Source organism: Schistocerca nitens, chromosome 8 (genome assembly GCF_023898315.1).
Source record: "Schistocerca nitens isolate TAMUIC-IGC-003100 chromosome 8, iqSchNite1.1, whole genome shotgun sequence".
Classification (NCBI taxonomy): domain Eukaryota; kingdom Metazoa; phylum Arthropoda; class Insecta; order Orthoptera; family Acrididae; genus Schistocerca; species Schistocerca nitens.
In genome coordinates this window covers 627,023,912-627,096,000 of record NC_064621.1, presented here as the reverse complement: position 1 = coordinate 627,096,000, position 72,089 = coordinate 627,023,912, and positions in this window count along the sequence as shown.

Genomic DNA, 72,089 nt, shown 5'->3' with positions numbered 1-72,089 from the left:
AAACTCTTGTACGGTGATTCCGGTACCTCCACATGGTTTAACGTTTCGAATATTGCGTTCCACCGGACGTTATCGAATGAGCCGGCGTTATCAATCATTATTGCCGTGGCCTATTTCTGTGTTGTAGTATTGACTATGTGTGGGGCATGGTTGATGGCAACATCTGTTGATCTGCCAGTTGTGAAGCCGAATTGGTGTTGGCTCATGTCCCTTAGAGCTCTGTCGGTTTGCAAGCGCTTACACAATAGCTTCTCCTGGGTCTTTGTTAGGGTGTTTATTATGTATATTGGCCTGCAACTCTTCGGATCTCTTTTAAGGATTCTTGTCTGCCGATTTCTTAATGACTGCTTTGGAGGCTTTTCATACTATATGTAATCGCTGTAAGGCATCGTTCAGTAACGCTGTTACAGGGGGATTTGTTTTGCTAGTTTTTTCCGTGGTTCCGAGTGGATGTCGTCTGGTCCAGGTGATTTTTTATTTTTGAGCTCTGAGATTGCCAGCGCAGCCTCTTCTTGCGCCAGAGGACTGGTGACTGTTGCAGTGTTGTATGGTTGGTGTAGGTTTTCTCTTAGTGTGTCTGTATCGATGGCGTCGTCAGAGAACAGTTTACACAGATGAAACTCCGCTGTATTCCTCCATCTCCTTGTCATTGTGCCGTCATCTTGCCTTCGCATTCTCACAACTAGTGGGGTTTTTACCTTCTCCGTCAGTATTTTGTATGATTCTTCTCTGTTTGTGTTGTTACATATCGTTCCCATTGTTGTTTACGCGTGTTGTATAGGGCCTGTCTTTATAATTATCGTGCATGTCCATATAATTCAAGTCTTACGCGACTTTCTTTTTGTGGTATCGTCGGTTGATATAATTTTCGTTTGTGTCTTGCATTTTGTTTGACTCTCTCGAGTTCGTTGGTCCATGGCATTGGTGAACGTTTTTTGTGTTCTTTGCCGTTGGTATTGATGCGTTTTGTGCAAGTCGTATTACCTTTGTTAGTGTGTTCTGTAACTGATACCTCCATTGATGTTTTCTAGATAGTGTTGGCGGATAATTTCCTTTATTTTGTGCCAGTCTGCTTTGTGGGACACTAAGTGTCTGGTGTGTGATTTGATAGTTGTGTTTTGAGTGTTAGTTATTGTGTATGTTACGACATTTTGGTCACTAGTGGTTGTATTGTCGCGCACGACCCAGTTTGTTACGTATGCAATTGCTGCGTTATTTGTTAGCGTAAAGTCGACCTTAGCGGTCGTACCATCCAAACGTACGTATGTTAGTACAGGTGCGCTCTGTGGTCATTACATGTAATTGTGTTTGTTGTATTAGGTCAGTGATTATGCGTCCTCTGTTATCTGTTCTGTTTGCGTTCCAGAGAACGGATATTGAATTAACGTCAGCATTTACAACTAATTTTTTGCCGCTGGCGCAAATTGTTAGGTCTCTGATGGGGTCTGCGTAAGGTTGCATTTGATGATGGCTGTATTGGACGTACACTGATGCAATTAACTATGCAACTTTCCCACGTCAGCGTGTGCCTATCTTTCAACAACCTATAGAATTCGAAAGCAAGCAGTAACAATTGGATTTCAATCCTTCCAGCATGACCTCTTCAGTTAAAGTTTTATATCCTAGTAAAACACTGCTGAAATTTCGGTAACATTTCCCTGATTACACTTACACCAAAATCAGTTAAGTGAAACTATATTTCAGTTCCACAACATTGCAATGTATCATATTTGTTCCACTGCATCTTCCTTATTACATTACATACACCTACGGGTAATTGCCACTCGATACCAATCCCAAAGATAGCAGGTGTTGACAGGTGTGAAAATTACCGAACTCTCAGTTTAATAAGTCACGGCTGCAAAATACTAACACGAATTCTGTACAAACGAATGGAAAACCTGATAGAAGCGGACCTCGGGGAAGATAAGTTTGGGTTCCGTAGAAATGTTGGAACACGCGAGGCAATACTGACCATACGACTTACCTTAAAAGATAGATTAAGGAAAGGCAAACTACTTCTCTAGTGTTTTTAGACTTAGAGAAAGCTTTTGACTATGTTGACTGGAATACTCTCTTTCAGATTCTGAAGGTGGCAGGGGTAAAATACAGGGAGCGGAAAGCTATTTACAATTTGTACAGAAACCAGATGGCAGTTATAAGAGTCGAGGGGCATGAAAGGGAAGCAGTGGTTGGGAAGGGAGTGAGACAGGGTTGTAGCCTATCCCCGATGTTATTCAATCTGTATATTGAGCAAGCACTAAAGGAAACATAAGAAAAATTTGGAGTAGGTATTAAAATCCAGGGAGAAGAAATAAAAACTTTTTGAGGTTCGCCGATGACTGTAATTCTGTTAGAGACAGCAAAGGACTTGGAAGAGCAGTTGAACGGAATGGACAGTGTCTTGAAAGGAGGATATAAGATGAACATCAACAACAACAAAACGAGGGTAATGGAATGTAGTCGAATTAAATCAGGTGATGCTGAGGGAATTAGATTAGGAAATGAAACACTTAAAGTAGTAAAGGAGTTTTCCTATTTGGGGAGCAAAATAACTGATGATGGCCGAAGTAGAGAGGATATAAAATGTAGACTGGCAATGGGAAGGAAAGCGTTTCTGAAGAAGAGAAATTTGTTAACATCGAGTATAGATTTATGTGTCAGGAAGTCGTTTCTGAAAGTATTTGTATGGAAGTGAAACGTGGACGATAAATAGTTTCGACAAGAAGAGAACAGAAGCTTTGGAAATGTGGTACTAGAGAAGAATGCTGAAGATTAGATGGGTAGATCACATAATTAATGAGGAGGTATTGAATAGGATTGGGGAGAAGAGAAGTTTATGGCAGAACTTGACTAGAAGAAGGGGTCGGTTGGTAGGACATCTTCTGAGGCATCAAGAGACCGCCAATTTAGTACTGGAGGGCAGCGTGGAGGGTAAAAATCGTAGAGGGAGACCAAGAGATGAATATACTAAGCAGATTCAGAAGGATGTAGGTTGCAGTAGGTACTGGGAGATGATGAAGCTTGTACAGGATAGAGTAGCATGGAGAGCTGCATCAAACCAGTCCCTGGATTGAAGACCATAACAACAACACACCATTTTAATCTTCTCATTCGTAGTTCCGAATACATTTTAGTTTTTTTCTGGAAGTTGAATTAACATAAGAAGGCCTCTAGAAGGTGAGGAAGTGGAATGTGATCATAAAGAAGAGAATAATATCACATCAAGTACCCTTCCACCCCAACCGCTTAAGTAACAGTGCTATTCGGAAAGTAAGTTTCGATCAGTCGGGAAAACAGAAATCACTGTGAAAATCAAAAATCTTTGATCTGCAACAGTTAGCTACACCTTCGAGCTACTTGACTACATAGGCCCAGCTCCGACTAACACCTTTGTCTTAACGTTGTGCCCAACTTTCCAGTACTCTCGTTACAGGAGGCACCCGCCTGTGCGTTCTGTCAGTACTCTACGATGCTCTGCAGATCGTTGTCTGTACCAACATTTTGTCTTCATAGCGAGCGGTTCATGTGAGCAGGGATGAACATTATAGGGAGCCGTATGGTGGGTGATCAAATACTTGCCATCGAAAACGCTGCAGGGGCGCCCTCTTTGGCACTGCAGAGTGCGGCCAAAAATTGTAATGAAGAAGAAAAAGTGTGACAGGTAAGTTATATGGTCTGCGTGGTATCGGGCAAAGTCTCTCACCAGGTCCTCATACTCTGCGGGAGACACTATTTTCGAGGCATTTTTACGTGCCCACTGTGCGCTCAGAATGGAAAACAGCGACGTTCCGCGATCGACGGGCGTGCAAGAGAAACTGCCCAGCACATCTCTGCAAAACTTCATAAGTTCTTCGCAGTGGTTTCCATATCGCGACGGATCAAAGCTTGTTTTCCGGACAGACCTAGCATGTTACCTGGACAGATGTATTCCTGAAATTTCATTACTCTACATTAATTATTTGGGTGTTGCGAGTTTTTTCCCGTCTGTGTACTTTCCTTGCCGACTATGGCGTAGTTTAATTGCGCAGCATATTCCCGTGAAGTGCACGTCGCCTGGAGTACGTGGACGACGGGAGCGAACCTACGAGCACTGGCGAAAACAAACATGTCAAGAGAGGCAGATATGTCACGGAATTTGACTGTGTGACTTCCATTTTTTGTGTTCTCGACTGATTTTACTGTTCATTTATGGGGGCTTCGTCTTTCCTTTCTAGTAAAATACATGAAATGTAAAACATCCATCTTAATTATGCAGTGCAGAAATTCTCTCGAATAACTTTCCGAGCTCCAACATCATACTGGCAATATACCCCCGTCTAAGAATCTGACGTAAGACTTGCGCTGTAATATTGTTGCAACTGGAGTGAAGATACTCTTCGGTACTTCAGCGTATTCATTTTCAGTATTTTCGTTTTTCAAATAATTCCATTTAACTACACAGAGAAATTTCCTCTAGAATTAAAACAGTACTGTTACAAACAGTGAGCTAATCTTCGTAGCTCTGTTTTATAGAGAACCTTTCAGCTTACAGATGTGATTATCTGGTGGTAAAATAAATCAAAATCGACTTCGCTACGTAGTACACGGCAAACCGTCGTTCTGTTAACAACGAAATTGTTATGCAGCTTTGCGACACTGAAGTTTTTTTCCTCTGTTTGCGGTTAATATCCCGTCGATTTCAACAGTAGTAATATAAAAATTGGAGAGGAATTCCGCCTGATGCAAAACACTGCCTTACAGTTTTGTTTTCACCCAGACGTGTTTCAGCACTTTTTATGCTGTCTTCAGTAGGTTTATCTATTTTCTTTCTGCAAAGTTTTAGATGTTAACTTTTAAAAAGACTTTCGGTACAAAATATTCACATTTGTAAAATAAGCGATTGTTGTACACTATTTTACATTAGTTTGTATACTCTACAGAGCTGAGACATGCATCGGTGAGGCTGTCATCTGCAAACAGCAAAATGTTTTTTATATTTCTGTTTATTATGCATCTCCAATCACTAATAACGGGTTGTTTAGCGTGTTACTCAAAGTTTTTCGATGTCGTGTTTTTCTTTCATTTGTGTCGAGATAATACAGTTCTGTCGCCGTTGTTTTTACAAATGCATCTTCTGAGATCTCTCTCTCTCTCTCTCTCTCTCTCACACACACACACACACACACACACACACACACACACACAGCCGCGCGGGATTAGCCGAGCGGTCTCAGGCGCTGTAGTCATGGACTGTGCGGTTGGTCCCGGTGGAGGTTCGAGTCCTCCCTCCGGCATGGATGTGTGTGTGTTTGTCCTTAGCATACTTTAGGTTAAGTAATGTGTAAGCTTAGGGACTGATGACCTTAGCAGTTACGTCCCTTTAAGGTTTCACACACACACACACACACACACACACACACACACACACACACACACACACACACACACAACATAGTGAGAGAGAGAGAGAGAGAGAGAGAGATATTTGGGGGGGGGGGGGGGGTACGAGAGAGAGAGAGAGAGAGATAGCCAGATATATTGAATGGTGTGGCGGTTGGATTATGCAAAGAGTGGAATTTAATTTTAGAGGCTGATCGTATGCGGTTTCAGGGTGGGAGCTATTTATCTATTTCTGCTATTGTGAGAAAGAAGAATTGCACCATTCAGGAGATACATACATGTGCTGACTCAAGTTTGAAAGGAGTAGGATTGTGATAAGCTTCCATGTCGATTACGGCCATAAAGGTTCCGGGGGACTCAGTCTGAAATGTCTGTTTCCAAGCCTGAATCCCAGTATCGTTGCTTTAGACTGCAAGTTCGCTTTATATTTCTCTCCACGTTGTTCAAATGTTTCTTGTTGCGACTAATTTCACTACCTTTCGGAAAACGAGAACGACTAAGTAGAATACATTGGACTGAAACGAACTTTATACTGCAGATGAAGTACATTAAGTTTGACAGATTAAGATTAAAGAAATAGATATAATATATGGTTTTGGGAGAACGCAAGTATGGTGTGAAGGTTCCATATGATGGAAGTGGAACTTCCGAAGAACAAGGCGTGGAGTCAAATTGTAACGTCCCCTTAGAAAAATTAATGAATTACTGTGCTGGTACGCCCCTACGTTATTTCATTTTCAGACAGGTGAGCAGAACTGAACGTACTCAGACATTTCGCTCTTTACCTATTCTGGTCAACAGTAAACTGGCAGCCAGTATTTTTAGCGCAACGGAATCTGACATTCAATAATCCCTACAAAAGAATGGCCCTGACTAACATTAACCTATACTTTTCACAAATCACTTACCTCACAAAAATCTTCGTTACTCAAGCTACTGCAATACAGCGAGCGCCACTACTGCCAGCTAAATAAAAGGTTCAAACTACTGAAGGCACTAACTACTGATAGGCATAGTTAGCAAATAAAAGATTTTGGTAGAGAACAAACAATGTATTTACCTTAATAGTGTTCAAAAGTCATAATATACATAGCAGTTGATGACATGCAGTCTTACAAATTTCAAAACTCCGCCATTTCTCTCCCCACATCCACCACTGCTGGCGGCTCACCTCCAACTGCGCAACGCTACGCGCTGTTCTCATCCAGCTGCCCAACACTACAATAGCCAACAACAATGCAAACCAGCCACAGACTGCACACAGCACAGCCAGTGATTTTCATACAGAGCGCTACGTGGCGTTACCAATATAAAAACCTAAACAGCCTACTTACAAAATTTGACTTGGATATGATGCTGGGGAATCTCGCTTCACGCAGTTAACGTGCAGTATCACTTGATATCAATGATAGTGGCGAACGATCAAGTTGTCGACCAATCCTATCCTAGAAACGTTTGAACGTTTGATGAATGGCATATCTGCCAACATGCAAAGTAGGAAAGCAGTGGTAGCCGTAGTTTTTCTGTGCAACTTTGAACTCACCTCACAGACTGTAGGCGGGCGTTATGCTGTTGAAAGCTAGCAAATTGTGAAGCTGGTTGGAAAAAAGGGCCTCGAAACTTCTCCTGAGTAGCGGTTATTGTTGAAATTGCGCTCAATACGTAGGAGCCGAGGTCGCTCTCAATTTTTCACGACGATGTAAACCATCGCACTTGGCGTTTGTCCTGTAAGCTTTTGAACAATTCAGACCGCAGTCACCAGTGTTGCTTCTAACATGTAAGCAACCATCGGTAAGGACCAGGTAAAAAGGTCAGTCGTCCGAAAGTGCTACATTTTGCCACTCATTTGTTGCCTGAGGCGTTTGTGGTTTCTTCACAACGAAAGCCGACGTAATGACCTGTGTACTGTTGGTTAACACGCAGCAGGTGGCGTCAAGCTACCGATGCAGACAAACCACCTCTGCATCAAGGCTGTAGCAATACTGTTCTCTTGCGACGGAAACGCGTATATTTGGTGCAGACGCAGGAGTGAAATTATTTCATTGAGGCTGATTCTATATGCGCTTCAGTGTATTGATGTAGGTACAGGCAAGGATGTAGGGTCTGGCCCTGGGTGGGGGGTGTCACAGTTCATTTTCTCCTCCCTCCCACCTCCCCCCCCCCCCCTCCAAAATATAATTTGCGGTCTCTCCCAGATTCAACTTACCACTGTTGTAACGCCAGCAACATAAATGCGTCTCAAAGTATTAAATAATTATTAGCATATGCCAGTGTTTAGTATATAAGTTTGGCGTAACTTGCAAGAACAGTGAGAGAGAGAGCAGGGGTTTCCAAGATTTCGGCTCGCAGACCGTCACTTCGCACGAGTGCCACACCGCTCAACCTGGTCTGCTCCTCCGACAGGTTACGCTGTCTAAGCGTGAGGAGGGTACAGACTGCGAACGCGCCCCGTGAAGTCGCTACTTGGTTTTGTATACAGATAAACATTTTCAATATAAATTATTTTTGGTGCGCAGGAGACATAAAATTTTTATTTGGTACAAAGTTTTGGCATGCGGGCACACACAGACTATTTCACAGATTTTCGAACTCAAGTTTCCACGTAATTGTGACTTATTTAGTATGGTCGAATTGTAGTAGTATTCTCACAACCTCATTACGAGGCCGTGGGAACTCTACCTGAGGAAACAACGTCGACGTCCTGGTTTTAACGTGAAAGGGATTTGTCCTTAAAAATGGAATTACTTTGCATATCAGTCAATTGCACATGTACCTTCAACTGAAACGACAGATGGAAGGGTAGCAGTCTCCTGAAAAAGTTCAGGAAACTTTCTTTGTAATTCTTCCTAGACCACTAGTAGTCCTTCAGACGCTGCGTTTTCTTCAACGTCAGTAAGCTAGGGAACTGGACTTTGTGTCAGAAGGTGTCCCTTATACGACGAGATTTTCTTTTTAAATTCATCACCGTGACATCAAAAATACGTTGTTTCTCTCCTTACAGTGTCTTTCTTTGAACAGTGTGCAGTCGAGTTCATTTAAAACTCAAGATCTACGATCTATGTCGGATGTCGGATGTTCTGCTTTCTGTTCTTGCACTCACTTTCCCATCATAAATTCAGGCCGAGTGAGGTGGCGCAGTGGCTAGCACACTGGACTCTCATTCGGGAGGACGACGGTTCAAACTCGCGTCCGGCCAACCTGATTTAGTATTTCCGTGATTTCCCTAAATCGCTTCAGGCAAAGGCCGGGATGATTCCTTTCAAAGGGCACGGCCGACTTCATTCCCCATCCTTCCGTAATCCGATGAGACCGATGAGCTCGCTCTGTTTGGTCCCCTCCCCAAAACCAACCAACCAACCATAAATGCAGCAATAGCGAGTTTTAAATCGAAAAATCGTTTCAGGCGTGCCCCTTCAGTGAACCAAAGTACTCTGCAGTAATATATATAGTCACCATACTCTTCGTTCAGTTCCGTCGAAAACTGTTCCAACTGACAGCGCAATAATGCATCCGATGTCAAAAATTTTACTATTCGCGCCACCAATTTCTTCACGTGATACATGCCAAAAAATTGAGCACAAAGTGATTCCCGTCTATCGATCAATGTAATTTTTTTGCTCTTTCATTGCCAATTAAATTTTTAATTCTTTCTACATGGCATTGTAATGTTGTTTCATAGCAAATTTGCCGACCCGACGTTTATGCGAGTGCAAAAAAATATATTGAGAACCATCATCCCTCACTTCCGTCATTCCCATTCGTGTTAAAGACTTGTTACGATAGATACTTAGGCAGCTTCTTTTTGTGCAAACAGTCACAGCTACTGGACCTCCGTACCACGAACGAATAGCGAAGGGTGTACAGCGTTGACGCCACGATTCCACCAAACTGCCCGAGGATCTTCTATGAGGACCGAACAAAGCCGAAATAGGCTGGGCCTTGGCCCGCCTGCGTACAGCACACGTCGGGTTTGGCACGCCGCGGCCGGCCCTCACTTGGACGATGTAAAACCGAAGTGTGGAGTCACTATTGTGAGTATTTAACTTAGCGTTACAATTGTGGGCACAGGTCTGCAGACTATGGGTTTGCGAAGCTACGTTTCTTTCGGTTGTTTCCCTTTCTGTCTTGTCGTACTACCTGCCTGTGGTTTGCCGGTTCTATTACTGGTCTCAAGAACAATGTCTGAGCTGTAGCTGGTCTCAGGTTTGGCCAGATTGTCAATTGACGTCTTTATCTGGCTGGAACGCTCGTACCAGCTGGTCAGAACTTGAGCTCGCTCACGTGACCTAGCCCTCAAGGGAGCAGCTAAAAACTGTACCGTCTTAAATTCACCTTCTAATGTCCTCGAATTACTTGCCATTTTTAAGCTGTTTTCGTGCTGGATTGTTTTTCGAAAATCGCACTCCTCTACCCTGTCGGCCGGGTCTCCACTCTCCTTGGATCCGTGCCTGTGTAGGCACGTGTAAAATTAGTTCCACGACAGCAGTTAGCGGAAAACAATGGTGTAACGCAACTTCAAGAAGAGATGTTTCTGGGAACATCCTGTTAGTTGTTCGTCGACACATGAATTGGCATCCATCACTGAACCTCAGGCCTTCCACCTGCACACTGGAAACATCTGTCTCTGGAGAACGACAATGCCAGAGTGCGAAAGTCGTTACTGGAAGACAGCGAATTGATGGGAATTCGGCCGTCGGAGAATGAACTTTCCCGTGGCCGGGAGCACGTGGCAATACGTGGGAACTCCAGTCGCGACGTGCTTCTGTGGGAATTTCTTTGACGGGCACACAAAGTGGCATCAGGGAGCCGTAACGTCGATTCAGGCTGTATGTTACGGAACGGAGCGCCTGTGTCGAGTATTCTCAGGAAGACCATTCAAGGGGTCGGCGGATGAAAGAGCTTGCCCACAATAGCGTATTTTCAGTTATTGCGTTTTTATGCGTGCTTAAATTGAAAGAGAAGAACATTAATACAATAAGACGACACAGATTATTTACACTGAGATGACAAAAGTGGGAAAGTGTATCACGGAGGTAAATTAATGTTAGAGTGTAAGACATTTTTAATTAAGTAAGAGTGACACTTTGCCGGTACCGTGCAACCAATTTTTACGCACCTTCTCATTCTCTGAACACTCAAAAGCAATTTTTCAAGAGTTTTTGTGGATATATTTGTACAGTGCGGTACTATAGACCATTAGTAATCCATTTTCCGAAACGTAAACTCCAAAACAAGACGTCACTGTGAATTAGCTTGTTAACAGTAGGAGCAGCGAGGTAGCCAGTGAAGTCACAGGCATGCGGGCATTCGAGTTATTTGAATTTCATTTGCATTTTTATAAAAGAATACTGAAATTCAAGAAGGAAAAAAGCATGTTATGAGCATAAAACGACACAATTAAGCAGAAAAAAGTCAAATGCCCTGTTACGGGCGACTACACGTGCAGAGGCAGCGTGGCTCAGTATTTGTGCGGAGGACTTCCAACGACATGACGAGTGCTGCACTACGCGGCGGAAAACCAGGCCCGACACGATGTCAGGAGGTACCGCGTGGCTCTCATCACGTCAGTGCAGTACAAAGCTCTTTGTAGCGGTAGGTACGTGGTGCATTCGAAAGCACAACAGATAGGTGTGGTCAGACTAATCGTTACTAAATGAGGTGTTAGCACTTTCTCCCGTCGACCCCTTCAGTTCTGACGTCGACATTGCTGCGGAGAGAGTAGCTTCTGGTAACACCGTAAGTTAACCTAGTCTCGCCTCGCCGAACTGACTCGTGTTGCAGTGACGGATTTCGTGCTTTGTGTCGTTTTCGTCTTTATTTTATTAATTATTTTCTTTGCATAACACATTGCGAAGGTTTTATCACCACTTACGTATTTTTCCTTTGAGTGTTTCTGGTGAAATCCTTGAGCGGAGCGTAAACAATAACACCCTAGAAATAACACCATGTGTTTTTACCCCAACTCTCATAGCCAAACGAAGAGGGGGAAGTGAAAAACTGGAGTATCAAAATGACCTGCGTGATGTCTAATTTTGCAAAGAAAGATTTAACTGTTTGCAAGTATCTAAGATAATTAAGAAAAACTTAATTAGTGACTGGAGGCAAAATTGAAATATTTCACGAATAACTGCTGCTGACTATGTAGATGAAGTCCTTTTTTTTTATCTGTACCGTTAGTCATAATACATTGCCGACCGATATTTAAATAAGTTTCATGCGTCTTGAACATAACTTACAAGCAAAAAAATTGAAAAAGTTGTTTGTCTCAAAGTAAAAAAAAAAAAAGATACGGGAAACATTTGACGCGGCTTTGAATGGTGTTCGAAATCGTGCACAGAAAATGGGGTGTCGATAAGAAAGTAAAGTTCAGTGTCTGACTTACGACTTTAGAATTCTGAAGAAATGTCACTATCGCGTGGGCATCTCAGTTGCTGTACTTAATTTTGAGCATGATTCAAAGGCGCGTCTCATGTTTCTGTAGTCTGATTTATTTCTTACGTTCACGTAAATTATTTCGTAAAACATTTGACGGTGTTGTTTGACAAACATTTTTTATTCCACAAAAGAAATCAAATAGCTGAAAGGAAACAAAATATATGGTATTACAGCTTCTGCAAAAGAAAAATCCTGTACTAATCATAAATAAAACTATAAATAGATTAAGCAGTTTTCGTTGAAACCTTCAACGGTGAAAAAGTCAGCTCTATTAAAGAAAAAATGTTTGTCAATTTTTTGTACTTAAAAAGAAAACAAAACGCTGTGGTTTACGTAAAAAGACTCTACAGTGGTTTTAGATTTTATTTGATGTGTTTTTGTATATTTCGTGGAGGAAACAAGCCTTGCTGTTTCCAGAATGAGATTTTCACTCTGCAGCGGATTGTGCGCTGATATGAAACTTCCTGGCAGACTAAAACTGTGCCGCACCGAGACTCGAACTCGGGACCTTTGCATTTCGCGGGCAGGTGCTCTACCATCTGAGCTACCCAAGCACGACTCACGACCTGTCCTCAGAGCTTCAATTCTTCCAGTACCTCGTCTCCTACCTTCCAAACTTCACAGAAGCTCTCCTGCGAACCTTGCAGAACTAGCACTCCTGAAAGAAAGGATATTGCGGAGAAATGGCTTAGCCAGAGCGTGGGGGATGTTTCCAGAAAGAGAATTTCACTCTGCAGCGCTGATACGAAACTTCCTGGCAGATTAAAACTGTGTGCCAGACCGAGACTCGAACTCGGGGCCTTTGCCTTTCGCGGGCAAGTGCTCTACCATCCGAGCTACCCAAGCGCGACTCACGATCCTTCCTTCCAGGAGTGCTAGTTCTGCAAGGTCGTAGAAGAGCTTCTGTGAAGTTTAGAATGTAGGAGACGAGGTACTGGCAGAAGTAAAGCTGTGAGGACGGGGCGTGAGTCGTGCTTGGGTAGCTCAGATGGTAGAGCACTTGCCCGCGAAACGCAAAGGTCCCGAGTTCGAGTGTCGGTTCGACACACAGTTTTAATCTGTCAGGAAGTTTCAAGCCTTGCTGTTTTCAAATGTTTATACGACACAGTTTACCATAAACTCTTCGTCAACCACACATGCTACAAATTTTGCTTTGCCCTTTAGTAAACGACTAATTTCTTAATGTGGATCCTATATTCAGAATTTTCTGCCACTCCTGACGTTTTGTAAGCCCACTTTTACCGTTCAATACTGGGCTATGCGGCGTGACGTTTAGTTCATGTTCCGTCTACTGTGAACACACGTCCGTTTGACGGTGACCTTGACTTCCGTTCCGTTGACGTCCAGTGTGCATCGACCAACAGTGCGAGTCATAGGTTTTTAACACCACACCCCATTGGCTGAAGCAAGTAACAAGACGAATAACGAGAATGAGCCTTGGAAACAGAAGAACGAGGCCACTTGGCGAAATAGTTCAGCTCGGTTGGAGCCTTGTTGAGCACCACTTGGAAACAGCTGCGCTCTTCCTAGTCTCAGAGGAGTCAAGATTCCACATTAGCCGCTGCTACTCAGATAGAGTAGCATTGCCAGTGTCTACGACTGCCTTTTCGTCCACAAAGTGTTACTGCACGAGTAGATGCGGAGAAACGGTCACACGCGGCCTGAGGCGGACGCATCAGACCTCAGCGCTGTGTGCACCGCGGTAGCCTCAGGTATTAAGAAGAAGAGCCGGAATTCCAAAACCACTCATCACTGATGCAAATGCCCGTAACAGGAGAACTTGGTGGCCGGAGCCTTAAAACGTGGACTGTGCAACAATGAAAGAATATCATTTGGTCGGATGAGCCTCTCATATCGTCTCCAACATCTGTCTTGAGTTTTTAAGTCCCAAAGTGAAAAATGGGGGGGGGGGGGTGATTTGTTCAGCCATATCGTGGTATTCCATGGGTCCCATGGTTACTTCACAAGGAGCATTATTGCCAAGTATTATGTGACCATTTTGTTTGATTAGATCCGTCCTGTGGGACAGTCTTTGTTCCCCGAAGGTGATGCTGTGTTCAAAGACGACGGGGCCCCTGTTGACACTGCTAGAATCAGCGAGGACTGGCTTTGTGAGCACCAGGATAAATTGTGGTTTCTCCTCTGGCCACCACTGTCACCACATCTCGATGTTGTTCAGCCTTTGGGAAGAATGATGTGTGATACTGTCATCCATCATCGTTACCTCAACTTACCACTTTACCACTATTTTGAAGGAAGTACGGGTTAATGTTACCTAGAAAACCATATAAGAACTGTGTTTATCCATTCCAAGTCGAAAGCTGTTTGCAATGCCTACAGTTTCACTATACAATATTAGACATGCTAGTGTGTTCTTGATGTTCCCACATTCTTGTCCGTCCACGGGGCCTCTCTGCATTGCTAGTCAGCAGAGCAGGTACACCGTTCCACCCATCGTCCTAACTTGGCTTCATTCGTTTCTTTGTGATGTTGCGCCTTTGACAACGATTACTGCAGCTCTTCATTTATAGCAATTTAGGGACCTCGCAGTGTCCCTGTTGACAGTACGAGGGCGTACGTAAGAATAACCGGAATTATTTTTTAGAAGTTGTATATTTTCAAATTGTTGACAAAGCAATCTTATCCCCTTCAGAATAGTCTCTATTACAACTAATACATTTGTCCCCCCTTTCCCCGGAGCTTCCACTGTTCGAAATATTTTTGTAGTCATCTTTAGAAATGGTTGACAGCTCCTCCCTCGTTTTTTTCTTGACTTCTTCAGTGTTGTCGAATCGGTGTCCTTTCTTTTGCCCCCTTTCTCAGGCGAGTAAGGTACGTGGGACGGCCGAATCATCGCACTTTCAGTCAAAACCTAACAGAGATGGCAGTTGGTGCAGGTTCGTTTTCGTGGTGGAAGAACAGTGTCTTGTCTGCCAGAAATAGGGTCTTTTTTGACGGACACTGTTGCACAGTCTTCTTAGAACTTCAAAACAATAGGTTTCATTGACGGTCTGACCCGGGGGAACAAACTCTAAATGAACGTTTCAATATTTTCGTCGATTCGAGCAGTTTATGTACGTCCAGAACGAGGTTTCTCATCAGTCGACAAGTTGCCATTTTCAAATCCAACAAACCATTCGTATACTAGAGTTTTGTCCTTAGCGTCACATCGGTAAGCTGTTTTCAGCGTTAAAACAGTTTCAGCAGCATTTTTACCGAGTAGAAGGCAAAATTTCACAGCTGCACGTTGTTCACGTGAACGTTACATCATAGAAAACGAAAGTGAAACAAAACAGCACTAGCGGAAACAATCACTGCAGACGAACAGAACAATCCCGGGTGACAACACAGGTGGCGCTGAACTGGTAGTGAGTTGTACTATACACGTCTAGCGCCAGAAATACGTGCTACGTAAGTTCCGCCCACCGCAGTGTTATTCCGTTTTCTGGGTACCACGCCGTACACATTCAAAGGAGGAACAGTCATGACGACGCAGTGGGTCGATCCGTGAGAGGAGGCTGCGAGATCTGAAGCTGTTGTTTCCGGGACTGCCGGCAGTACGTGGTGCGTGTGGCTGTGGCTAACCACGTTTACCAGCACCAGTGTTGTGTTTCTTTAAGCACGTAATTAGATCATTTCACGCTCGTCGTTGCGGAGCTGTGAGCAGCTGTTCGTTACAGGAAGTCTGCTGCTGTGCCCCACTACTTTTCTTCTCCGGGGAAGTTTACTTGGTCATGCTCGTTACAGGGGAATCGCTGCAGCCCTTGTTATTGTATTGAGCCATCACAGACGACGTTAAGCAACGTTCGAAAGTTCTTTCACATTGTTAAGGAGCTTTTTGGTCACCCAGAATCTCAGTAGTATCTGTCTCAACATAAACATCATTTCCGCCCTTTCTATTGCTCATGAAAACCACACATTGCATGTTGTACCACCATACATCGAGACCTTCAGAGGTGGTGGTCCAGATTGCTATACACACCGGTACCTCCAATACCCAGTAGCACGTCCTCTTGCATTGATGCATGCCTGTATTCGTCGTGGCATACTATCCACAAGTTCATCAGGTTGTCCCACTCCTCAACGGCGATTCGGCGTAGATCCCTCAGACTTGTTGGTGGGTCACATCGTCCATAAACAGCCCTTTTTAGTCTATCCCAGGCATGTTCAATAGGGTTCATGTCTGGAGAACATGATGCCCACTCTAGTCGAGCGATGTCATTATCCTGAAGGAAGTCATTCACAAGATGTACACGATGGGGGCGCGAATTGCCGTCCATGGAGACGAATGCTTCGCCACTATGCCGATATGACTGCACTATCGGTCGGAGGATAGCATTCACGTATCGTACAGCCATTACCCTCCAATTTGTGGTGCTTGTGGCGTTCAGGTCACTGTGCGCCACGTTTTATTGGATTGTGTTTTATTTTCTGACCAGCGGGCCGCGGCTGACTTGCCAACGGACCTGCCATCTCTTTTAGGCAACACTGGGACGAATGTGGTTAAAGTTTTAAAGTTCTGTGGCATGTCAAATGTTTTTACAAAGATTTTAGGGAGAGGATTTCAATTTGCTCTCTGTTTGACAAGCTCGCCCATATTTTATGTAAGTGGCCAGCCAATGACAATTTTGTGTGGCATTCTTGTTGCTATGTTTTCCCTTTCCTTCGGTTTTATTTTCTTATGTAGTATTTTCCTTCTTTTCCTGCTTTCTTTGAGTGTGTTTTTCAGTTTTATTAGGTCTGTCCACATTCGTTCCTATTAATGTGTGTCAGGGCGCTGATGACCTCGATGTTGAGCGCCCATAAGCCCCAACACACACACACACACACACACACACACACACACACACACACAAACACACACACGCCTTCCATGACCACCAGCGGCTTACGTCAGCCCCACATAATGCCACCCCAAAACAGCAGGGATCTCCACCTTGCTGCACTCGCCGGACAGTGTGTCTAAGGCGTTCAGCCTGACCGGGTTGCCTCCAAACACGTCTCCGACTATTGTCTGGTTGAAGGCATATGCGACACTCAGGGGTGAAGAGAACGTGATGCCAATCCTGAGCGGTCCATTTGGTATGTTGTTGGGCCCATCTGTACCGCGCTGGATGCTGTCGCGGTTGATAAGAAGGACCTCGCCATAGACGTCGGGAGTGAAGTTGCGCCTCATGCAACCTATTGCGCACAGCCTGAGTCGTAAACGACGTCCTGTGGCTGCATGAAAAGCATTGTGTGTTCTGTATTATCTCTTGAAGTACTTGTTAGGGACAAGTAAGTATTAAACTAGTAAATTATTTTCGTTGAAATATTTTATGAATAGGTCAAAACAGCAACCCTTCTCGGTTTGAATTAAACTGCTGTTGGACAATGGGAGAACGTAGTTTCGCTGTTAATGACGAAGTAAGTAATTTTGACATTTCATTACAAATGGCTGTGGGCACACACGCTACTAGTCAGTATTCATTATACCGGGTGATCAAAAAGTCAGTATAAATTTGAAAACTTAATAAACCACGGAATAATGTAGATAGAGGTAAAAATTGACACACATGCTTGGAATGACATGGGATTTATTAGAACAAAAAAAGCACGAAGTTCACAAAATGTCCTACAGATGGCGCTGGACAGCAAAACGTCAGTGACTGCGCATGACAATCGTGTATAACAGGAGCTGTAATGAGAGGGAGAATCTTATAAATCCCTCCAAATCCTTGAACGCCATGCTCTCCGCCTCGCCTATCGCATCCGTCTCCCCTCCCCTACGCGGATCCTGTACGATCTCATCCCCTTCCCCCACCTCCTCCTTTTCCTTGAAAGGATATGGATCCTGTACACCTCCCGCAAACTCGATCCTCCTCATCCGCTTGTCTCACCCATCCTCTCCCACCCCCGCCCGCTGCCGCGCCTATATTCCCACATCCCACCCGGTCTCCATCTCTCCACCCTCCTTACCCTCTCCCAAGGTGGCTTCCGCCAGCTCCCCCTCCCTGATGATGTCCTCCTCCCCTCCATCCACCCCTCCTACCAACTTTGATCCTCCCTGCCTCTTCCTGTATCTGTTCCTTTGGGCACCCTCCATCCCTCCTCCCCTTCTCCCCACTCCTCCCCCGGGCCTCCCCGCCCCTGTCCTACTCCTCCTCCCATCTCCTCAGCCATTGGCATCTCTGGTCTCCTCTCTCCACCCACCCTCACCCTTCTTCCCCTCTTGGCAGGTCCCCGGACTCGCACACGCTACGTGGAGTTTCGCGCGCCGGAGGTCATCGCCATCTGTGTCTCGTGTGTGTGACGTCGTTTGTGTTTTTAGTGTCCGCCGTCACGCTTCTACGTTCACTTGTGCCATCGGATTCATCAGTGTTATGTGCGCCGTGTCAACGTGTTTTCAGTGTCTTTCTCGTCGAGTGTGAACGGCTCCGTGTTTTTTTTTTGTGTGTCTGTGACCACTGTTTTTTGCCCGTCTGTATGCTCATTTTAATTCTCCATTATTGTACTGTTATTGTCAACTCTATGGCTGAAGAGCGGCGTCGCATGCCGCTGCCAGCCTACCGGATTGTTCAGGTGTTAAAACAACAATAAAGTAAAAAAAAAAAAAGAGGGAGAATCAGTCTCGCGCTGGCAGTCGTAGCGCTCGCTTCGCTCGCCAGTGGCGCAGACGCTTGAGGCAAAGTTGTCGTGTTCGGGGCTCGCTGCTGCTTCACAGCAGACTTGCCGCTGCGGCCGCTGTCGCTGCCGCCTGGCGGGGGGTACCGCTGCTGCTTCGCCGGCAGCCGTCCACCGCCGCGCCGTGTGCGCCGCCCTCAAGGAAAAGCAAATTTTCGCTAGGCTTGTCTCTCGTAAGTAGGGATAGCGTCTAGTAATTCCGGACAACTGGAATTTAGGGCTGGTTAGTGTTAGGGTACGCTGTAGAGCCAGGGCCCCCTGCTGCGGCGAGGCCAGCCCGCGTTCTGCCAGGCCAGGCCAGAGATTAGGGTTAGTGAAGAATTTCGCGATCAGGTGCGTCCATCTCCACTGTTAGGGTCCACCAACCACCTAAATGTAATGCCTAAATACATGCCATTACGTGAAATGGAAGAAACGAGGAGCAACCAAACCACTCAGAAACCACCTGACAACACCGCAGAAACACCATCCCCAAGCGGTAACGATCCATCACAGGAAAGGGCCGAAGGCGATCACTCAGATCCTCTCCGGAACCGGTGCCAGAGCGCTTGTCCTTCGAGACTGAAAACCTATACCAGGTCCTTGACCTAATAGAAGAGCTCCCTGGCGCACCGGCCACACAAAATGAGCCCAAAGAGGGAAACGGGTCACCAAAAACCGCACCACAGGAGGAAGTACCACACGATAGTGAAAACCATAACCAACACACACGCTTCCCCACGATAGCACCGATCATTGTCCACCAGCCATGTGATTATATCAAACTAAACAAGATCCTGAAAACAAAGCTAAAAGGCCCCCTAAAAGCAATCTTCCGCGGGGACAACACCAAGTATCACTTTGACTCTGTCGAAGATTTCCGCGCTGCGGAAAAATTCCTCAGAGAGGAAAATGTTCCTCATTTCACACACCAGCTGGCCACGGACAGGCAAAGGAGATTCGTGATGAAGGGCCTCCCCCCGCGGACGCCCGAGGATGAAGTGAAAACTGCACTTGAGGAAAGAGGCCGAGGCCATGAAATAGCATCAGTGTTTGAGTACAAGGAAAGGAATTCTGAAACGAGGGAACTGACTCACGAAGGAACTTATCAAATTAACACACCACCCAGACCCGAAGCCGACCGTCTGTATGACGAGCGCTTCCTCCTGGGAATGAAGATTCGTATCGAATCATACAAGCCCAGAATTGGACCAAGACAGTGCCGGCGCTGCCAAAGGTTCGACCACACGGCGAACTACTGTACTCTTCCCACCAGGTGCTTGATATGTGCGGACCTACACGAGGCGAAAGATTGCACTAAGCCGCGATCAGACCAGTGTGCGCCAACTGCAATGGAGCGCACCCTGCAAACTACAAAGGCTGCGAAGTCTATCAAAGCAAGCTGAAACCCTTCCTACCAGCTGCACGAACCGAACAACACACACGCCCACCAAAGCGGGCTGGCCAGCACCAAAATGCAGTGCAGCGCCAAGAAGCACCTGAAACCACAGGAACCCAAGAGGCCAGGCAAATCACCACCCAAACACCACAACCAGGAAGCAGTAGGACTCAGCAGCAACTTGATAAAGAAACAGCCCGCACATATGCAAGCGCAGTCTCACCGAAACAACTGACACCAGTACACACCCAGGTGAAAGGCAGGGATGATACCAGGACGCCAATCCAAGGGCCCTCGAAACCACCGCCTACCCCCAAGCCTAGGGAACAAATACCAGTCCCGAAGCCAAGGGAGCCAGGGCACAGCCCAAAATCCACCGAAGCCGAGCGAGTGCCAACAACAACTGAGCCAACACAACTAGAAGCTACACACATCCAGGAAAGCTACCCAGCGGAAACCGCAACAGTACCCAGTCAGCCAACTGCTCCAGTAACTAAACAAGCAACCACTCCAGAAACCGAACAACCAGCACCACCACAAAATACAGAACCAGGCCCGACTCCCTTCCAAACTGAACTGGGAGCAGATATAGGTGAGATACTGAACACCCTCAAACTCTTTGACAAGCAGCGACTGCTGAACACAGTCTAACTCACCGCCCAAATACTCCGAAAAACAAATGACAAAGGCACCAAAGCGCTAATACTGATGGAGGCAGTATTCACCATCATGGAGTAGAGATGGCGAGCCGCAGAACACCCAAACGGAACATGACATTATGTCTCTGGAATGCCAATGGCATAAAAAGCAAAAAGACTGAAGTACAAGCCTTTATTACAGACAACGACATCGATATAATGCTCGTAACTGAAACTCACCTACGTGCACCTGACACCTTCCGCTTAAGAAACATGGCCACATACAGAACCGACAGACAACAGCAGAGAGGCGGTGGCACGGCGATCTTTATCAAGAACAACATTACCCATGACACAGTAGAAACCCCTGCACTGGAAGAAATAGAAGCTACCCTGTTAAAAATAAACACAACCATAGGAGTACTGCTGATTGGGGCAGCATACATTGCCCCAAACAGAGAACTTCGAGAAATTGAGCTACGGCAGGTATTTGACCTCCATCCAAGGGTGCTACTCGGGGGGGGGGGGGGGGACTTAAATGCAAAGCATCCCTTCTGGAACTCCCGAGTGGCAAACCCCAAGGGCAACCAATTAGTAAGCTTAGAAGAAGCACTTCAGATAAGTCTGGGGCCCTGACGACCCCACCCACGTCCCGCTACTGCCACAACAGAGGCCTGACGTCTTGGACATCGTTGTGACCAAGGGAATAGCAGACAACTTCCACTTGGATGTCCGAGACGACCTATCCTCTGACCACAAGCCTGTATTGGTTAATTTCCACAGACTCATGCCACCACCGCCACCACAGCACCAAACATTCAAAACTGACTGGGACTTATACCGAACTTCCCTAACGGCGACCATCCGCCCAGATACCCAGCTCAGAACAACGGATGAGATCGACTCAGCGATCGAATCACTCACCACACAGATCCAAAAAGTTTCGCGACAGTCAACAACCGTAACAAATCAACCTAGAAATGAGTTCGAACTTCCACCCCTCCTCCGTGATCTCTGTCACATCAAAAACAAAGCCAAAAGGCGCTGGCAACAAACTCGCGACCCAAGAGACCGTACTACTGCAAACAAACTAATGCGCGAGCTAAACAAACTGTTAACGGAGTGGCGTGCGGAGGTATGGGCGGACAAAATGGAGTCATTCAACCTTCAAACCACCGACGAGTGGAAGGTAGTAAAGAACATAAGAGCCCCAACCACCCAAAAGGGCCATGATAGGTAATCAGGGCACAACCTACGACGCCTTGTCGAAGGCCGAGCTACTCGCTGACACCTTTGAAGAGCAAAAAACTCAGACACTCGACGACCAAGACCTAGAAGACAGAATTAAACAGACCATCGATACGTTGAGGAGTACGCCACCCTCCACAACACCGCAGCTAACCACCCCAACTGAGATCAGAAGGGAAATACGAAAAAGAAAGGGATGTTCTGCACCTGGTCTCGACAAAATTACGCATATGCACCTAAAAAATCTTCCACGTAAACCAATAGTGCTCCTGACCAGGATATTCAACAAGTGTTTGCAACTGTCATATTTTCCCTCCTCATGGAAAATAGCAAAACTAATCACCATACCGAAAGCCGGCCAAGACCCAAAAATCCCTTCAAACAATAGACCTATCAGCTTACTACAGACCATGGGGAAGCTGTTCGAGAGGATTTTACTACAGCATCTCCAACCATCCCTGACAGACAACAACACACTAAGAGCCGAGCAATTCGGTTTCGAAAAAAGGTGTCAGCAGAACTCCAAGGGCTCCGTGTCACTGAACACATCGCAGCTAACATGAACCTGCAGAAGTCTACCGCAGCCGTGTTCCTTGACTGGGAAAAAGCCTTCGACAAGGTGTGGCATGACAACTTAATCTGGAAGATACTACATCAAACATCTATCCCAGACGTCTACGCCAAGCTACTTGACAGTTACTTGAACGAGAGGCATTTCGTGGTCGAGGTGGATGGCAAACGTTCCTCTCGTCGCCAGCTGAATGCGGGCATCCCCCAAGGGTCTGTCCTCTCGCCAACTCTATTCAACATCTACGTCAATGACATTCCCTTGGAGGCAGGAGTCCACATCGCCCAATTAGCTGACGACAGCGCATTCTACACCAGTGAACATCGGCAGCACGTATCCATCGGCAGACTACAACGACAGCTCAATCGCGTGGAAAACTGGTGTAGAGCAAACAAACTTCAGCTAAACGCCGCAAAAACAACGGCCATCTACTTCACCCGAAAGCGACCAGTCCTGCAAAACCATCTGCGGCTCAACGCCCAGGAACTACCCTGGAGGGATGAGGTGAAGTACCTTGGCGTGACGCTGGACAGAAAACCACCATCACATCAAAGAAAACAAAAGCCCTGAACCTAGCCAAGGCCCTTTACCCTCTCTTCAAGAGCAAGAACTTGAAAGCAGAAACAAAACGGACACTATACAAGACAACGGTGCTGCCCACAATGGCACATGGCTGCTTATCATGGGCAGTGGCTTGCCCAACAAGGAAATATGAACTGCAGGTAGTGCAGAACAAGGTGCTCAGGTGGATCCTAGGAGCACCCTACTGGACTAGAATATCCCAATTACATAAACAGCTGGAGATGGATACACTTGATCAAACGATTAGGAAACAGACTACAAATATTTTCCAAAAGATAGACAACATCAGAAACAGCTGCAGACACCTGACAGACGTAGGCACCCAAAGACCAAAAACCTGCCACCTGCCACGATCCATCACAGAGGACCCCACAGATTAATTCAGGTAATACACCCCAACTCCCAGTCACAAGCAAAATTCAACCACACCAACCACCTTAAACCAGACCAAGTAGATCGTATTACGAGAGACAATCTAGCGGCAAGCAGACACCGAACCACCATGGACAAAGAAGAAAGCGGCAACCCAGCCGCAACAAACACCAAGGACCAAGAGGAGAGGAAAGGAGAAACAAACACCAAGCCTTCTTGCAAGGCGCAGTACCCCACCAAGGGCGGCGGATTGGTGAACTTTTAAGTTCAAAAATCATAATCCTGACCCCCAAAGTGAATAAATGGTGCCCCAACAGCACTACCTAAACACAACTACACCAATACACGGAAAATCGGCGAAGCCGATAAGCCTGTTCAACAACACTGTGACACCGAAAAAAAAAAAAAAAAGAGAGAGAGAGAGAACCAGATGGGCCAGCAGTCGCAGCACTTTTAGTGAAGCTGTATTATCAGAATGGGGAATGTGCTAGTTCAGAGTTAAGATCCTATCACCATAGGAAGGAGATTCGAACGGGTAAAGGTCCGTTGACAAACGCAGCTGTGGCGAGAATGATTTCGAAGTTCGAAGCCACGGCTGTTACCTGGCGATTTAGTGAAGCGGAGGGCATTTGCGGTGTGGGCGTTTCAAAAGATGGCGGAAGATGACGATTGGTTGAGTTCAGTGTTGTGGACCAACGAGGCTCATTTCACGCCCCGATGGTCTGTCAAAGCCCACAATTGCAGAATTTGGGCTACCGAAAATCCTAGAAATGTCGTGGAAACTCCATTGCACGACGAGAAAGTCACGGTATGGATTGGATTTACCACATCTACCGTTATCGGGCCTTTTTTCTTCAAGGAAATGCGTGATTCTGGTTTTGTAACTGCTACCGTGACGGGTGAGAGGTACGCCGATATGTTACAGAATCGGATCTTCCCCAGCCTGCCTGATAAACACTTGCTGGAACGTACGAAGTTTATACAGGATGGCGCTCCACCCCATATTGCTAGACGCGTGAAAGATCTATTGCGCGCGTCGTTTGGTGATGATCGTGTGCTCAGCCGCCACTTTCGTCATGCTTGGCCTCCCAGGTCCCCAGACCTCAGTCCGTGCGATTATTGGCTTTGGGGTTACCTGAAGCCGCAAGTGTATCGTGATGGACCGACGTCTCTAGGGATGCTGGAAGACAACATCCGACGCCAGTGCCTCACCATAACTCTGGACATGCTTTGCAGTGCTGTTCACAACATTATTCCTCGACTACAGCTATTGTTGAGGAATGATGGTGGACATATTGAGCATTTCCTGTAAAGATCATCATCTTTGCTTTGTCTTACTTTGTTTTGCTAATTATTGCTATTCTGATCAGATGAAGCGCCATCTGTCGGACATTTTTTGAACTTTTGTATGTTCTTGGTTCTAATAAAACCTCATGTCATTCCAAGCATGTGTGTCAATTTGTACCTCTCTATCTACATTATTCCGTGATTTATTCAGTTTTCAAATTTATACTGACTTTTTGATCACCCGGTATATTGCACTGCTCTTCAAAATGCTTGTGGTTTCATACGTCTGTCTATGGAAGCATGATTACTTTTGCCGGTGGCACGGGGTCTGCAGCTGCCCTAACTGCATGTCATTGGTTACACACTGGTTGCCCAAAGTTACGAACGTTTTATTCGAGGCATAATTTTTCTTGCTGCAGACGTAGTGAAAATTTCATTTGCAAACAGATACTGTATTTTAGTGATAGTAATGAGGTGTCTGACTTGAAATGGACATAGCGTAAAGGTTGTATGCAGTGCGAGCAGCTGCACCGGTCTTGTCTCGTCTCCAGGGTTATCCTGAGTTAGCCACACAGTCACTATTCCAGTACGACCAGACTCTGCTCTCATGTGACTCCGCACTCTTCAGATTCGGTTATTTTTATGCACTACAGTTGTTTTTTGCCATGTACGCACGAGCTATGCGCCGGTTTTAGATTATGATTTGTGCAAATGCGGAGCTAGCAAGTTTCTGTTTGCATTGCATCAGGTAAAGATCTGGGATTGTGTAGATCGTCATCCATACATATGGCTTTGCTACCTAGATGTGAATCTCATAATAAAACCACCCCAGGCACACCATACACAGGGTGGTAATAATTAAACTTTCGCTACTTGGCGGAATTGGACGGAGCACTACTTATCATATGGTTCCCAACTCAGATAAATAATGATCGGGCTACGCGCTACAGGATTTCTGGTTGTAGGGATACCTGAAGGGTAGGATATATCAACGGGACACTAACAAGGGAACCTCCCCATCGCACCCCCCTCAGATTTAGTTATAAGTTGGCACAGTGGATAGGCCTTGAAAAACTGAACACAGATCAATTGAGAAAACAGGAAGAAGTTGTGTGGAACTGTGAAAAAATAAGCAAAATATACAAACTGAGTAGTTCATGGGAAGATAGGCAATATCAAGGATATTGGGATCGCAGGAGCGCCGTGGTCTCGTGGTAACGTGAGCAGCTGCGGAACGAAAGGTCCTTGGTTCAAATCTTCCTTCGACTGAAAAGTTTAATTTTTTATTTTCTGTTTATGTGACAACCTCTTATGTTTTCATCACTTTTTTGGGAGTGATTATCACATCCACAAGAAAACAAGTTTAATTCTTATCGCCCCGTACTTAGTTTTCACACCAATAGTGTTTTCGGGACATCACTCTCTTTCCGAGTCGTGCTGAAGTAGACGAAAGAGTATATTTACGAGTAACAGTTTGAAGGTAAGAGTAAGGAAGCTCAGTAAGAGCTACAATATTGACGCTGTTACCAGATGCACGTGACGCTCAAATAAAATCAATTTAACGACGGAGACCACAACAGTGGGGTTACACCTGTAATGCTTTGGGGTTCTCATAGAGGATAACCGGCCTACACGTATCAGTTGGGATTCTTCATTTACATAACTTATGTAGTAGTGATATGTTATAAAATACTGCATGAGATAAATACGCAACGATGTACTTGGTATAACATACAAGCCAATGAAAGTTCGAGTATCTGCAGATGTAGTATACATTGACAAATCAGCTCGACACATTATTGGTTTAACGCTAGCTATCTAGACTCCTAGCTTCAAAAACCTCTTCAGTCTGTCACTAGTGATGATGCTTTACATGTAACTTCATACAGGGAGTTAGGAAATTTCCGTTACAAACTTCTAGGACTCGTAAAGGGGTGCCAGTACATAATATTTTGAGTAGGAAACCTTGTCCGAAAACATACCGTTTCCGTTTTGCGACGGTATAAATTCAGATGTGTAAAGCGTCGACGACTACTGAGAGGAAGACAAAAGTTTCACGGGTCTCAGAGTTGCTTGTCGTGGTACGCAATGGTGTATACAGGAGGATCAAGTGTACATCAGACGGTCACATGACCTCACTTAGCGTCTGCCTTGGTGCGAGACGTATTCAATAGCCGGGCGTCTCCGATTCAGAGAACAAGGTTCGGTAGTCATTTTCGAAATACACAGGCGCGCTCCTCTTGTATGGCGAAGGGCGACGTAACGGAAGAGCTGCTAGTCGGCAGTATCACTTAAGTTTTCCGCGAAGCAGCACGCCATCGCACAAACGTTTTGCCTGAATTACGCAGCTGTTCCGAGAAACTGTTGCCTACACCGTGATAAGGCAGGACTCCGGTGCTCCAAGGCTACGCTGCACGCCCGAATTTGAAGAAGGTGTACTGCATCGCGTTGAAGAGAACCCGTCAACGAGTACTCGAAAAATTGCGCGTGCAAATGGCTCTGAGCAGTATGCGACTTCTGAGGTCATCAGTCGCCTAGAACTTAGAACTAATTAAACCTAACTAACCTAAGGACATCACACACATCCATGCCCGAGGCAGGATTCGAACCTGCGACCGTAGCGGTCGCTCGGCTCCAGACTGTAGCGCCGAGAACCGCACGGCCACTCCGGCGGCATTGCGCGTGCAGTGGGTGTTACTCACAGTATTGTCTGGGACGTTCTGCGTGAGCGACGATTACATCCGTACCACTTAAGTGCATACGCTTTGGGTCCGTCCGATTTTTCACAACGCGTTGTTTACTACAAGTGGTTCCTGCACCACTGAATGGACACCCCTCTGATTCCACTTCGAGTTCTGTTCACAGGAGAATGTAAGTTCAGAAGGGACTGTGTTCCGGATTCGTGAAACAGCCCTGTCTGGGCAGACGAAAATCCTCGTGCCTCGCATGTTCAGGAATTTCACCGGTTTGTTATTAACTTGTGGGCAGGTACTCTAGACTGTCATATCTCCTAAATGGTCCTGTATATTTGGTGTTCCTACAAAACGTATTGGACCCGTTCTTGGAAGTGCCACAGAATGTCTGTCAGGAAATGAAGTTTCAGCATAATGGTGCACCACCTCACTTCTCATGTGCGGCTGAAAAGTTAGTTTCGGAGAAACCTCAACAGACGATATGGTGAAAAATGGATAGGCCGTGGTGCTCCAACCGCGTGGCCGCAGCGATCGCCGGATTTAACTCCTAATGGTTGCTTCTTGCGGGGTTGTTTGCAAAGTTCGATTTCCGAGACTACTGTAGAAACAGACTAAGATCTGCTGGCACGAGTTCTGCCCGCCGTACTAGAAACTGAAGGGGATGACGAGTGGTTCGGGGAGTGGGGGAAGTCGAACTGAGCAGCAGCGACAGAATAGCTGAAACTTCCTGGGAAATTAAAACTGTGTGCCGGGCCGAGACTGGAACTCCGGACCTTTACCTTTGGCGGGGAAGTGCCCTACCAGCCGAGCCACCCAAGCACGACTCACGACCCGTCCTCACAGCTTCAGTTCTGCCAGTACCTCGTCTCCTACCTTCCAAACTTCACAAAAGCGCTCCTGCGAAACTTGCAGAACTAGCACTCCTGAAAGAAAGGATATTGTGGAGACACGGCTTAGCCACAGCCTGGGGGTTTCTCATTCTGGAGACAGAGTACCTAATTCTTCCGATCTAATTGTTGAAACATTCTTCGAGAATATTGGCTGGCCGCTTCCCTGCCTCAGAGGATCAGCAGCTTATCGAGTTGGTATCCGAACAGCATATTTTGTGGAACATAGCTGACACCGAGTTGAAAAACCAAACGCAAAGGGTGTTAATTTGGGCAGAAATCGCAAGAAAAATTAGGCAGGCAGGTAAGAAGTAGTGTCTTTGATCACGTGCAATGTAGTACATTTGTAAATACATTTTTACTGAGCTTTTAACAACAGTTACAGCGAGTTGGAGGTTGTTATTGAGGTCAGTAGTGCGAACAACGATTAGAATTCGGTCCGTCGAAGTAATCAGTGAATCCGCTCCTCACAGTGAATCTCTCAGCTTCGGCCTAACCCGCTGATACGAACCAAGGGTATCAGTGGTTTCTGAGGCCTGCGTTATAACGCAGTGGGTTGGAATTTCTCCGCATCGTCGAGCAACTATTTTGTTACTAAAATTTTATAAGCTCCTTGTTCCGCACGACCTAAGAACATTTGTGTGACTGACTTGCCCTTCCCGAGTACTCTTCCCAAGAATGTAGTCTCTTCCTCCTCTTCCCTAACTTCCATGTACTTTCGGAGGGCCAAAATTAACAGGTTTTTTGATCGATCGCTCCGCCGCATGTTTTGACTCCGCTACTGCTGTCACGCCGCACTGCACCGCCCGTATAATAGCAAAATGTTGCTCGCAGCGCAACTCGCGCCGTGCTAGTAACCACACAATCCTGCTGTCGTCTAAGGGACACTGCAGTACGCACCGACTTCCAATAAACTAAGAAAATAAATTCAAACATTTCTGAAACTTTTTCTGGGTTTGACCCCCACATAAAGTGTAAAGGGGAAAAAGTTTGTCGCTTACTACATGTCGGATATTGGATTAGTAAAGTTCCGCGTCATACGTGAGATTTTAATTTATTTCTTCACGACTCTACTGGCCAGAAAGTTTGCACATATTATAGACCTGCAGTGATGAAGCCAACTATAAAATTACGTTCTTGTATGATACATTTTTTAGGAGATACTGTGCGATAAACATCGAGCAGCGCGAAAAACCAACTTTTTTTAAAAGCTGAAGTATTTCTCTATATCAGTAGCACAAAATTGTCACTGAATTATAAAAAATCGCTCAGAAGGTACTTCTCGTATCACTCTACCAAATTCTTGTCACTGTACCACATATGGCTGTCAAATTATATTAGAAAACAGCACTTCCGTTCTTTACGTTCTGACGCCCTGCGGTCCGCGTTAAGTTTCCGCACCTGGCCAAAACGTAGGCCATGTCTTGATTTTTCCCAGCTCGCATAATTGTACCTTATACTAGGTATCCATACACATTATAAAAATAGATGTATGTATATTCTAGACATCCTCCTAAACCACTGAACTGATTTCAACCAAACTTGGTACACATGTCCGTTACTGTCAGGCAACAGTCACTGTGGGGTAATAATGACCTGCCTATCACTGTTCAGGAGGTACGACGCCATAAACACTAAGACGCGTGAAATACAGCCGCATCGTGCATGACGTTTAAATTTATTACTTCTTCGCTACTAACTCCATTCGCAACTTATTTCGCAGACAGTAACCAGATATGCCACTCAATGTAATTACGCAAATACACAGTTGAACGACACGCAGTCCAAGATATACGACGTCACAAATGCTGAGATGTGTGAAACAGTCCCGCATTTTGCATAAACTTCTAATATTTTTATTCTTGACTACTAAGACGCTCCTACAGGCGAGTCAGCTCAGGGAAATCCCTGACTCCTGGCAGCGCTTTGGAAAGCTTTGAACTGGCGAAGCGCGTACCGCTGTACGCGGAAACAATAGCCCTGTATAGAGCTACGCTGAAGCGTTGCCATAGAGACGTTTACAACATCGCGCTATAGACACGGGTAGCAGCTGCGCCCAGCGTACAGTAATTATCCGGGATGAGCCCACCCTGAGGCCGCTGCACCACGCACAGGCTTTCGTTTCTAATAGGAAACTGGCTAAATGATTACCCGGACAACGCCAGGTCTGTCAGCTATTCGGAGAGTGTGACTATGTAAAACACTATTCATATGTATTTGGATTTGTTTCACTCAGCCGTACGACTTTCTACAACGTGGAGCCGCGCCTTGTAACAGCCATCATGGGCAAAATACACGGTCCAGTGACGTTGCTGCGAACACCGCCTATGTTGGACGTTGACATGCGATAACCATCCACAGACGGCAAATAGCAGCAGTAGCAGTGAAGAGTATACAAAGCGTGTTGAGGGACGCGAGGAAAAGTGCAGTCTTTGTCGTAATGCGGAAGCGGAGTGATTTACCTGACGTCCAGAAGGACACGAACACTGGCCTCCACGCCAAGGGTGGAGACGTTTCTGAAACGGCTAAGTTTGTAAACTGCCTGCATGCCGACATGTTTGAAGTATACTATACGTGCACTGCCAAATGACGCTATCCTAAACCGGGCCATTGATGACAGGAGTAGATGATGACTGCAGAGTTGTGTTCGGACGAATAGACATGCAACTGTCGAGCAACTGACTGCCCTGATGAACCAACTGGCTACCAGCAGTGTCTCCAACTGTTCACTCAACGTTTCTGCGTGTGGCCTTCTGCAGCAGGCGCCTGCTTTCTGCACCCGCGTTAATGGAGTTCATCGGCGCGGGGAATGATGAAATTCATACGCCAGTACTGCAACTGGACGCCCAGTGAGTGGTGACAGGTGGTCTTTCCAGAAGAATCACGCTTTGTACAAAACTGGATTGAAAGCAACACCCTCAAAGAATCGTCGGAAGTGTGCAGCGCGGAGGAGGGAGCGTTATGGTCTGGGGAATGTTTCCGCACCATTCCCTGGGTGATCTCGTCATACTGGAAGACACAATGGATCAACAAAATTACGCATCTATCCTTGGTGCCCATAGCCACCCCTACATGGAGTTTGTTTTTCCTCGGCACGATGGCATCAACCTTTGGGGCAATGCCACATGTCACATAGCGCGCAGTGTATGTGCATAGTTGGAAGAGCACCAGCATGAGTTTAACATACTACCCTGGCCACCAAAGTCCCGGATTTAAGCTCAATCGAGAACCTGTGGGACCACATTGAGCGGGTTGTTCGCGCCATAGAGCCGAGAAACCTAGCGCAGCTGACCCACGGCACTGGAGTCACCTTAGCTCCACATCCCCCTGTCGGTACCTTCCAGAATGTCACTGACTCTCTTCCTGCACGTGTTGCAACGGTCCGCGCTGCCGAAGTTGGTTATTAAGGCTTTTTTCTTTTTTTATATACAGTTAGTCACATTAATGTGACTGGACAGTGTAATACGGAATCTCCCATAGGTTATCTCTTGGCGCTGGTTCTCACGCATTGTTAACTATGGGGAACGCATTGTTAATTATGGGAAAAAGGAAGTCGTAAATACACATTTAAACTAGTTCGTAAAGATATTTTCATGAACGATTTTTCTGATTTGTCAAGAACATTTGGCACACTGGATTATTAGCGTCTCATTGTCCCCGAAATACATCTGATATTTGTAAAGACACTAGCTCCGACGTGTTGGCATAATAGGTACTGTTCTCCAGGGTTTCTAGCGGAAGCAGTTAATCAATTACGTAACATGTTTATGGCGCACTTTCCCATCCTTGTCGTTTCCCTAGCTTCGTCTGTACATCTCCTCCGCCTACTCCCACCAGAAGAAACAAAAAAAATAAAAAAAGCTCTCGCACGAGGCTTGACTCAAGCAGCCGGTTGCTTCAACTGAGTATTTTCGTTAGTACTTACATTGTGTTACTTTGCTGCGATCTGTGTTCGTAAATGAAATGGAGGTTAGAAACTGCTGTGGCTTTTTCCTGTGAGTGTGTGGAAATTAAATGGGTTAGCGCAGATATATGAGTCGCCCCTTCACGTTATTTTCCAAGGTATAATTAATTTTGTTAAATAAAAGTCACAACATTGCAGAGGAGTGATATCATTAACAAAAAAAGTGATACCGTCATTCTCTTAAGCTGATAACCTCTGTACTGTGTGAAGCAATTGAGGCGTTGTCTGGAACATCATCTTAACTAAAATATATAGAGAACATCAAAGATTGTAAACGAAATATTCTGGTTTCAGAATATTTGATGTGATTGCGTAATACGTAAGAATGACTGACTGATTAGGATTTCTGTTACGTCGTTGTTCCAGAGAACGCCTAGATTGATCTGTCCATATAAAGTAGATGGCATCCGCATTTGTTATAACGAATAGCAATAATAAGATCCTAAACGCTAAGTGAGTGCATCATGCACGCTCTAAGCAAGATAAGGACAGACATCTTGCGAACCCGTAACAGAACTGTTGCTTTCGAGTGACGGAAGCATTCCTTGCAGAAATCAGCGAAATATTAAGGCCTGCGATTTTTCTTCAATATAACGTTTGTTTTGTAGACTGTGAGTAAAGAGGATACGTACCTGCTTATCAGATGTAAATTTTCGTGGCTTTTCCTAGAATTCTGTAGATGACACCTGTTTCTAGAATATCATCAACACCAGATTTCATCGTCATCATCTGCTGTAGCAGTACCCATACAGATCATGAAATAAATAATATGTAAGTATACCATGGATAACTTGAAGGCGTGTTCATTACATAACATGTTATTCCTCCCCCCCCCCTCTCTCTCTCTCTCTCTCTCTCTCTCTCTCTCTCTCTCTCTCTCTCTCCCCCCCCCCCCCCACACACACACACACCTTACCTTATCGCCCTATCCACTATCTTTATTACCGTCAAACGTAGCGTAGTCCATCACTACAACCTGAATGGTACCAAAGTTTCAGTTTCACAGCGTCTGTTTCATTTCCGTAACAGATGAGCTGTTCACTTGAAAAACACGTCACTTCCTAATTCCGGCCGCTTCATAAAAATGGTCCTGATGTTATTTATCACTTCGGATGTTTATAATCAAACGTTGCGTCGTATAAGAGATGGTTTCGTCGCACCTTTTGCATCCAGATATATTTTTTGCGATCTCTGAAAGTGGTGTTGGTTGGATTAGCAATAAAGTGCCTTATTAGCTCTTGTGACCATTCAGGTCTATTAATTTCTCTAGAAGCATTCTACGAGCAACATACAACTCTGTTTGTTCACTTTCCCGTTCGTGTTTGGGAGCTGTTAAATCATGAAATTTCTTTTATTTCCATAGTAACACGTTTGGTTGCTCATGCGGCTGTCTACCTCGCGTGCTAGAGATTTGTCGAGATAATGGGAGCTAATGTAGAACTGTTGAACATGTGAGCGTGGTTGGCGTGGCTCCGATCTCTATCCATAAAGTCGTATTCCGACCGCTGTTGGCGATAATGTTGAAGCCATTTGCCCCAAAGCCGATTTTTGGGTGGAGATTAAATAAATATATTTGAAGACCGACGGAAACAAACGAGAGGCAAGCTAGAAATTTTAAGTGAGGTTTTGCACATAAGCTTGGGTAAGATTTATTACACACTACTTCTTCTGTATGAAGAAAAAAAGACATGTTCACACGTTGGTACAAGCCTTTCGCTGTGATACGTGGCTGGCGACTTGACTAAGAAAGTATTTGACAGTGTGTTTAGATTCTCTGTTGGTCTTCGCCGCATAGGGGACCTCGTTAGAGCTCATTCTGCGGGAGAAAATTCTGAGGTGGTGACTAAGTCATACCTGAGACGTGTGTACCAGCAGCGGCTAGTGCCTCGCAGTAGTGGTGCAGTCAAAGTGAGCCTCGTGAGTGATAGTTACGTTTATGAATCCAGGCAGTAAAGGGCGTTGCAGGAAAAACAGTAAAACGGTTGCACGGGTAACTTTAATTTAAAAAGTTGATATAAATTTGTGTCCACGTTTGAGTGACTGCCGATATATACAGTGAATCACTTTAATATTCGGTTGACTTTGTAGCATCATAACTTTATTCGTAACAAAACAAACAAAACATATAACCAAGTATTATTTTCCGTGGTGTGTCTTGTAAATAATAGCATAAACTTTCTTAAGATAACATACGTAAGTTCTTTAATAATACTGTTTAAATACAACTCGGTCCTATCTTCACGTTACTTTAATATTCGGACAGTTTGCAGAACTGATCATTTCAATACAAGATTTTGTGGAACATTAAATGTTCCAATATCTTGCCTGGTAGCCATTCTGTTTTATAACTTCTTTCAAACGCTGCGGTATACTGCCACACCATGCTTCGTCCATCGTCCTTCGTAATAAACGCCCTGGCGGTCCCGGCGGAGGTCTGAGTCCTCCCTCGGGCATGGCTGTGTGTGTGTGTGTGTGTGTGTTTGTCCTTAGGATAATTTAGGTTAAGTAGTGAGTAAGCTTAGGGACTGATGACCTAAGTAGTGAAGTCCCATAAGATTTCACACACATTTGAACGTTTGAAACTCCCTCGCAAAGTACAATCTCTTCTTTCGATTCTGTTCATTCGCATACGGTTTCTTCGTGGCCACTCTTTCATTGTAGCCACTTTCATTCTATGGTCTCAGGATGTACCTTCTTGCCAGTCTCGTTTAGCAGCTCACGTGCTAATTTGGTTGCACTTAGGGTAGGATCCTTCTTTATTTTCTGTATTAGCGGCCTCGTGTCACGTGCATCAAGCTTCGGTGGCTGGCCCTTCTGCGGCATAGAGTCGACACGGTCCCCATTTTTTAATCGTCTGGCGGTATCTGCCACAGTACCGTTACTTACGTTGAGCGTGGCAGCCCCGGTGTGAAGAGTGAAAATAAGTGCCGCGCTGTCATCTGTCCTGATATTAGAGTGACGTGACCATCGATGGGTGCTTTATTTCAGTAGCGTTATCTAACAAGTGGTATACGTTGTGTAAACATCACTCATACAATTATTTACTAACATCTACCTTCATATAATATGTCGATATATTATATTTTTCTTTTATTGAAAATACAGTAATGATACAGCAAAGTAAAAATCTCTTAGTGTCCGAATATTAAGATTTGATAAACGAATAAGGACGCTATGAACTAATGTATTAATCCGATACGCCATAGGAAGAACTAGTAAAGTAAAACTATTGCCTGCATGCCACCTTTGTTTGTTTGTTTGTGTGTGTGTGTGTGTGTGTGTGTGTGTGTGTGTGTGTGTGTGTGTGTATTATATTGAAGTAAACTGCGCATGAAAGAAAAAAAAAAAAGACTGGATTGAGCGAGGGTTTTGTAATGTACTACCTTAGTGGGTGAATTACATGTGCGTAGAGTTTGCTTTGTCCTGAGGCGTTACTATCTACCAAGGTTGGATGCAAACTACATATTATATATATTGTCACATCATTTTCACAGCGCTTGTTCGTAGTTCGGTTGATTTATCGAGTAACATCTATTAACTATTAGTTACTGTTCGTTTAAAAGTCACGTGTTTAGAGTTGCGGTCCCGGTGTTTTGGTACGTAGCGTTAATGAAGTACAACAACAACAAATTTTCGTCGGATAGAAACACGGTCGGTGGAATAATTGCTGAGTAGAAAGGTTGGGCCGCGTGTCAGCGCCTGCGCCTGCGCGGCGGTTTGCACGTTCTAGAGTCGTGCGCGGCGTTTTGTCCGCGGGCAGCTGGCGCTGGCGTGAGCAGCGCGTCTAGCGCTAGGCGCGTGCGATCGATCCACGTCACGCGTCCACGCTGCCCGGAAAAGCCGGCAGCCGCGCTGTCTGCGGAGGCGGCGGCAGGGGGCGAGTTCCAGAGTGGAGCGGCCCGTCGGTATAAGAGTCGTCAGCGAACAAGCAGTATAGGACAACGGGGCTGAAGAAACCATTCCTGCGTGTTTTAAATCTCCGGCAGAAAGTCTGTATGAGGACTGACGATAACTAGTCTTTCCAGCTCATCTGCACTACGACTTCCGCATCGTAGCCATTGCACAAAGACAAACAAAATCCCTTTCTCATATGTCAGCTGAGGAGAGAGACAACTGGTACAAGTGAGATAATATTTTTTTCATTGCAGTTAATGAAATGTATAACAAATGGTTCTGAATACTATGGGACTTAACATCTGAGGTCGTCAGTCCCCTAGAACTTAGAACTGCTTAAACCTAACTAACCTGAGGACATCACACACATCCATTCCCTAGGCAGGATTCCAACCTGCGACCGTAGCGGTAGCGCGGTTCCAGACTGTAGCGCCTAGAACCGCTCGGCCACCCCGGCAAATGTATAACAAATTTTGTGACTTCCAGCACCGCAGAGAATTTCGCAGCCTCGTGCAGTGCACTGAAACGCATTAAGCACTTCTTCGAAAGATTCGTTAAGAGTTGGTGGAAGATAATTACGAGAGAGCACTGAAAAGTAGGCCTCCGTTTTTTTATGTGAAAACTCCAAAGCTTTTAAAGTAAAGTAAACGTTATTACTATTCTGCATCTTTATTCTTCATTTCTACATATTCGCAGACTTTTGCGGCTGGAGACCCCCGACCTCTAGTGTGTAACATGGCGCTGTGTAACGCCACGGTGTCGGTGCGTGACGAACACCGTGCTGTAGTGGAGTTTCGAATCGGAGGAGTTGGTTCACATATAGAGCACGCCCTCCTCAAGCGTGGAAATACCGGACCCCACACGAGCGCTGCGACATCTGCAACAGTCCGACACCTGAGGTCCTCTACAGTCATCGATCACCCTCCATACACTCCCGACTTGGCCCCATCCGATATTCATCTGTTTCCAAACCTTAAAGAACGCCTTCGAGGACTTCACTTTGATAGTGATGAAGCCATTTAAGAAGTGAGGTTGTGACTCCGTCAGCAAAATCTAACGTTCTACGGTGAGCGTATGAGCAAACTGGTCTCCCGTTGGGAGAATTGTGTTCGTCGCCAAAATAACTTCTGTTGAGAAATAAATACGTAGACACGAAAAATAAACATGTAGAAAGTTAATGTTTGTTTTATTTCGAGAACTCTAAGAATTTTCGCGTTCGGAGACGTTACTTTCCAGCACGTCCTTGTAGAATAAAAACCCTTCAGCGTGACTTCGCGTTGGGTTCTTGGTCAAACTTTGTACTTACTACACAAAAAAAGCACACTATAGTAGTAAATGGACGTGGAACCCAAAATCTTCATTTAAGATACGACACCGTAACGTTTATTTTCTTCTGTAATAACAATATATTGTAAGTCTTGTTGGATCGATTCCCAGTATCTCAAATTTGACGCTACCTTATGCTGGATGATCAGCGTTTTTGCGTGCGTACAGTGTTTTCTCTACTATTTAGCAAAAATATGCACTATACCTATTTTCATAATTACGAGGTATTTACTAGATTGCCATTTCGCAAATATTTTGTTATTATATACTTTTGTGTATTGCACATTATATTAATAACTCAGCAAGCATTTCTGCTTGGATTTCAGGCGTAAAGGCTCAAATCTTTCCAGGTAAAATAAATAAATAAATTTATTGGTAGCAAAAGGTAATAGAAATAAACAGTTACTTGTTTGCATCTCGATCAGCACTATAAGCTGCCTGTACAGCTCCTGATTGTTGGTAGCCACATCGAAGAGAGCAAGGAATGGAAGAAACTGGTTCCCAGTTGGACATGTTAGCGAAGTGATCTACGTTCCCGGTATTTGCCTTCCTGGCAGAAGAAACGTCCCATTGTTGACACTGTGTTACTGAACGTTACTTGTTTGGTTACTGAGTACGCAAGTGAGCGCAATTTCATTACACATGGTTTCTGTGCTGGAGGGGGAGAGAGAGAGAGAGCGAGCGAGCAAGCATAACATCTGTTAGTCGGATTTTTCGTGTACCGCCGTCAGCTACTCGGTTGAAGGATTTAAAGTGCAAGTTAATGTTGGAACATTCATCCAATTCGCTACATTTTGTTCCCTCTGATACACGCTGCTCTCCCCTCTTGATGAACTAGGAGACTACGAATCTCTTTGAGTCCAAAGAAAAAGTTACTGCATCCGTAGATAAGAAGCGTGTATTGCAGAGTTTCCAGAACTACACTTCAGGCAATTAATCTTAGCTCCGGTCAAAATGCCGTGACATAAAGGTCTTTCGCTGCTAAGCGGAGAAATTTTAACAATGTCTTCGTAGTAAAATGTGCGACGTGATGTGTACGTTCGAAAATGGCCAGCTATTTTGCTGCAAGAGCTTGGCATACAGTTTAAGTTTGACTGGAACATGAAAGATGTTACAAGAAGAACAATGTCCGCGCTGTGTGTTTCCCTTTTCGGCGTTACCCAGACTACCGAGCCCTACTCGAGTAAACGGCGCGCTATGTGCTCGCTGCTCGCTAAGTAATTAAATGTGGCAGCCGGTTGGGAAGCCAATCGCGCTGCGTGGCGCGCTTTTTTAATTAGGACGGGCTCTTTATGCTCAGACGTTGACAGCGGCGGCAACTTCTGCCTAATGAAATTGGTGTGTTAACATCGGCGTCGTGTTCCCTGAACCCTGCGGCGCTCCGGCAGTTAAGTAGCGGTTATTGACTGACTTGTCTGCTGGTGCGAACAAACTCCAAAAGGCGACCGCCCTGAAAGCGTCACCGGACACTGGTTGACATTGCGTGCGCTTGAAAATGCGAGAAAGTTACAGAACCGTCAACAGGAAGCAGTATGCAGACCGAACAAGTGGTGTATCACACGTCGTTATTAGCTTGTGGTGAGACTACTAATCCTGGCTTTTTTAAACGATTTGCGGAGTTACTGTGGACAATAGAGTAGGAGCAAAAAAGATGAAAAGGCAACATCAGAGGTTATCATCAGGGAACGAAAGAAGACAAATGATAAAATCAGAAGAGAACTGGTAAGGAAGAAGATCGTTTTATGTATTTGCGATGCATAGTAAGCTGTGGCGTGATGTAGAAAGAAACAGAAAAGAGAATAACAAGCATTAAGGAAACATTTTTACTGGAAAAGAGAAAAGTTAAAGAATCTTTTGTATTGAGTGTGATTTTTGTGGTCAAGATTGTGCGGTGTTTATAAAGATATTCCAAATACGACTGTCTGCCGGAGGTAGGAATGAACGTGAAGTGAATGAAGCTGCTCTAAAAAGGACTGAACAGGGAGGAAAACTGCCACGGACACGAAACTCACTTCGATGCCAACAGACTGTATAATAAGTGATGCTTTCGAAGAAACTGAGAACATTTCAGAGGTGTTGGGGAGTAGATACCAGTGGTTGAGCGTACAATATGTCCAGGATAATCATTTAGGCCTATATATATTGAAGCAAAATGAACGAAAATACTAACGAAACCTAACTCGACCGGCCAGTGACATTAACAAAAAAGGATTAATGAGCTTATCAATGTATTCATTGTCTTCGAGAACTACAAGGTGCGTTCAAAAAGCAATGCATCACTAATTTCTCTGAAAGCAGGTTGGTTTTATTCAGGATTCCAATGCATCGTAGTATTCCCCACTCTTTACGTGACAAAAATGTGTTTTTCAATGTAATCTCCGTCCTGTGCGACGGCCTTAGTCCGCCATAGTGGGACGGCCTGTATGCCCGCATTGTTCCGCTCCACTGGTCAACGGCGGAGCCAACGTCTCGGTGCATCGATAACCTCCTCGTCAGCACGTACTCCTTCCGCTGGAGTGCATCCTTCATTGGGCCAGACAGATGGAAGTCGGAATGTGCCCAGTGAAATTTTCTGGGCATTTCTCGGTTGCGTAGACTTTTGTGAGACCTTGCGTTGTCATGGAGAAGTAGTTCGTTTGCATTTTTGTGGCAACGAACATGCTAAATCGTTTCTTCAGTTTCTTCACTGTAGCAGAATGCAGTTCAGAGTTGATCGTTGCACCATGAGGGAGGACACCAAACAGAATAACCCCTTCAAAGTCCCAAAAGACCGACGACTTTACCAGCTGAGGGCTCGACTTTGAACTTTTTCTTCGGAGGAGGGGTAGTGTGGCGCCACTCCATGTATTGCCTCTTTGTTTGCGGTTCGAAGCGATGAACTCACGTTTAATTCCCTGTGACGCAGTTGGACTAAAATTTGTCACCATCAGCCACGTAACGCGCAAGAATTTCCGCAGAGATGGTCCTTCGTTAATCTTAATGGTCATATGTTAGGCGATGGGGAAGCCAGCGGGCTATCCCGACTGGTCGAAGACTGTGGGAGCACTACCACCAGGCGTCACAGCTGCGCGCCGGCCAGCGCGCCAGAGAGCGGACAGGTTTGCGATGAAGACAGACGCGTCGCCCAACTACTCACCTAGCTTTAGTTCACTGCCAGGTCTCCGTAGACATTCTGCAAGCGCCTGCGAATATCTACCACGCTCTGATTTTCCGCCAAAAGAAACTCAATGGCAGCTCTCTGCTTCGAACGCACATCGGTTGCAGACGCAGACGTTGAAAGCTGCGTGTAGCGTCGCTACCTAGCGGAACTTCATGAATCTATAGGGGCTGAGGCGAGAATGTTCGGCGACGTCCCACAACAAATTCCGCATTTTTTCGACCGAGCTAGCCGAGAAAAAAAAAGTGCTGCATTACTTACTGAATGCCTCTCATACAATTACTTGTGGGATACGACTCTGAGCCGCATTTTATGTGGATTGCGTACGGAGTACATCATGTTTAGTGCAAAAAATAATCGCGTGCCAAAGTAAAAAAAATGTTTTGTTCATAAAAGTCGGAGTATTTAAATGAGTAAGATGGAGAAAATGCGTAACTAAGTAAGAGAAAATGAATATTTAATACGCTATTCTACATGCTCTGTATGCGAGAAGCAGTTTGCAAGTTGCGCGCGCACGCTCGCACTTCCTCTATGTGCTCGCAAGCCAAATGGGAGACAGATTATTTTGTTGGGAGTATTTTGGGATTATCTATTAGGTTAACCGTATAAAGGACTACAGTGCATCCTATCATAGAGTAGTGCGTCAAGAATCGGTTTCCGTGTCATGTAGGTGTAACAACGAATGTCGAAGAAGTATCAGAGATTCGGTGGTAGGATCTCAAATACTTGCTGTGCGAAAGAGCAACCGACATTGTATGGGAACGATAATGAGAATTTGATTTTCCTCGCGCTACCCTGTTTGGTAAATACAGGGAATCAGTATTCGAGATAGAGAGAACAAAAATTCTAGTGGCTTCATGACATACGTCGTCTAGGAGACATAAGAATAAGGCAAGAGAGACAAGGTGGTTTGTCATACTGACGGAAATTTTGCCCCCACTGCATACGTGAAATGAATAGGAAACAAGTTTGTTTGTGTGGCCATCCTCCGCAGCAAGTACAAAAATACTTGTGCTGTAAATAAAATCGCCCTTTCTTGCTGCAACTTACTTTTCCCTGACGCGTTTCACCTTGTTCTTTCTCTCAGGCATCTTTAGTGGGATAGTCCGCTGTGCTCTGCTTGTGGTGTACTATTATTCTTTTGCCACACCATTTAGCTATCTCTTCGGATACAGTGCTTTTAACAACGTAAATAGTTACGTTGTTAAAAGCAGATTGTTCGAAGAGATAGCTATATCTAGAGACAACAGAATAATAGTACACCACAAAAAGGAGGGGAAACTTGGTGAACAGTGTGAAAAAGTTCAGAGTACAAAATTGTGCGTATGTTTCGGAAATACAGTAGTAGTGCGACCTCCAGACCAGATGAGAGGAAACGGACGTCACTGCAAACTATGCCACTGAAAAAGCCTTAGAGCAAGAGAAAGACGAAACGCGTCTGGGAAAAATAAATTAAGTTGCAGCAAGAAAAGGCGGTTTTATTTAGAAAACAAGTATTGAAAAGAATAGCACACGGATGGTTCACATCGGTCCTAAATACGGTCTGCCAAAGCACTATCCAACAGCCTACGTCTCGTGACGTTGCGCCGTCAGTCGTGCTAAACGCTCCCTGGAACTTCTCCAAGCTAAATTAGAAAGGTGCCCGCGCTTCAGGCTATAGAACACACGAATACACTCCTCGTGATGGTGTGCATCTGCAGTAGCTTCGCAAATCTTACGCACCAGGACTGTATCAAGTAGCATTTTGGATCTTTATTAGTGTTGGAAATTTTAATTGATACGATGTAATTCTCCTTCTTTTGGCCATCTCGGATTCAACCCCTAAGCAGGATGACGTTAGTACCGCCGCCGTCCCCCTCCCCCGCCGCACCCAAATATATGTTCATCCGTGCCCCTCGTCTCTGTCCATCCCCTCCTCCCTCCTACCTCTGTCCGTCTCCTTCTTTCCGCTTTCCACGCCCATTTCGTCCCTCTGCTTTCCCCACCTCCTCTTCCCCGCATCACTCTGACCTTGAGCTTATTTTTATTACAAATTCAGATTCTTTAGCTGTACTATAACCATAAATCGGTAACTTGTAAATAGAACGTAAACATTTGAAGACAATCAGTCGAGTACTTCTTTGATAACAGTGTTCCCCCTGTGTATATTACATATATATTAAAACTACACAGCGTCTGTCCGTGTGAGTGTTCATTATAGTATTAAAAATTTGAAGTATAACAATCAAGAACTATTCGAGATTTTTGGTAATAGTGTTTCCTCTGTATGTATTACTTATTTATTTACTTATATATTACGTATATTATAAATAGCCGTACAAAAATACGCGCGTATTCGAATGCAACGTTGTATCCAAATTTCGAAGCAATTGGTGAAGAAGTTCCGTAGATCTGAGGTTTTCAACCAGCGAACATTTACATTTTTGTTTATATAGATATAAGCAAGGGGTCGTGGTATATATCACTCCCACTATGAGAAAAAAATTGTGATCTTCGGGAAAGAAAAACCTCATCCTACACCGTCTCCCAGACAGACGTATGCACGAACATGTAATTGATAATGGTAGTAGCATCAAGTGCAGCCAGAGCAAGCAATTAGTCGTCCAGTCTGAAAACTGTCCCACCGTTCGCCGCTGATGACTCTGCTATCTATAGGCTTCCAACAAATTTGTACCTTCATTTCAGTTTATTTCCGTGTTGTGAGCCGATAATCGGAAATTACTGAAAACGTGGTTATAGAATGTATGGAGATGTCGCTTGCCCACACCCGCAACTCGTATTATTCTGGTTACACTCTTGCGCCGCTACCTAATTTGGTTACAGAGATTCCTGTTGCTAAATGCTATTTCTTCGTCAGAAACTCAGTAACACTGTAGCAGATGTTAAGACAGAGCAACTTACGTACATAATTATCTACGGAAGTATATATATGACAGTTTAAAGCCTTCTTGTCTTAGTCAAATTTCTTTTCTACGTGCTTAATTGTAGTGTCTTAGTTTTGTTGGTACATACCTATTTTCTCTTCGTGACATGTCTCGTCCAAGATTTTCTTTAATGTAGCTTTGAGGACCCGAATTCACAGTTGGCGACCATAGGTTGTCGAATGCCCAATGTCAACATGGCTGCTAACAGAGTTTCATTAGCGGCGTGTGGCTACCAATGAGGTTTTCTTGAAGGAAAAGTTCGCAATAACTGTTGGAATATTAGCTTATTCTGCGAAAAAGCTTTTCCGCTGGTCATAAAAGATAGCGTTAACTTCGGTAGTAAAACTTCTTCACAAAAGGAATTTTCGACCCTCCTTGCCTTGCGTGGCAGCCCAGTGATTTATAATGGAAAACTACCACCGAAGCAAGGAAGAGAGGACAGATGGAAGGCTGCAGCACGGTGAGAACAATGCGTTCAGGTTTCTCCACCATTCATGCAGATTACCGCGTGGATATGGTATGTGTATGGTTGCGTTACTCCAGTACCAATGGTAGGTGGATAATGCGGGCTATGCTGATCAGTTCCATTTCCAATTCGGACATTACCTGAGATTTTTGTAGTGTATAATATGTCTCCTTTTGTGTACAGTATCTCTGTTTATGTCCACCAGACGACTTAGCGTTTTCTCAGATTGTCGTTCCCAAGCACCGGACCGTAACGCTGAGCTCTTGCTCATATATTTCATTGGATTTCCCCGTTTGTTGCTGGTGTCGTCGCTAGAATGATTCTCGGTCCACCTCTGCTGCGCCCGCGTACTTTCCTCCCCTCATCACGTCATCGTAATGTTTCGGCTCACCAGCGTATTAGTTGCTAGTGTCCAGTCCCTGGCGAATGAGACAGGAAATGAAATTGAGGGTATCAAAGCAAAAGCCGAATTGATGAACTATTTTCATTTGTTCCTCTAGAAAGGAAAACCCGAGAGAATTGCCCCAGTTTAATCCTCGTACCACTGAAAAGCTTAATGAAATCAGGATTTGTGCCAGTGGTGTTCAGGAACAGCTGAAATCGTTAAAATTGAACAGAGCTCAGGGCCCGATGGAATCCCTATCAGATTCTACACTGCATTTGCTGCTGAATTAGCCCCTATTCTGTCTATAATGTATCGTAGAAATCTCGACGAAATACCCGTCCCAGTGGTTGAAAGAAAGCACAGGGAACACCCTTCTACAAGAAAGGTAGTAGAAATGATCCACATAACTGCCGTCCAATATCCTTGATATTGATTTGTTGTGGATTCAAAGCACATATTCTGAGCTCAAACGTAATGAGGTATATCGAACAGAATGACCTCCTGAATGCCAGCCAGCACGGATTCCGAAAGCATCGATCATGTGAAACCCAACTCGCACTTTTCTCACATGACATACTGAAAGCTTTGGATCAAGGCAGCCAGTTAGGTCCAGTATTTCTTTATTTCCGGAAATCATTTGACTTATTAAGCACCTATTTTTATTGTGAAAACTATGATCATATGGGGTACCAAGTGAAATTTGTGACTGGATTCAGGACTATTTGGTAGCGAGGGCGCAGCTTGTTATCTTGGATGGCGAGCCATCGTCAGATGTAAAGAAACTTCGGGTGTGCCCCAGGGAAGTGTGCTGGGACACTTGCTGTTCATGTTGTATATCAGTGACTTTGCAGACATTGTTAATAGTAACCGAAAACTTTTCGCAGATGTGCCAGTTATCTATAATGAAGCACTATTTGAAAGAAGCTGCACAAATATTGTCAGATCCAGATAAGATTTCAAAGTGGTGCAAAGATTGACATCTTGCTTTTAATGTTCAGAAAAATAAAATTGTACACCCCACAAAATGAAAAAAAAACGTAGTGTCCTATAATTATAACATCAATGAGTCAGTATTGGAATTGGGCAACTGATACAAAATACCTGGGTGTAACACCTTGTAGGGATATGAAATGGGATAATTCGCATAGACTCAGTCGCGGGTAAAGAAGGCGGTAGACTTTGGGTTATTGGCAGAATACTGGGTAAGTGCACTCTACAAAGGAGATCGCTTACAAATGGCTCACGCGGCCTGCTGTAGAATATTGCTCAAGTGTGTGGGACCCGACCCAAATAGGACTAACAAGAGATACCGAACGTATAGACAGGAGGACAGCACGAATGGTCACTGGTTTGTTTGATCCGTTGCAGAGTGTCACAGAAATACTGAAGGAGTTGAACCGGAAGACTCTTGAAAATAGATGTAAACTGTCGTAAGAAAGTCTGTTAACAAAATTTCAAGAACCGGCCTTAAGCGATGACTGTAGGAATATACTACAACCCCCTACGTATCGCTCACATAGGGGTCGTGGGGATAAGATTAGAATAGTTATTGCACGCCCAGAGACATTTAAGCGTGAGTGGAAAGGAAATAAATCCTAAAAATTGGTACCATGGGACTTACCCTCTGGCATGCACCACACGATGGTTTGCAAAATATAGATCCATATGTGTTTTAGGACATCTGGTAGTAATTGCCATTTTGAAACCTATCAGCATTATCCTTCCACTTCTATATTCATCGGTTGTATCGTTAAGTGATTCAACTTTCAATTTTTTATTTCACTTAATTTTCTTCGAAATTTCACGGCTCTCACGAATCTACTCCCTTTATCAGAATAGTTACAGAACAAGTTAAAAAAAAAGGAAGTTGCACTTGCCACTAATGATCCTAGCTGCTATCGAAGTAGTCCCGTTGGCTGTCTATGCACAGTTGCGAACGTTTCTGCAGGTCTTGCAAGAGAGCAGGGAAATTTCAACTGCGTTTCCCGTTGCATCTTGATGTAGTTTTCCTTTCAGTCGCCTTTTTACTCGCGGAAACAAGAAAAAATCGCAAGGCGGAAGGCCGGGCGAACGTGGAGGATATGGGATGGCAATAAAAGAATGTCAGGCCAGATTCTCAGAAGATAAAAAAGTATGGAGCTTGCATTCTCACGCAGTAAGAACAAGTCCTGAGAAACCCACAAATCAGGGCGGTAGCATCGAATTGCTTGTTGCGAACCTTTCAAGAGTTCGATGTAAAGAGTTTGGTTGCCTGTTTGTCCTAGAGGAACATTATCATGGTGAATTAATCTTTACTACTAAGTTTTCATTTCTCTAAATCTAAGCGTAAAATCTCATTACGCACACATCACGATTCAAAGTGAGTTCTTTTGATATTGCGTGCAGTGTTACGTGCCGGTCTTCTTGCAATAACTGCCGTACACGCTTCATATTTGTATCGGCTGTGTGCTGTTGGGGGGCGGCCAGTTCTGGGGTCGCCTTGCACTGAATCTCTGCCATCGCGAAACCTTTTGTGCCATTCGAGAAACCCAACTCTTCAGAGTCCCTCGCCTACGCATGCTTCTTATTCATTGACCACATTTTACTAGGGGTTTTCCCCGAACTTAACACAGAACTTAATGTTCATTCTTTGCTCAAAATCGGTATCCATTGTGTCACCCTAACTAATGCGCCAAGAACCCAGACAGTGTGTTGCTAAGGACATCCCTGCCACCTAGTGAGTTTGCTCTGAAACATGGCGAAGGTCATTTCAGGGACGCACACATACCAGGTAACATAAAACAGTTGTTCCTCCGTAGTACTGCAAACTCAGAAATAAAAAAAAAATAAAAAAAACATGTCCTGGAACTTTCCTGACAAGGTTAGTGTTTCATACGCTTAAATCTATCTTCTGTGTTTTGTTGTAACGATCCAGGTGTCATTGCTGTGGAGTAATACTGGAACTGTGATAGTCTTACGAAATTTTAATTTCTTTCCTCGTCTAATTTTGTAAGAAGCCACACATAAATTGCATTTATGGAAGACGTTTTATCCGTATTTTGATCTTACAGATAACGTACTCGATTTTCCGGATCCACGGAGCTACGTAATTGTTCTGTTACTTCGTAAAAAAATGACGCTCTTTTATATTACACGTTCGACTCCTGTAAGTACCAGTACTTTCGTCTTATCTGTAGTGATCTTCAACAACCATTCTTTCAAAATGCTTTAAACAATTCTTCTCACTTCACGCCATTTCTACTAGATAGTCTGGTGTACGGGTCTACTTCGGCGGAAAACTGTTGTTGTTTGGCCGAGGCAGGCTTTAAGTACAAGGAAATGCTGCACAAAAGCGTAAAACAAAATACGGCCTGAACACAAAAGTAATTACGGGCCATTATACCAATGATTTTTCATTAGCTTAGGCCAGAAGAAAGCAGACAGGTCTAGCACCAACAGAAACCAAAAAATCGCCCGAACCGATGCAATATATGGGTTTTGCGTGGGGAGTTGAATAACCAACGCAGCCAAGGCAACGAAAACTGCTCCTTGACAACGAAAACTGCGCTCTATGCGTGAAGCGTGTCGTGTCCAGTATCCTTTCTCAACAATGAACTGTTGGATCCATTCGCAGAATACGCATCGCTTGGCTCCAGGTCTTTTGAGCGACGCGTCTGTGCGATTTCCTGGTCAGGAGGTCCAGACGGCTTGGCACAACCCCGTTTGTGCCGCCTCGGGAAGCAACTGAGTGTCTCGTCGTTTGGAGTCGGTGCATGGTGCTCGGAAGAGAGCATCACGAATACTGTGTTGGCTCTGTTACATGCTTTGTGCTCTTACTACAAGTATGCATACGTGGTGAGGACGAGCTGCCTGCGGACATTTGGCTGACACACACACACACACACACACACACACACACACACACACCTGTTCTGTCTCGCCCTCCGTGTGTGCAACGCCCGACTGCGGTATCAACGCGGTGGAGCTATCTGCGGGCGTGCGGCGGCTTTCGATATCGCCAGTCCCCACGCGGTATATTATCGGCTCTCCGGGACCTGCTCCAGAAGAATCGGCCTGTAAAATATATATCGCCTTTTGTGTCTCATGGCAGCACACACATGCTGTGAATGGAACTCGCCGAATGCGTGAACAGAATCACTTCAGCTAGAAGGGGGAGGGGGGAGGCGCAAGATTGCTTTGTCGATCGAAGAACCAACGCATAAAGACTCCTCCTCAAGGTAGCGGAAAGATAAATTTTATCGTCACTTTTATTTGAAATATATAGTGGTGACAGAAAATGAATCGGATGATCGAAAAGTTCGTAAGTACCTCCATCAGTTACTTTATAGATGGTACCACATAGATTTATAGATATACTGGGTGATCAAAAAGTCAGTATAAATTTGAAAACTGAATAAATTACGGAATAATATAGATAGAGAGGTACAAATTGACACACATGCTTGGAATGACATGGGGTTTTATTAGAACCAAAAAAATACAAAAGTTCAAAAAATGTTCGACAGATGGCGCTTCATCTGATCAGAATAGCAATAATTAGCATAACAAAGTAAGACAAAGCAAAGATGATGTCCTTTACAGGAATTGCTCAATATGTCCACCATCATTCCTCAACAATAGCTGTAGTCGAGGAATAATGTTATGAACAGCACTGTAAAGCATGTCCAGAGTTATGGTGAGGCATTGGCGTCGGATGTTGTCTTTCAGCATCCCTAGAGATGTCGGTCGATCACGATACACTTGCGACTTCAGGTAACCTCAAAGCCAATAATCGCACGGACTGAGGTCTGGGGACCTGGGAGGCCAAGCATGACGAAAGTGGCGGCTGAGCACACGATCATCACCAAACAACGCGCGCAAGAGATCTTTCACGCGTCTAGCAATATGAGGTGGAGCGCCATCCTGTACAAACTTCGTACGTTCCAGCAGGTGTTTATCAGGCAGGCTGGGGAAGATCCGATTCTGTAACATATCGGCGTGCCTCTCACCCGTCACGGTAGCAGTTTTGCTGCCCAGCGCCATAGTCGGACATTTTGTGAACTTTGTTTTTATTTTTGTTCTAATAAAAGCTCATGTCATTCCAAGCATGTGTGTCAATTTTTTCCTCTCTATCTACATTATTCCGTGGTTTATTAAGTTTTCAAATTTATACTGACTTTTTGATCACCCGATACATACCTGCCAACTCTCCCGATTCAGGCGAGACACTCCAGATTTTCCACTTTTTATCCCGCTTCCCGATTACTCCATTGCTCCTCGCGACTTATAGCTAATTATCCTCAAATTTAATGCATTTGTTTTGAAAACCCGCCATTTCAATTTTTTTGGCCAGTTATAGGAAGTCCTTCGCTCACTAGTAGTTTTCAATCGATGTACATATCGAAATTAATAGAAATCAGGATGCCACACCTGACATGTGTATCTATTGTTATTTTTCCTAACTCTCACGTATTTCATACAATGTACACTCGTATTGCTCAGCGTTGTGGTGCGGTTGGACTTGTGTTTGTGTGTCATCGTTGTGTTCAAGTGAAGTCCCTTATTATTTAACATTTTTTATAATTAGTGCAAATCGTAAGTCTTATTTTGTTACCCGAATCCGCGAAGGGCTTTATTTTTGTATGATCGGTTTTTTCACGTATCGTATTCGTCATATTTATGGTATTAAAAAGATGAAACTAATGTGGTTAAAACTTTCGGTCGAAGTGTAGTAACGGAAATAAGTTGTACCAGGTTAACTGCATTTGTCAGGTGTTTCTGTGCACCGCGCACTGGTCCGCTTTAGGTAAGTGGTTGTTCTCTTCCCTTATTTCACGACTCAACGATTTAGGTAGTTGTAGTGTTTTTATTTGCGTTTTTGTGGCCGTTGTATGGCTCTGTGACGTCATCGGTTTTTTCGAGATTGTACTGAAAATGAGCCGTAGTTTTTGGTCGTTCACATCTCTCGATTTTTAAAGTTGAAACTCCCGATTTTCAGATACGGCTATAACTAGAGGGATTCTCAAAACAAAGTTCAGGCTTTCAGCAGTCACTCTATGCTCTAAAAAGAAAGATCCAATCAAACCAAATGCTGATAAACCACACCACATTGTAACTCCTGGTAGGTTCACATGGTGTTCCACTGCGAAGTGAAGGTTCTCAGCTGCCCATTAGATACAATTTTGTGACGATTAATAGAAACATTTAACGTAAAAATGGCCACTTCGCTCCTTATATGGGAATTGTCTTGTGCGTATCTCGCTTGATACCATTCACAAAATTCAAATACCACTCACAAAATTCAATTTTCCGGTCGTGGCCATTCTCATTCAGAGCATGTAGTAAAATTTTTCCGTTCGACACCCTTCAAAGCGTGATGGACGCTTTACGTAATTCATGTTTCACCAGCCGCTTGGCGCACAGGCTTTATAGGAGACTGATGAAACCTTTCGATGACATCTCTTTGTCTTGTGGAACCGGCAGATGATGGTCTTCCGGAACGGTTGTTTGGACATTCTGGACGGTTCTTTCTTCCTCTAACTCACACTGCAGATGAGTAATTGTGAGTCGCATTGGTGCGTCTTGATGAAACTGCCTTCGCACTTTGCTTATGTTGTCAGTCTTCCAGTAGCATTTCAGGATGAACTTCCTTTGCACGAGGTTCAGCCTGCTTTCAGCAATTTTTTCAAGCCATCACACATACAAAATGAAAAAAAAATGTAACTGTGAGCTGTAAAATTGTGTGTCATACACTGTGTGTGTTTTTAAGTCGTAGGACTTCACTGCGCAATAACAACAGTGAACTCACTGATGACAGTGCCACAACAGCAGAGTTATTGAACACGGCCTCCCAAAACTCCTTCACCAAAGAAGACAAAGTATATATTTCTGAATTCCAATCAAGAACAACTGCCAAGATGAGATATCCTCGGTGTAGCAAAGAAGCTTAAATCACTGAGTAAAGACAAGGCCTCAGGTCCAGATTGCATACCAGTCAGGTTCCTTTCAGAGTATGCGGACACAGTAGCTCCATATTTAGCAATTATATACAACCGGTCGCTCACAGAAATATCCGTATCTAAAGACTGGAAAACTGCTCAAGTCACACCAGTACCCAAAAAGGGAACAGGAGTAATCCGCTGAACTACCGACACATAATCACTATCGTCGATTTGCAGTAGGGTTTTGGAACGTATACTGTGTTCGAACATTATTAATTACCTCGAAGAAAACGATTTATTGACACATAGCACGGGTTCAGAAAATATCGTTCTTGTGAAACACGACTAGCTCTTTATACTCATGAAGTAATGAGTGCTATCGACAGGGGATGTCAAATTGATTTCATGTTTTTAGATTTCCAGAAGGCTTTCAACACCGTTCCTCACAAGTGTCTTCTAATCAAACTGCGTGCCTACGGAGTATCGCCTCAGTTATGCTACTGGATTCGTGATTTCCTGTCAGAAAGGTCACAGTTCGTAGTAGTAGATGGAAAGTCATCGAGTAAAACAGAAGTAATATCCGGTGTTCCCCAAGGAAGTGTTATAGGCCCTCTATTGTTAACGACGTAGGAGACAATCTAAGTAGCCGTCTTAGATTGTTTGCAGATGATGCTCTCATTTACCGTCTTGTAAAGACATCAGATGATAAAAACGAATTGCAAAACGATTTAGATAAGATATCTGTATGGTGCGAAAAGTGGCAATTGAGCCTGAATAAGGAAAAATGTGAAGTTATTCACTTGAGTACAATAAGAAATCCGCTAAATTTCGATTACGCGATAAGTCACACAAATCCAAAGGCTGTAAATTCAACTAAATACTTAGGCATTACAGTTACAAATAACGTAAATTGGAACGATCACATAGATTATATTGTGGGTAGAGCAAACCAAAGACTACGATTTGGCTACGAAGTCTTTCGCGACGTATTTCTTGAGTAAAAATCTCTCGGTGTACATGCCGCGTCAATTCAGGATAAAACTCCAAGCTTTCGACCACTACCTCCATGGTCGTCGTCAGGGCTAAAACTGACTGTCGTGAACTAGCGAGGTTCCCACTTTTATATGCAAAGGACGGCTTCTGATTGGCTGGAATACGTCAGCGATATGGCGCGTAGTGAAGTGGTGCCCTCTACTTCCATAGACGTAGTTGCTATCCCGCGTTGCTTGCAGCGCCATCCCTTGAATCAGGAGGTAAACTGCAACAAGTTTTTCTCTGCGATTTTTCTATATCCAGTGCACTCTTCCAAGTGTTGCTAAGTGCATAGCCGTTGTCTCTATTAAAGTTATTATCGCTGAGTCTAATTTCGACTGCTTCCCGGATCACAGAGTCCCACTAATTCGATGCGTGGGCTGTTACTCTGGTTTCTTCAAATAAAATCTTATGCTTGTTAAGCAGGCTATGTTCAGCCACCGCTGATTTTTCCAAATACCTGTATTTCAGGTGGCGTTGGTGCTCGATGCAGCGGTCGGCAACGGTTCTTACAGTCTGGCCCACGTAATTCTTGCCGCATTCGCAAGGAATAGTATAAATTCCCGGCACTCTTAAGCCGAGACTATCTTTGACTGGTCTCAAAATTCCCTTAATTTTCCTAGGTGGTCGGAAAACTGGTTTTATTCCTTGCCTCTTCAGGACTCTGGCTATCTTGCTCGTTGTAGCACCGCAAAAAGGAAGCCGCGCTACGTGTTGGTCCACTTCTTGTATATGGCCGGCATCGTGTCTTACTTCCTTGGACAATACTGATTTAATTTCACCGGCAGGATAACCATTCCTCTAGAAAACAGTCGTCAAATGGTTAATCTCGGGACCGAGATGGTCCTTGTCGGAAATAGTCCTGGCTCTGTGTACTAAAGTATTCAGCATAGCTCTCTTCTGAGACGGATGATGGAAGCTATGGCTATGCAGATATAAGTCTGTATGGGTTGGCTTCCTGTACACAGAATGGCCCAGTCGTCCATCCGGCTTTCGCTCCACCAACACATCTAAAAAAGGTAACTTCCCTTCCTTCTCTACCTCCAATGTAAATTTTATGTTTGGATGTACACCATTTAAATGTTCGACGAGCCGGCCGAAGTGGCCGTGCGGTTAAAGGCGCTGCAGTCTGGAACCCCAAGACCGCTACGGTCGCAGGTTCGAATCCTGCCTCGGGCATGGATGTTTGTGATGTCCTTAGGTTAGTTAGGTTTAACTAGTTCTAAGTTCTAGGGGACTAATGACCTCAGCAGTTGAGTCCCATAGTGCTCAGAGCCATTTGAACCATTTTTGTTCGACGAACTGCTGCAGCGTGTCGCTGCCGTGTGGCCAGATTAAAAAAGTATCGTCGACGTATCTGTAGAAGCATGATGGGCCGATATAATAAAATAGATGAAGATAGGCCCAAGTTATATCATGGTCAGCCTCGACGTGGTTTCTCTGTTCACCAAAGTACCTGTGGATGACACATTACAACTGTTGGCTGCTCATTTCTCCTCAGAAATTTTGAAGTTGTTCCGGCATACTTTGACGACCACTTATTTTTTATACAGTGGAAATTATTATGAAATGAAATGACGGATGGAACAGCCATGGGTTCGCCAGTCACCAGCAATAGCGAATTTTTTCATGGATGACTTCGAAGAACGAGCCCTGAGCAGTGCTCACCTCCGCCCACATGCTTCTACAGATACGTCGACGATACTTTTTTAATTTGGCCATGGAGGTAGTGGTCGAAAGCTTGGAGTTTTATCCTGAATTGACGAGGCATGTACACCGAGAGGTTTTTATTAAAGACTACGATTAACTGACAGAACACTTAAAAGGTGCAAGAGGTCTAGTAAAGAGACAGCTTACACCACGCTTGTCCGCGCTATTTTGGAGTATTGTTGTGCGGTGTGGTATCCGCAACAGGTGGGACTGACGGATGACATCGAAAAAGCACAAAGAAGGGCAGCTCGTTTTGTATTATTGCGAAATATGGGAGATAGTGCCACAGACATGATACGCGAATTGAAGTGGCAATTATTAAAACAAAGGCGTTTATCGTTCTACTGGATGTTCTCATGAAATTTCAATCACCAGTTTTCTCCTCGGATTGTGAAAACATTCAGTTGGCACCCACCGACATAGGGAGAAATGATCATCACGGTAAAATAAGAGAAATCAGGGCTCGTTTTTCCCGCGTGGCGTTCGAGAATGGAACGGTAGAGAGACAGCTTGAAGGTGGTTCGTTGAACCCTCTGCCAGGCACTTAATTGTGAATAGCAGAGTAATCACGTAGATGTAGATGTAGGACGAAAATTTTGGTTGGAGCGTACTTTTGCGAATCACTCTCTTCCTGAAGGTTGATCCCGTCGTACGGGTTCCTCTCTTAATCATGACGTGGCAAGTTTTTTTATTTTATTTCATCTTTGTTCCTGGATGTCTTTCGTGTCTCCAGAACCATCGTGTAACCTAAGCCAGGGATGTCGTATGCACCGTGTAAACTTTCCGTGTGTTAGCGTGTTGAAACTGTTTGCATATTGTGTTTTCTTACTGGACGATCTGGAAGTAGCCAAGCATAGGCGTAAACGAGTGTGGGCGGCTGGTGTCAAGAGAGCAACGGTCGTTAATCGCCGGACGGATTCGTTCTTCATCTGGCTAATCTCCCTGTCTCGCAATCGAGCGCGCTGCTCTTTAAGCTATCTGAGTAGGTCATCTTTATTCTGGAAGTAAGCAACTGAAAATAAATCATTTGCCGAAAAGTTAGGGATAAGATTTTCTAGAGCAAAGCGTGGTATCCATAACGAGTTAGACTTAACAACAAACAGGAACTCGACACCAATAACTCAGCCGTTTTCCATTCTTTGAAATAGAAATGCGTCGTTTTCTTTGTGTTTTCCGTTCCTTGAATCGAGACAGCCAAATCCGAGGCTCCACATCCAGATGAATGTAGATGTCTTATTGCATCAAATCGCTATTTTACTGTCTCTGTTTTTTTTTGTCGTCATTAAATATTTAGGGGGAATACCCCTTTCGTCTGGTGAGTTTACATTAAATTGCGTTGCAAGGCAGATCCTCCTATACCCGTGATCTAAGTTTGCTTGTTTAGTGACTTCCGAACGTAAAATAAAAATCCTGTGTTACTGAATAACACTACGTAGAATATTAGAAAGCAATCCTCGGCATCAAGTTAGGATAAAATAGATATTTATTTTTGTACCTGGTTCGTGGAAATAAAAAATTCTATCTCGGTCTTCATTGCAGATACTGCATATTTGAGATTCCTTCAGTATTGTTCGAAACTGATGGGTTGAACGTTTTCCGTGGTTTAACAAGATACGTGGACGTAATCGTTACGTAGCCCGTGGTTCTACTGCATTCGGTACGCCACGGAGACTACACCATCTTCTGTTGCAACCAACCATTATGCTCTCCTTCAATGGTTTTGTTTCAGTGTTACTGTGTCACCCAGTCGGTTAGCTGTTACTGGTGACAGGGTCAACGCTTCCAGGGTAAGAACGTGTGTGATAGGGATGTGAACTGGCCTGATTCTCCAACAGTTCATTGTAAGATACTGCATCATGTCCCGATCTTCACCCACGGTTCGTTACTATTCTTGCGTGCCTATTGTTTGTAGCTTCTTTTATAGTATGTCGTATTAGCTTTCTTCCATTTGGAATTCTCAATAATCCTTACTGCACTTACGGAATATGGAAATACGACTATATCGATCTGTGTGCAAGATACCCCTACTTCTTCGCTGATTTCGATGGTTTCTGTGTGGCATATTGCAGCCTCGTTCGATAAATTGTATCGTATGTTCTAGGTGAAAAGATCAGTATTCTAGGATGTGTATGAAGTGGGAATTCGAGATAAGAATTTCATAGACATAGTTCGCATTTTGAATGATTCCTAGGACACATTGTCGAAAAATGTTTGTAAATTTTTGTTTGGAAGAACAAGTAGCAGTCACATATTGCAAGAAATAATAGAGCAAACTATTTTGTAATTATTGCGGCAGTTTGCATTTTCGATAGTTGCAGTATACAGGGTGAACGTTAATAAAACCGACAAACTGCATGGACGGATTCCTGACTGGAAATGGAGGAAAATTGGTTGTATGAACCTGTGTACCGAAATGAACGGTGTACGTGCAACGACAACAGATCGTCTTCTTCCGTTGTCTCCTGTCCTCTTTCGCCCCCATGACAGTACTGGATTTCTCTGCGCCCAATATCCAGCACGGTAGCCAGTCCGTTGTGGTGGGACTGTCATGCACCCATTTGCTGGTAGCCCCCTGACAACACAGGGATCGCACTGCTGATGCCTGAGTTGTAAACTCCCCACGTAAGCTAAGGAGTAGATGACTGTCTTCCAGGGACATCAGGACTCCTGGCAACGGCCATCATGCCAGGAAGCCTTTGTGGTGGGTGGGTGGTGCCAGTGGGGAGAGCCCCTGATTGGAGTGGGTGGCATCAGGACGGATGACCTGCAATGAAGTGGACTAAGTCGTCTCTTGCTGGTGACCATACGGCGCCAGCAGTCTCTAAGAAGGGCCAGATCGAGTAGAATGCTGAAAGATAGGACCCTAAATCGTTGCCCTCCCTCGCTACACCACGGGAGGAATCTAGGGCTACAGAAAGAAGAGAGCCATATTCGCCTCAGTATTTAGTCGGTAGCAGAATGGAAGGGGATTCGTTTCTACCTATGAAGCCTCAGTGTTTTGTTGAACATCTTGAGGATAAGGTTGGGGAAGTGTCAGCGCTGTCCAAGATGGGAAGTGGTGCAGTCGTGATTCAGACAGCATCCTCAGCCCAGTCCCAGGCGTTACTCGCTTGTGACCGTTTGGGTGATGTGCCTGTTTCCGTCACTCCCCGTATAAACCTCAACACCCCATAAAAACCTCAACATGTCCAGGGGATTATTCTCCATCGCGACCTCCTCTTACAGTCTGACGACGAGCTGAGCGCCAATCTAGAATGGCGGGGGTGTTCATTTCATCCGGCGCGTTTACAGGCGACCCTAAGACAACAGGGTTGCTACCGGTGCCTTCGTCTTGGCCTTTGAGGGTGATTCATTGCCTGAAAAGGTCAAGGTGATGGTTTACCGCTGTGACGTTAAACCGTACGTCCCTCCCCCTATGCAGTGCTTTAAGTGCTGGAAATTTGGGCACATGTCTTCCTGCTGCACTTCCAACCACACTTGTCGAGACTGTGGACGTCCACTGCATCCAGTTACTCCCTGCGCGCCTCCTCCCACTTGTATCAACTGTAGAGAGCAGCACTCCCCTGCTCGCCAGACTGCCCAGTACTCCAAAAGGAGTGCAAAATCGTGGAGTGCAAGACCCTGGACCAGTTGACTTACCAAGAGACTAAACGTAAATTTGAAAGATTACGCCCCGTTCAGTTGACGTCCACATATGCTGAAGCTACATTACCATCGCAATCACAAGTATCAGTCGTACCACACTGTGAGCCATGAACAGTGGGCCACCCAGGCCTCCAGAATACATCAGCCCCCTTGGTGGTAGGGGGGAAATCTCCTTCCGTTGCTCCCAAAGTACCTACTTCAGGAACAAGCCCCCCCCCCCCAAATGCAGGGACATCGGTCCCCTCCCCCCCCCCAGCCAGAGAAGCAACAGCCCCCTCTTGCTCCTCTCGTGTGGAAAAGGGTCCCTTGGGGTCCTCTGTCCCAAGGTCTCTATTAATGCCACAGTGGACACTCGCCAGTGGCTAAAGGAGCCAAAAGCTGCTGGACGAAAAGCTTCATGGTCTTCCTCCGTGCCTGAAGCTACTTCAGAAAAGTCCATCCAGCAAGCCGCTAAAGAGAAGGGAGAGGGCTAGCAAACAATGACTTACGTGGTAGTGACCACTTTCCCATCTTCCTTTCACTCCCACAACGCCATTGCCCCAGATGTCTACCAAGATGGGCTTTAAACAAGGCAGGTGGGGAAGCTTTCACCTCTGCTGTCATGTTGATTCTCCCCCACTTGGTACCATCGATGTGATAGTTGAGCAGGTCACTAGAACTATCGTTTCTGCGGCGGCAAAACACGATCCCTTAATCTTTAGGGTGCCCCCGGCGAAAGTCAGTACCTTGGTGGTCGCCGGAAATCGCTGAGCTCATTAAAGAGCGTCGGTGAGCTCTACTGCGACATAAGCGGCACTATCCCCTAGAGCATCTAATAGCTTTCAAACGGCTCCGTGCCCGCGTTAACCAGCTTATAAAAAGACGGAAACAGGCATTTTGGGATAGGTACGTTTCGACCATTGGGTGGTATACGTCACCTACCCAAACCTGGACGAAGATCAGACATCTTTTTGGGTAACAGACCCTAACAGGTGTTCCTGACGTTAACATTGATGGTGTATTTTCTACCGACACAAACGCGATTGCCGACCTCTTTGCTGAGGCAGTGCTCGAGCCTCCGCGCCAGAGAATTATCCCGCAGCATTTCGCACCCTCAAATGGCGGATGGAAAGGAAAGCCCTCTCGTTCACTGAACGTCTCAGTGAACCCTATAATGCTCCATTTACAGAGCGGGAGCTCCTCAGCGTCCTTGTACATTGCCCCGACACAGCCCCTGGGCCACATCGGATTCAGAGTCAGATTATCAGTCATCTCTCGTTCGACTACAACCGACATCTCCTTGTCATCGTCAACTGGCTCTGGTACGATGGCGTCTTTCCATCGCAATGCCGGGAGAGCAGATTCTTCTGGACCTTTCGCATGGCCCTAAGGACTCAGTTCACCCTGGAGCTCTACGCTATCACTTCCCGATTCTGGACATGTACCGGGACCATGAAGTGAATTACAGTGATGGCTCGATGATGACTGATGGTCGCGTTGGCTTCGCGTATGTTCATGGAGGACATACTGAACAGCACTCCTTGCCGGATGGCTGCAGTGTTTTCACTGCAGAGCTGGCGGCCATTTCTCGTGCTCTCGAGCGCATCCGCTCATGCCCTGGCGAGTTGTTTCTTCTCTGTACGGACTCCTTGAGCAGCCAACAAGCTATCGACCAGTGCTACCCCCGCCATCCCTTGGTAGCGACCATCCAGGAGTCTGTCTATGCACTGGAACGGTCCAATCGTCCCGTGGTGTTTGTGTGGACCCCAGGCCACGTCGGAATACCAGGAAATGAACTTGCCGACAGGCTGGCAAATAGGCTACACGGAAACCGCTCCTGGAGATTGGCATCCCTGTAACTGAGTGTGATCATTATTACGCCGCAAGGTTTTTCAGCTTTGGGAGACGGAATGGCATAATCTCAGTACACACCACAAACTGCGTGCCCTTAAGGAGACTGCGAATGTGTGAAAGACCTCCATGCAGGTCTCTCGCAGGGACTCTGTGGTTCTCTGCCGGCTCCGAATTGACCATACGTGGCTAAAACATGGCTACCTCCTCCATTGCAAGGACCCACCTCGGTGTCATTGTGGCTCACGTATGACTGTCGTCCACATCATGATGTACTGACCAGTTTTAGCCTCTTCTGCGGCGGACTTTCAACCTTCCCAGCGCCCTACCTTCGGTGTTGGACGACAGTGTCTCAACAGCAGATTTAGTTTTACGGTTTATTCGTGAGTTTTTTTTTTTTTTTTTTTTTTTTTTTTTTTTTTGTACCATGTAAGGGTGGGCATTTAGCCTTCTCTCAGAGGTCGCCACCCTCCCTCCGTTTTAACTCTGTCACATCTTTTTTTCAGTTGTTTGTCTTGTTGGTCGTCTTTTCTATACTTGTGTTCATCTCGCCTTGTCTGTTTGGGGGTCGACATTTTAATGTGTTGTAGAGTATCTGACTCATCCTCTTTTATTATTGTGATCAGACAGCCCAGACCATATGTTCTACGGTTTTAATACCTTCTTTTACTTTTCCTTGTGGAGTATTTTTACTCCGCTTTTTGTTCGTTCCATTCGTTTTCTTTTTAGATGTGGTGTTGGGTGTTCTGTACCTTGCGCCTTGCTTGCGCCAGGAAAAAGGGACTGATGATCCTGTAGTTTCGTCCCTTTATACCCCAAGCCAACCAACCAACCAACCAACCGTACTGCGCCTTGCACTTTGTTGGCGGTCCATTTGCCTGGAGCTGCTTGTACGGTTCGTCTGAAGATCGGATAGAACCCAGTGCTCCAAATCTGGTGTACGCACTTTCCGCCGCCTCCCTGCAACGTTCGTCTGTCGAGGACGTATGATGACGCAAACGCCCACAAAGGGAGCGGGGTAACAGGGGACTATTTCGTTGTCACCGAACGTAAGAAGTTGACAGTAATGGATTTTGTGTCCTCGTAATCCTCAGTTTATTGTTTGTTTTGTATTGCTAGCACATGGAGAAGGTCGCACGAGGGTATCGTAATTTTCCTAATTGCGTTTTCCCACAACAGAGACGAAATATGTGAAGGCAAACAGGTACTGACGTTTTACGGTACCTGGAGAAAGAGAAAACCTAAACTGTGCGTTAATAAGAACGCAAATTGATTACTATTTTTAACAAAAATTGTTCGCACAATGAAAAAACATCAATTGAAGGAGAAAATAGTTTCCGACGTTACTGTTTGTTTAAAAGAAGACGCGAAGGATGATGTGAAAAGGCGCTGTTAATTGCCTCCTTAATAATGTTTGATGTATTTGTATGTGTATATTTCTCGAACAGAGGAATGTAGGGGTTTTTGAAAGACACGTTTCCTATTTATTCGCTTCACAGAAGTGCGTAGAATTTGTCTTAGGCCCTTTCGCAGTGTGGTGCATTATGAATTTCACATTGGCATTTAATAAAATTAATTACTGCTGCTTATTTCTAAATCCCGTTTCTATCTTTCGATTTTTTTGTAAAAAGGGCAGTCCGTCGTGTAACCTCACTTGCACCGTTCAGGGACTGAAGGGCGCAGAAGAAAGAACTTGCGACATACGTTCTTTTTTGAGCCGCCGCGTAAACGCGAACGACCATTCGCGACAGTACAGGAATGAGTTACCACGGGCGCTGCAGTACACTCACTTGCGATGAGTCTTCGCCTAAGACAAACTCGCTCGTGTAAGATGGACTTCATATGGTCCCCCCCCCCCCTTCCCCCTCGCTCTTGTCTGCCCCGAATCCTTCGCCAGTGTGTCGGCGCTTTAATAGGTGTCGGGTCCCCAGTCCGTGTGGGCGTCGGTTTTACGGCGCACTGCCAGCTGCCGGCCTGCACTACGTCAGTGCACACAGGTAGGGTCCGGCGAGCAGTCTGCGTCACGCATACACAGTGAGGCGAGTCGGCAGGCGAGTCGCCGCACGAGTCGGGCTATAAGTGGGCGGCCTGGGCGCGGGCTGAGCTTGGCAACGTCTCTGTCTGCAGAGCGGATGTTTTCTTCGGAAGGATAATGACTCGTGAACGTAAAGGGCGCGTCCCGCCAGGCGGCGCGTCGTGGCTGGGAGCGCGCGCGCCCCAGCCGGGGGTGGGAACACTGCGCGAAGAACGGCCCGCGCTATCGACCGGCCGCGCCACGACTGTCTGCCGCCACCGCCGGCGGCAGGGCGCCCTTTGTGTTGCCGCCGCCGCCCCCGGCTCTCTGCCCCGTGTCCGGCGCCACACCTGCCCTGCAAACCACGCCGGGCACACACCGCGCGCACATGTCGCTGTGACGGACACGTCAATCTGTGCGTTGAAACCAGTCACCATCTTTACGAGTAGGTAATCTCATAACGTTAATATTCGTATGCGACGCACGTCGAGCTCATCATCTTACAAAAACATCCGTGTACACAATAGTCCACGCGCCGAAAAAAAAACTGCTAGAAAGTCCGACAGGTCACACCGGTAGACAAGTTGGGAAATACAAATAATCCACAGGATTATAGAGCCGTGTCACTGACTTCGATATGTAGTAAGGATTTGGAATGTACAGAGTGAAGAAAAATTCGCCCAGTGCGACTTCGCAGCGCGATTCTTCACGTACAGGGGATAGGCAAAATAACGTGAGCACCTGTACTTATTTGGGAGTGGTTTATTAATAAGGGGTTGGACCGCCGTTTGCCCGTAGTACAGGGTGCATCAAAAAAATGTATACACACTTAGAAGCGTCACAGAAAATTTATTTCCCGTTCTACAATGTTAAATTTCTGGAAATGGAAAGCTTAAATTCCAATTGGAAAAATAAAGGTACTTTGCAAATGTGATTAATGTTCAAACTGGTGACCTTCAGCATCAATACGTTTCTGAGTACGACTCACCACTGATTCCGTACATCGTACCAAAGTGTCCAATGAGATTTCTGCGCACACCGCCTGAATCTCATCCCAAAGTGTGTCCAGGTTACGTGGTTTACGTTTGTACACCTCATCTTTTACTCTGCCCCATAAGAAGAAATTCAGCGGCGTGAGGTCTGGAGAGCGTGCAGGAAACTCGATTGGTCCCCTGCGTCCTATCCACTGGCCTGGCACATTGTGATCGAGGTATGCTCGTATGTCCCTATGATGATGCGGCGGGGCGCCATCTTGTTGGAAATAAAACTCATCATCACCGTATAATGCACGAATGGCAGGGAACATCGAGTCAGCAAGCATTGTTAGGTACGTTTCTCCAGTAACAGTACCTTCAAAGCGGAAAGGCCCAATGAGTCCCCTTGCAGACAAACCACACCACACATTTACACCAGGCAAATCCACAGGCTTTTCAACTGTAATGTGAGGATTATCTTCAGCCCAGTACACACAATTGTGCCTATTGACAGTTCCATTGAATTTGAATTGGGCTTGATACCACCAAATTATGCTACCCATAAATCCCGGTTCACGTCTCACCATCTCCTGAATCCATTCACAAAATTCTAACCTTCGATCTCGATCGTCGTCACTTAGCTGTTGCACCAGCCTTGGAATGTACACACGAAACTTGCCTTTCTTCAGAATGCGTAGCACATTACTAGCACTAACATTATTCTCATGTGCCGCTTGCCTTGAAGATTTTTGAGGCGAACGCTGAAATAGTTCCAAGACCGCAGTTGTAGAATCATCACTTGTAGCTGTACGAGGTCGCCCTGATCGACCTTTATGCACATCACACACTGTTCCATGAATTTAAAATTTGTCTCGTAGACGTGTAATTGTTAACCTTGAAGGTGGTTCTGTACCATACTCACTTCTCCACTGTCTTCGAATCGCAGCTACGTTCTGAAACTTCCAGTACCACTTAATTATCTGCTTCCGTGCTTCAAAGCTGAAACGCACGTCCGCCATGTTGCAGTTACTTACTTGCCACTGCTGCCACCTGTTGAAGAAACATAACATTACTTTCTCACAGGTATTTAACCTTGTAGAACGGGAAATAAATTGTCTATGACAGTTCAAAGTGTGTGTACTTTTTTTTACGCACCCTGTATAACTGCGATTTTTCTTGGAATACTGTCATATAATGAGTGCATAGTTGCAGTGGAATGCTGTGTAACTCTTCAATCAGAACCTCTTATAACTCCTGTAGTGATGAAGGAGGCGGAAATCTGCTCCGGAGTCTGCGCTCCACTATCGCCCACAAGGATTCGATAATGTTCAAGTCCAGGGACTGTGCAGGCCAGGGACGACGCTGCAGTTCAAAAATGTTCAAATATTTCTGAATTCCTGAGGGACCAAACTGCAGAGGTCATCGGTTCCTAGACCTACACACTACTTTAACTTACGCTAAGAACAACACACACACCCTAAGAACAACAAACACACGCACACACAAACACACGCACACACAAACACACACACGCACACACAAACACACACACGCGCACACAAACACACACACACGCGCGCACACACACACACACACACACACACACACACACACACACACACGCGCACACACACAAACACACGCACACACGCACGCGCGCACGCACGCACACGCCCGAGGGAGCACTCAAACCTCCGGCGGGAAACCCGCGCAGTCCGTGACATGGCGCCTTAAACCGCGCAGCCACTCCGCGCAGTTGCATGCTCCTCGTCTCACGACTGAACTGTCCTGGCTGTGTGAATGGGTGCGTTATCGTCCTGAAATATGCATCATTGTTGGCGAACAACATTTGAATCGTGGGGTGCACCTGATTACCTAAAATGATCACACTATCGTTGGCTATAACACGGCCTTTGTCGGTAATACTTCAACCAGCAGAATATCATGGTATGGCTGCTCACTCCACCACACTTCCACCGCCATGCTTAACCGTTGGAATCAAGCAATTGGGATTGTAGGCTTCGTTTGGCGTTTCCTAGGCGTAAGCCCGACCCGATGTTGGAAATAACGAAAACGTTGACTCGTCGGACCATATGACGTGCTTCCATAGACCTGCCATCCAGGATTTATGCTCCTGACACCATGTTTTACGCTTCTTTGTGTTGGTTCTCGTCACTAATGGCTTCGGTGTAGCAGCTCGTCCACGAATATTCGCTTCATGGAGTCCTCGGCGGACAGTGTCGATACATAAGGGGTCTCGGAGATGGCCATTGAGCTCTGCAGTCACTTTAGCCGCCGTAGTTTTGTGTTGTTTTGACACAAGTCGTGTTAGCGTACGACGATCTCTGTCATTAAGTTTCGATTTGCGCCCACTATTACGTTTACACGATGATGTCTTTCCATGTTGTCTGTAGGCTGCCTTGACTGTTGAAACTGTTGCTCTTGAAACATTCAGTAAGTTGGCTGACTTGGTTACTGATGGTCCAGCTAATCGGGCCCCCACAATCTGCCCTCTTTCGAACTCTGGTAGGTCTTTCATTGTACGTTGACCTCGGCCTCTGAATGCAAATACGAAGTGTGCACTACTCGTAAACAACCCGCACTGATGCCTATAGTCCGTATTGGACACGCACAGATTGCCACTGTTCGCATTATTTTTCCTATCCACTGTACTGGCAACACAAAAATGTCTGACACAAAATTTCGTCCCGCGCATATTTCGGGCAGTAAATGCACGTTAAAGATTGGCTGTCTGGCAACACTCTTATCACGTATTCGCCAACTACCCTAGTCTGTCACGATGTAGCAGTAGTGCTGTGCAGTGTTTCGGGTTGCGATGCAGGCGGTTGACGGTTCGATTCTGAGTAGAGGCTTATTTGTTTTTATTTTCTAAAAGTAGTGTGCTGCTCTTTAAAGTTCGGTTACTGCCCTAAATATGCGCGGGACGAAATTCTGTGACAGACATTTTGGTGTTGCCAGTATTTGAGGAATCGCGATGCGAAGTCTGAATGCGCGAATGTTTCTTCACCCTGCATACTGTGTTAGGACATGATGAAATGCCTCGAATACAACGGTCTATACAGCATGTTCGAAAATTCGCTTTACATGATTGTAGAACTTGCAGGGGAGAGTGAGTACATAATATTTTGAAGTGGAATCCATGCCCAGAAACGTAGCCTTTCCGTACTACAGCCATTCCAAAAAATGTTTAGTTGGCAGGTTTGCAACGGGGTGGATAAGATGGGGGAAGGGGGGGGGATGGTTACGTCGGATCGACTGACGTCATTTGACGCCTCACTCGTTCGGGCCTCATTCACGTGTCTCTGACTGTTAGAGTTGGTATGCAGTGCTGGAGGCGGTAAGGATGTAGTTGTTGGTCATCCAGAACACACCACACGGCGGTGGGAGCAATATCCATTGCAGTGCACTCGTTGGCGGGTTCTCTTCAAGGTGATGCTGTACGCTCTCTTCCAATTCGGGAGTGTGGCGTCTCCTTGGAGCACAACAGCCACGCCTATTGATGGCGGAGATTCCTTTTCTCGAAGCCGTTGCTTAATTATGGCGGAAGGGGTGTGTGATGACGTCTGACGGTGTGGACGACGATCTTGATAAAGGCGACGAACGGCTCTTCCATTACCATGAGCTTCGCCATACAGAAGTATCGTGTCTTTGTATTCTGCAAACGTGTACACGACCATGTCTCTCTAACACTCGGAGACACGTGAGTGAGGCTCGAACCAGGTCAGAGGGGTAGGATGGACGTCAAATGACATCAGCCGATCCCACGTAACCGCCACCCGTCATGAATACACTGTTGTTTACCTACTAGGAAACATGTTTTCAAACGGTACGTTTCCGAACATGGGTTTCTATTCAGAATGTTGTGTACTCACCACCTCTACAACTTCTAGAAGCCTGTAACGAGAATTTCCGAACACCCAACTGACACACAACCACATCGGATTCAGAAAATGTCGTTCCTCTGAAACGCAACTAGCTCTTGATTCATATGAAGTGATCAGTGCTGTCGACAGCGGATCTCAACTTGGTTTTACATTTCTGTATTTCCAGAAGGCCTTTCACACCTTTCCTCACAAGCGGCTTCTAATGAAATCTCGTGCATATGGAGTGTCGTGTTAGAAAGGTCACAGTAATAATTGATAGAAAGTCATCGAGCAAAGCGGAAGTAACTTCTGGCGTTCCTCAAGAAAGAGTTATAGGCCCTCTGCTGTTCCTAATCTACATAAACAATTTAGGAGACAATCTGAGCAGCCCTCTAGATTGCTTGCAGATGGTGCTATCGCTCACCGTCTAGTAAAGTCGTCAGACTATGAATACGAACTACAAAATGAGTTACACAAGAAATCTGAAAGGTGTGAAAAGTCGCTATTGTCTTTGTGTAAGGAAAACTGAGAGGTCATCCGTTCCACGATAAATCGCACAAGTTGAAAGGCTGTCGATTGGACTCAGTACCTGGGCGTTGTGATTACGAACAACTTAAATTGGAACAACCACACACATTATGTTGTTAGGAAGTCAGTCCAAAAACTGTGTTTTATTGGCAGAATTTTTAGAAGGTGCAACAAACCTACTGAAGAGTCTACCTGCACTACGCTTGTCCGCCCTCTTTTGGAGTATTTCTGCGCAATACGTGATACTCAACGGGTAGGATTTGTGGAGAACACCGAAAATGTTCAAAGGAGGGCAGTTCGGTTTTGTGAGCCGGGGTGGCTATCGTAGAACAAAGGCTTTTTCTTTCTTTCCGACAAGATCTTATCACGAAATTTTAATCACCACCTTTCGCCTTAGAATGCGAATATATGGTGTTGGCGCCACCTACATAAGAAGGCATGATAATCGTAATAAAATAAGAGAAATTAGAGGTCGCACGGAAAGATTTTAGGGTTCGTTTTTGCAGCGCGCGTTTCGAGAGTGGAACGGTAGAGAGAAAGCTTGAAGCTGGTTCGAAGAACCCTCAGCAGAACACTTGATTGCGTATTGCAGAGTAATCATGTACATGTGTATAATATCATATTCAGGCGTATCTACTTATTTTCTGGTTACTATTCAGTGTAAATTGTAGAAAGGTTACGTTCGTAACCATGCAACGACCCAACGAAAAGAGTAATACAAATATGCTGCACATTGTCTGCTTTGTTATTCCACATTTTGAGTGATATGAGTCCGTCCTCCGGCAGTGCGAATTGTCGTTCAGGCTTTTGCTACCACGGTGTGGTCGCACTTACATATGGTCTCCTGTTGCCCGGGGCCTTGCTATACTCCCGGGATCTAGATTTTGCCGTGTCTGATTTACACGGAGAGTTCTAATTCCTTGAGAACTGCGTGTGTGATTGTATACATCGTAATATGTGTTGTCGCCCAAGAGTGGTAACGAGGTGGGAGCCATAGTACTCACGAGGGAACCTCCCCATCGCACCCCCCTCAGATTTAGTTATAAATTGGCACAGGGGATAGGCCTTGAAAAACTGAACACAGATCAGTCGAGAAAAGAGGAAGAAGTTGTGTGGAACTATGAAAAAAATAATCAAAATATACAAACTGAGTAGTCGATGAGCAAGATAAGCAACATCTAAGATGATTTGAGCTCAGGAGCGCCGTGGTCCCGTGGATAGCGTGAGCAGCTGCGGAACGGGAGGTACTTGGTTCAAGTCTTCCCTCGAGTGAAAAATTTAATTTTTTATTTTCAGACAATTATCAAAGTTCAGGCACTCACACATAATCAACTTCGCTCTCCAAAATTCCAGGACATGTTCAGATTTGCTTGGACATATGCAGGATTTGACGGTCTACACACGGAAAAATTTGAAAACGTTAAAAACATATGTTTTGACAGAGCACAGAGAAAACTGTGCGACTGTGAAACTGTTGCATTCATTTGTTGCAATTTATGTCACAAACTCTTATGTTTTCATCACTTTTTTGGGAGTGATTATCACATCCACAAGAAAACCTAAATCGGGCGAGGTATTAGAATCTTTTTACCCATTCGCCAAGTGTACAAGTTAGGTGGGTCGACAACATATTACTGTCATGTGACGCACATGCCGTCACCAGTGTCGTATAGAATATATCAGACGTGTTTTCCTGTGGAGGAATCGGTTGACCTATGACCTTGCAATCAAATGTTTTCGGTTCCCATTGGAGAGGCACGTCCTTTCGTCTACTAATCGCACGGTTTTGCGGTGCGGTCGCAAAACACGGACACTAAACTTATTACAGTGAAGAGAGACGTCAATGAAGGAACGGAGAGATCATAATTTTGCGATAATAAAGTAAGTAAAAATTTTCACTCGAGGGAAGACTTGAACCAAGGTTCTCTGATTTCGCAGCTGCACACTCTAACCACGAGACCACGGCGCTCCTGCGCACACAGTCTCCTTGATGTGGCATATCTTGCAGATGGACTACTCAGTTTGTATATTTTGCTTATTTTTTTCATAGTTCCTCACAACTTCTTCCCGTTTTCTCGATTGATCTGTGTTCAGTTTTTCAAGGCCTATCCACTGTGCCAACTTATAACTAAATCTGAGGGGGGAGCGATGGGGAGGTTCCCTTGTCAGTTGAAATGTCCTGTCCGTTTTTTCTGGGCAACATAATATGACACATGTCTTTTCCTTCTCATCATCTAAAACGAGGGTTGTAGGCCAGCCCCAGGCGATTTTTTTAACGGCCATTATTGAATGTCGTTCGTGCAATGACAGTATAATTTCCTCTTGACTCCCGTTTGTGTCATATATATAACAATTAGTTGTATCTCATGCAGCGTACGAGATGGTCAGAAACAGTCTGAAAAGGTTGTAAGGGTTTTGGAAGGTAATTTTTATGAGAAATAATTAAGAAGAAAACTCCATACGTTGCGCCGTTTTTGAGTGATTATCTTTGAAGTTAATCAGGCAATTGCGCGCGCACACACATTCAAACGGCCTGCCAGAGACGGTGTCGCCAAATCTGTTGTTCGTTTGGTTTTGTAAAACCGAGCTGGAAGCGGCAGAAAAGTTGGACATTGGACGGTAGTAAGGATACAACTATAGGCAAAGGCTAAACATTCTTGTGCGCTATCGGGTACGGCGGTTCTACGCAGTGGAAACAGCCGACACACCGCTGGAATTCCCGCGCAACGGACTGACAAGGTAACTTCAATGCTAATTAACTCGGAAACGGCGCAGCGTACCGAATTTTTGTCTTAACTATTATTTCTCAGCTCATCGTACCTTTCATAATCGTTACCAGCTTTTCAGACTGTTTCTGACCACTGCATTTTTGGAGTGTCCGTTCCCAGCCACGCGTTGCTGTGGCTCGCTCTGGTTAAGCGGAAAATAAAGAAAAGAGAAAGCACAGTTTCCGGCACGTATTCGAATTGGCTAAACATCCTACTCTCTGTCTCGCCCGTATCTTTCTCCATCTCCCCTTCTCTGTCTCTTTGTGCATCTCCTACCCCCTCCCCTCCCCCCTCTTTTTCCATCTCTTCCTTCCCGTCGCTCTCTCCCCCTACTTCTGCCTCCTTTCTCTCTCCCGCCTTCTGTACATCACTTCCTCTGCCCCCCCCCCTCTCTATCCGTTTTCTCCGCCCTCCCCCCTCTCCCTGTCCGTTTTCTCCTTTTGGCTTTCTTTGTCCATCTCCTCCGACTCCTTTGGCCATGTCCTCTTCCACCCCTCGTGTTAATGCAAATTGAGATTCTCTAGTGGTATTCTATTTATAGGCCGGTAAGCGATAAATAGAAATTTCCTGTTTGGCAGCAACATTTAATTTTTATAGATTTTATATTTGAATTAGCAAGAGGAGAACCGCACCGGAAATGACCGCGGAGAAACCCTCGGACGTTGGCGCGCCAGGTACATATAGCCTGCGCCCGCGAGCTCGGCTCCAGTTCACCACCGGCAATGGAGGGTGAAGCTTTGACAATGCCAGCCACTCGTGCTGGCGAAACGTCAGAAGAATCATTAGATGAACGTCGGCCGAAGAACCCGAGACAGAAGCCAATAGGCAGTTTGTCAACAAGTGGCCACGAAAGCCTCAACAATTTTTTAAATTAAGTACATCACACACACCCATGCCCACGGCAGGATTCGAACCTGCGACCGTAGCAGCAGCGCCGTTCTGGACTGTAGCGCCTAGAACCGCTCGGGCACTTCGGCCGGCAATAACGTTTTCCCGGTATATATTACGTATTCACTTATATATTAGGTATATTAAATATAGGTATATAAAAACAGGCTCGCATTTGAATGCAACGTTTTGTTAAAATTTCGAAGTAATCGATGAAGAACTTTCGGAGATTTACTATTTTGTACCAACGGACATTTACATGTTTATTTGTTCAGATGATTTTGAGCGGGAAGCAGCAGTCTGCGGCACTGTGTTCTTTCCACTGGCTGCCCCTGTACGTTCTGCGTTACGCCACGTTTAGGTTGACTAGTCGGCGCGTTAATGAGATCCGGAAGGGTTTCCCTGCGCTGCGATTTCGCCTGGGAGTTGCAGCAGGCGGCCGGCGCATCTGGCAGGCAGCGGCAGGCCCGGCGCGCTGACGCCCAAGTTAAATTGGACGGTGACTGCGGGCCGCGGCAGGCGCCCGATGCGTGCGTGGCGCGTCTACACAGGTAGCCGGCCGGCCTCGGGTCGAGGTCTGCTAGTTTACCTTCAGCAGAGTGAGAGAGAGGAAGTCTCGTAGGATATCTATTCCTATATCTTCATACATACTCCGCAAGTCACACTACGGCCGGTGGCGGAGTGTACCGTCTGTAAACCTCCGTATGAGCCCCGATGTCTCGTATCTCGTGTTCGTGGCCCTTACGCGCAATGTGTATTGACGGCATTAGAATCGTTCTTCACTCAGCTTCAAATGGCGGTTCTCTAATTTTTCTCAGCAGTGCTTCTCGAAAAGAACGTCACCTGCCCTCCAGCGATTCCCATTAGAGTTCCCGAAGTATCTCCGCAAGGCTTATGTGTTGTTCTAACCTACCGGTAACAAATCTAGCAGCCCGCCTCAAATTGTTTCGATGTCTTCCTTCAGTCCGACCTGGTACGGATCCCAAACAGTCGATCAGTACTCAAGAATAGGTCACACCAGCGCGCTACATGCGGTCTCCTGTACAGATAAACCACTCTCTCCTAAAATTCTCCCAATAAACCGAAGTGAACCATTCGCCTGTCCTACCACGGTTCTCATATGCTCGTTCCATCTGAAATCGCTGTGCAGTGTTAGTCCAGGTATTCAAACGACTTTACTGTGTCACGGTCGACACTGGTAGTGCTGTATCCGAACATTACGGGTTTGTTCTTCCTAATCATCCGCATTAACTTATTATTCCACATTTAGGGCTAGCTGCCATTAATCACACCAACTGGAAATTTTGTCCAAGTCACCTTGTATCCTCCTACAGCCACTCAACTTCGACACCCGACCGTACATCACGGCATCATCAGCAAACAACCGCAGATTGCTGTCAACTCCGTTCGCCAAATCATTTATGTATACAGAGAACAACAGCGTGCTATCACACTTCTCTGGCGCGCTCCTCACGATACCCTTGTCTCTGATGAACACTCGTCGTCGAGGACAACATGCTGGGTTCTGTTACTTCAGAAGTCCTCTGGCCACTCACATACCTCTGAGCTCACTCCATATGCTCGTACCTTCCTTAACAGCCTGCAGTGGGGCACCGTGTCAAATGCTTTCCGGAAATCTAGAAATGC